The following is a 71,784-nucleotide window of genomic DNA, read 5'->3' as shown; positions in this document are numbered from 1 at the left end:
AAAGGGAGGTCTGGTTAAACTGACTTCAACATTAGGCTCTTACAATAAAAATTGAGATAAGACTCAATAATAACTTTGTGTCATCCAAGGATGAAAAGAAAGACACTGAGACCAAAATCAGACTCAGAGTCACTTCAGCTTTTTTTCTTTTCTAGTTAAAACTACATTTTAAGACCATAATTATTTTATTGGAAGATGTAGATATATAGCTTTAAATTCTGACCAGATTTCCAAAAGTATAGAACACATGTTTATCCACTTTACCTCCAGGAAACAGGGGAATGATGAGCATTTCACCTTACCGTGCCAGGTGTCTGTTGCTAAATGCAGACTGAAGAGATATTTCCCAATAGGTGGTACCTAAAAGGGGATTTGCCATCAGAAATATACTGTTACCTGCAGAGCTGGAATATCACAATCTAATTTGTAATTACAAGTTGATAAGCAGATGGGTGAAAAGTGAGGCAATTTATCACTATCTCTGGATGATTTTATGACAGACTGGATAAATGAAAAAGGCGCATGTCCTGGTCCACAACTCTTGAAAAGCAAAAGATGCAGAGGTGACAAAAAAAATCTTAACCCAAAGAAGCACTACCAGTTCCAACAAGACATGGTCAGCAGAGGTGTCTCATAACCAGAAAGAAGAGGTTATTGGAGGCAGATATGTTCCTGTAAGCATTGTTTTAAACACTGTGAATGTGTTTAGAAGGAGGTACCACAGGATTCCAGCTCTTTTCTTTCCCCACTTGCCAGAGGCTCAGCTGGTCTGCAAGTCAGTCAGGGCAGTGGATTAACTGCTAGCAGGGGAGCACACGTACATCTGAGGAAGGTGGAAGTCAACCATTTATTCTGTGATGATTTAACCCCAGCAGTTTTCACTCAGTGACAAGCACTGACTACATCTGAAGCTGATGTTAAGGTTTAAACTTTTTCAGCAGTTTCCAAAAGCAGATATCAAAGACTTTTATCAGAGACGTACAAAGCAGCAGGTTAAGAAAAAAAAGAACAACACAGAATTAGACCAAAGTTGTTGCAATATATTTTTATAAGATTATTGTTAACACTTGTGTTTTCTTATGCTACTTGATAGCAGCTTTGTGTGGCTCTGCAAGACCCCCATCTGACACTATATGGTGTTAGATATGGTGCACTATATGCATCCTACTATTTCTTTGTATTTTAGCTAATCCTGTCTTTATTTGCACCAAATAAAAGCAGTCACTGAAAAAGACTGACACTAAATATTAGAAACTGCCCAAAAGGTAAGTTTTGAAAATTAAAATTTGCAACTCAGAATCCCGCAAAAGGCTCTCTTAACACCACAAAAAAAAATGAACAACTGTTTAACTTTTTCACACATTGTGACAGAATCTCAGCTCTTCAGAGATCTTTCCCATGGTACTGCCCTAAGTTAGCATGAACCACAAGTGACTTTTCTTGCTTAAAAATAATCCAGAATGTATTTTCTCCCAGTGGGAGCCCTAACCCATTTCCTTACAGAATCCAAGGCCTCTGTGCTGCATCTGGAGACACTCAGCCAACACCACTGGCTTGACCAGACATCTCAATCAGTTGTAACCATCACCCACCATCACAGCCAGCTGGAGCTGAACCCCCAGCCATGCTGCTCAAGTCAGCCTTTTGCCATTCAGAACACAGATACAGATTTCCCATGCATCTGAAAATACTGAATGAGTGTTTTTGAATATTCCAGCCACTTGTTTATGTGCTCTAGTTATCTGTGATGTGAGGGGGAAGTAAATGGTCTCTGAATTCCACATTTCACCACCCAGCATGTTGCTGGACACCGAAATGCTGCTGCTGTGCATTTTCATCACCTCTCATGCCCACACCTCAAGATGTGCTTTTAAAGCACCAGGTTTTTTTCCGGTTGAAATGTGAGATGGAGTTTCCCAAAGCGTGCTACTGTCATCCTACGGATGGGTAAGCATCAGGATGGAGAAATAAGGCAACTTCTTGCAGCCAGTATGCATTGAAGCAGGAATAGACTAACATAAAATCTCAGAGGACTCAGTCATCACTCCTCTGCTCTCATCTCTGACCACAATCTCTCTGTATAAACAAAGACTCTGGCCACTGCAGGGTTTTCTGGCCTGCTGTAAAATGTTTTGCCACCCTTCTCACAGGAATTGCTGATGCTTTAAAAAGAGGCAGCCTTTTCTCACAGTGCCAGTGTCTCTGTCAAGGAGTCTGGATGTCAAGAAAGTATAGGGGGATGCAGACAGGAAGACCTTGCAACTTGAGCAATTAAAGTTTTAGTTGTAATCTGGATTAATAAACACATTATTATTGCTCCAGATTAATATTAGTCCAGATTGCAAATAAAGTCCATTCTGGGAGAATTGAATGGTGTTGGTCAAACTCAGCCTTTTCCTGAATTTTGACCTTTTAACAACGAAACAAATTTCAGGAGACAAGAAGGCTTTGGCTTGGCTGTTCTTCAGCACTGTTTTGCTCAGCGTGTGAGAGAGAGAGACAAAAAGACATATAGGCATTGCATCTCTTTTATCACCTGAAGGGAATTAATGAATCAGCATGCTTGTAAGAGCTCCTGATGACAAAAATACCCTAAACCAGAGCTGTGTTGCTGTGACAGGTTCTTCCAGAGCATCAGGATTTATTTATGTGTGTTCAGATTGGTTTAGAGCTTTTCAAAATGTTGATACACTCAGTCCTGTACATGTTAACCAACACATCAGCCACAGCCCTTGAATGAACAGGAATTAATAAGCATTCACTGCTTTGGACCCCCAAAGCCAAACTCGGGGTGTGCTTCCTTAAGGTAGCTCACACTTGTACACAGCTTTCCCCATGGAAATATATGGCATACTTTCCTGCATAGCGCTGGAAAGTAGGGCCATTTCTGTTCTTTAATACATTTTCTTTAGATTTTCATTATATCGTTTAACTAAAATCAACCACATATAGTATTTGGAGCATTGTCACATGTACTCAGGAGATAATGTCAATGGAATTGCGTGTTGTCACAGGATAACAGCCTCCCGCTGTTGCTGAAATGCCAAATTGAAGCTGAGGCATTCATGGAAAATAAACGTCAAGTCAAAGCCAAAGATGTTTATTTTAAAAACAAGAGACATGGATCCTGTGGCAATGTTCCATCATGTCTCTATTTCTCTAATAACAAATGTCCAGTGTGGATAGAGCCAAGTGATGATTTCTTCCTGGGCCAGCACAGAGAGGGTGAAGCCTGATCACTTCACATGAGGACTTGCAGAGTTGTTTCTCATCTGCTTTCCTGCAGGTTTTAGTCCACTGTCCAGGTAGCAAACAAAAAAGGGTTTATCAGATGCATGCTAAGTTTGCAAAGAGATTTAGGAAGACAGCAGGAAGAAAAATGGACAGCAAATGCATTTTTAATTTGCTTTTACATAGTCCTTTTTCTCCAGAGAAGGAATGACAACATGAGGCTTACTGAAATCAATGGAAGGCTGTCTAGGCATTTCAGTGGGCTTTGACTAATGCCTTAAGAGAACAAATTGCTTATCTTTTTAGAGGGCATTATGTTAATGATGGTGGTCCCTGAATTTGATTCATGAAGGCATGACTGGGCCAGGACTGGGCAAGGAAGACAAAATCCTTCTGGATCATAAGAGGCATCAGGAGGCACACAGAGCTCAGAGCAGCCCTGGAGATTCAGGGATGGCCTCCAGAAGCAAGTCAGAGCTGGCAATAGCAAACCCACTGCCCTAGGTATAGCTACAATGAAGGAAGGGGTTAGTCCTAGTGTCCAGCACCACTCCCAGACTCCTGGCCCACTGCTGGTGCTGCTGACATTCCCCAGGGCTGCGCTGTGCTGGTAGGGACAGAACCCATTCAACAGGACTGTCATCTTGCAATCAGTTTTGCATGGAGGAAGAGGCACAAAGACAAGCTGTAAGCTGTGCAAGGCATCTCAAAGGAATGGGTTTAAAAATACATCCACATAGCCCACTTCAGTTCCTGAAATGCTGAAGTTTCACAGCTCGTGCCAATAGGGTTCCTCAAATGCAATACATTTTCATTCTCATTGGATCTACCTGTTATTCTGTACACAATATAAGACTGATCTTTCCTAATAACTACTGAGAGTTTGGGCTTTCTTTCATTTTTTTTTCCTAAGACTTCCAGAGGAAAAAATAAATTAGTTGCTCATTAAAAACTGTGATCTGGAGAGCAAGTCATTTCACAAACCATTTCAGTGCTGTAAGCTCTTCTCTTGACCTAACATTAAATCCTTAAATAATATGCAAACAAAGGGCAGTATTTAAATCATGTTAAAGAGCTGTCTGAAATGCAAAAAAAACCCCAAGGAAATTCTGAGTTAAAGGAGGTTTGCAAAAGGTAACACTCTGAAAGGGGTTAAGCCTACAGTGAATATTTGGCTGCTCTGTGCTGCAAGGGCCAGAGGGATGTTCTGTACAGAATTCGTAAACTTGCTTATTTTTTCCTTTGGAGATGCATTGTTTCCCAAAGACATTCTGGCTCCAGCTCTGATCTGACATTCCAGATTGATGCGTGTGGAACCAACAAAGACACGGAGAAGCAACACACAATTATGTGCCTTCTGCTTTATTGCATACTTGCTAATAATTTCCTTTACTCCTCCAACCTTTCAGCTCATCTTCTCTTATGGTGGGAAGAGACCTGCTCGAGAGCTGATAGGACAGCTTGATAAGGAAAGAACTGGCATTTTATTAGTTTACGGTATTTATTAACTGTATAAAGATATTACAGCAATAATGGATCTAGACAGATGACAGATGGATGGTGCTCCAGAAATAGCACTTAAAACAGCTGCAGGGTATCCCCAACACTGCTTCAGTGTCATCTTGGGAAAAATATTTAAGATTTTATCAGAATTTTTTTCTGGCTGATTTTGTGCTAGAATGGACTGTGCACATTCACAAAATGCATCCAAGCATCTCAGCTGTGAAGGCTTTGGTGCAATGATGCACCATGGGGCTCATATTTACTTTAAATGTTCCAGCTAAATGTAGAAAAGAAAAAATTGCTCCTATCCCACAGCTCCACTAACCTGGTTTCAGATTATTATTTTTTTAGATCAGGATTAATGATACCAGACCTGGAAAAGGACTCCTAGGCACAATCCTTCTGCTTTTCATTTGGCATAAGGTCTCCCTCTGTTCTTGAAGATGTCATGCCTCCTTCCCTTCCCACTAAAGAGGGTCATGTGTTGGTCGAGCAGATGATGAGCAGCAAAGCAAAGTCCATGGGAACATGAGGGAATGGTTTGCCAAGCAGCAGGTCCATGCTGGTGTGTGGCCTTTAGTCAGGGTTAAATAAACAGTATGTAAATAAATAAATAATTTTTTTCCCAGGTTGTGACCCTGTAAATCAAGCCTAAGCCTAGAAGGGATTTTTATGGGCCAGCTGGAACAGTGGAGCAGTCTTAGCAGAAAAAATATATAAGGGGAAGAAAATAACTGTGCCTTCCAGTCGCTCCGAGTGCTGTGGGGAACGTTTGGTGCTGCTGTAAAGACATGCCAGTGATTTAAAAGGCAGGAGAGAGGGGACATTGTTCTCATTTACTCAGTGGTTGTTCCACATCTTTTTAAGAAATTTAAAACAGGAGTAAGATGCAGTACAATGCAGTCTTACAGCTTCAGAGCAGAATAGAGGGCCAAGCAGGTAAATGGAAATCTACCCAAACTAGTTCCTAGCAGCAGTTTTCACAGAAGTGGATGGGACCTGGGCAGGGATTTGCTCAGTTTGTTATCTGGGTATTGCAGCCTCCTGATGCCTCACGTACTTTACTGCTCATTACCAAATAATGGTACTAACAGCACTAATACTCAGAGCAGTCCTAGATTTAGTGGGTCTGACCAGACTGCATAAAAGCTACTGCCTGCATTATTAAAAGTGCAGAGAGACCTGTTCAATACAGGAGAGAAAAGCCAGGAAAGGGAGCTGGGGCTCCCTGCTCCCAACCCTGCAGTGGCTTGGTCTGGCAGGGCTGGAGGAGATGGGGAGAAGAGGATTTGCAATGGGGCAACGCAGGAAACAAGCCGCAGCCACAGTCCCTGCACAGAGCTGGCAGCATCATCCCTTAGACCAGAAGGTTTTACATGGAGACTCTGCGGCTCTCCCCAGGCTGGGAGAGGAGGCACTGGCCACAGGGGGCTTGCGACCGTGGGGCTTGTCCCTGATGGCGACATCCTATGGGAGAGGATGTCAATTACTTTCCAGCGGAGAATGATGCTAACAGTGCTGGCATTTTGCTTTTTCCAAGGGTACAGAGAGGGAACTTCTGTTCCAGAAGCCGGTGGGAGCCCGTATCCCCTGCCTGCCCTGCGGCCGCCGGGCATGCACACCCCCTGCCCGGGACACCCGGCAGCCGCAGGGCGAGCAGAGCGTAGCCAGAGCAAAGACGGGGGTCGGCGGTGTCCGGGGGGGTCCCGGCAGGGATGGGAGCAGGGATAGGGGCAGGGATAGGGGCAAGGAGAGGGGCAGGAATAGGAGCACGCATACGAGCAGAGACACCGCCGGTGCACGGGCGAGGCGGGGCGGGCGGGGGCGGTTCAGTCGCGCCCTCTCGGTGCCGATTGGCGTCGGGCGGTACCGGGGCGGTGCCGGGGCGGTGCCGGGGCGGTACCAGGGCGGTACGGGGGCGGGCCCGTCCGGCGGCGCGGCGCGGGGCCATGCGGCAGCCCCGGGGCGGCGGCAGCGGCGGCGGCGCCGCCTTCCTGCCCGCGGCGCGGTGCGGAGCGGCGGCCGGAGCGCCCCGCACAGCCATGGGCGATGGGTGGCTGCCTCCGGACTGCGGCCCCCAGAACCGCTCCGTGGCCGGGGTGACGGCCGTGCCGCCCGGGAGCAGGCAGCTGCCCGCCGCCGAGCTGCTGTCGCAGCAGTGGGCTGTGGGCATGAGCCTGCTGATGGCCCTGGTGGTGCTGCTCATCGTGGCCGGGAACGTGCTGGTGATCGCGGCCATCGGGAGGACGCAGCGGCTGCAGACCCTCACCAACCTGTTCATCACCTCGCTGGCCTGCGCCGACCTGGTGATGGGGCTGCTGGTGGTGCCCTTTGGGGCCACGCTGGTGGTGCGGGGCACCTGGCTCTGGGGATCCTTCCTGTGCGAGTGCTGGACCTCCCTGGACGTGCTCTGCGTGACGGCCAGCATCGAGACCTTGTGCGTCATCGCCATCGACCGCTACCTGGCCATCACCTCGCCTTTCCGCTACCAGAGCCTCATGACCAAGGCTCGGGCCAAGGGCATCATCTGCACCGTCTGGGCCATCTCTGCCCTGGTCTCCTTCTTGCCCATCATGATGCACTGGTGGCGGGATGACGACCCCCAGGCGCTGGAGTGCTACCAGGATCCGGGCTGCTGCGACTTCGTCACCAACAGGGCTTACGCCATCGCCTCGTCCATCATTTCTTTCTACATCCCCCTTCTCATCATGATCTTTGTGTACCTCCGGGTGTACAGAGAGGCCAAGGAGCAGATGAGGAAGATCGATAGGTGCGAGGGCCGCTTCTACGGCAGCCAGGAGCAGCCGCAGACGCCCCTGCCCGCTCACCCTCACCACCAGCCCATCCTCGGCAACGGCCGAGCCAGCAAGCGAAAGACCTCCCGCATCATGGCCATGAAGGAGCAGAAAGCCCTCAAGACTTTGGGCATCATCATGGGGGTGTTCACCCTCTGCTGGCTCCCCTTCTTCCTGGTGAACATCGTCAACGTCTTCAACAGGGACCTGGTGCCGGACTGGCTCTTCGTTTTCTTCAACTGGCTGGGCTACGCCAACTCCGCGTTCAACCCCATCATCTACTGCCGCAGCCCCGACTTTCGCAAGGCCTTCAAGAGGCTGCTGTGCTGCCGCCGGAAAGCCGACCGGTGGCTGCACGGCGGCGGCGGGGAGCTGGCCCGGCTGCCCGGGGGTTTCATCAGCACCGTGGGCTCCCCCGAGCGCAGCCTGGCAGGGACCTGGTCCGACTACAACGGGGGCACTCGGGGCGGCAGCGAGTCCAGCCTGGACGAGAGACATAGCAAAGCCTCCGACTCGGAGTCCAAGGTATAGGAGGGGCGTGGGGGGCGCGTTGGAGCCGGGACAGGGAGAGAGACAGGCGGGGAGACACGCAGGAGCGGAGAAATCCCCGGCAGCTGAAATCATGATGGTAATGCTATTGCCGAGCAAAACGATCCCTGCCCTGGCAGGGGGAGTGCGGGTGTTTACTTAGGAATAAAAGCAGGTGAACTGGTGTACGACATACCTCATCCGAAACTACAGAAAACAGGAAACCCACTGACCGGAGAACAAAGGAAATAAACAGCCCATCCCAGAGACAGCCACCTTGTCTTTAGGAGACGCACTGGCGGCGGCGACCGTGGCGGCAGCGCCTGCGCTCGGGTGACTGTCCCAGGACCGTGCTGGTGGCCGAACCCGCGGCTGGTGCTGGCCTTTGGTGGCCGAGTTGGACTGCAGCGGGGTCCGGCCACCCCCGCCTGGCCCCGGGGCTCATCCCCTCTGCCAGGGCTCCGGGATTTTGGGAGGCGCGGGGTCGATGCTGCAGGTGCTCCGGGCAGAGCGCGGCCGGCAGGACGGAGAGCTGCTGGCAAGATGAGTTTTCAGCTCGGAGTAGCCGTGCTCTGCTCGTCCGCAGAGTAGCGAGAGAGGAAATAATGAGTATTGAGGAGCACTGGTATATTTTGAAAGGGGGTAAAACAACCCAACCCACACTCTTGTGCTTATTCCCTCTGCATCAGCAAGCAGTGAGTTACTGTGCTTATCTCCTTCGGCCAGACAATAGTCAGGCTGAGAAACTTCTACCTCAAACTGTGCATATTGTACAGGGGAATGAACGGACCATGTTTATATTAAACAGCATATTTACATACCACTAATAGGGTTTTAAGGCAAGGGCCGGGGAGGGGGGGCGAGGAACCTTCTGCAGCTTGTTCATTGTAATTACAGATGAACGGGGGGAGGGGGGAGAATCCTGGCAACAGAAATTTACTGCACATTTTTTTTAAAAATGGCGACAAAGTCGTTTTTTGCACAGTGTTAAAGAGTTGTAAAGTTATTTGAAGATATTACTTGCACACACATACACACATGCAGATTGAAAAGGAAACGGAGGTTTGAGTAATACCGACCCTGAACCTGATTTCTGGTTTTGTCTGAGCTGTTATAGTTTTATTGAGAGAGTGACTTTTTTAATATTATTTTTGAAGGTACTGTAAATATATCCATATTATAAATTAAAATATCGTAAGAGACTTTATTATTTTTATTTTTATTTCCAAATGCCCACGTGAATCTGCTGTTATTTTAGCACTAGTGTGTCATTTCCATTTTCCTCTCTGTGTGTGTTTTATAACATATTTATACTTTGGTGCAATTTACTACTGTGTAAGTAATTGGTCTATGTGCAATAAATACCATTGCAGCACAAGCAAGTGTGTCTCTATAGGTTTTGAAACAATACCTACCTATAATGGGAAGAACAGCATTTGTTTTTCTCCAAAGATGGCTCAGATTACCAATACAACTTGATCTAATGGGTTTTCCTGACACAGTGTTGTAAAAAACCTGTTTGAAGCCCAGTATGGTTGTGTTCCTGTTGCACCGAGGTCCACTGACTTCCCTTATTAATGGGAAAAAATTAATGGCTAAATTAATGGCTAAAGACAAGGTGTTTCCACTCTGATAATGCATACTCATTTTCTTGAACTATTGCTTTCTGGAATATATTCTTCTCTTTTTTTTTTTCTTTTGTTGTTATTGTTGTAGGAGTACATGGCTGGGAGTGAGGAGACCACAATATTTAAGATAACAGAGGATGGTTAATTTGAAATCTTAAAATGGTCTTGAGTAGAAAGAAATCTCTGAGGCATTTCTTTCCACCCCACAAGTAGGTGCACCTCATGCTGACAGTGGGCCTGATCCTGCCCAAGCAGGTCATGGTAACTGAATGTTACATTTTTGATTGATCCAAGTGAGGAGTTACAGTGAACAGAAGTGCTGCAGCTTTGTGTCAGTGGTCGGAAAGATTGTCTTCCTTTATTGCTTTATGAAGGTGTGTTCTATCCTTGTGGTTTCATAAAGTTTTTCATTACTGAAATGAATACATGGCAGGTAGAGCAAAAAAAGTGCAGAATAGAGGTGAAGTAATTTTTAGCTTTATTAAAATCAGGAGCTTAGTTTAATTAAAAATTAGCTCCCAGGAAGAGCACTTCCCAAAGCAAGTTCTTCAGGGTGGTGGCTCATGGTTTGTTTTGGAAACCAGTTGTTCATTTTTCTTTGTTTTCAAAGTTAAGGAATTTGTCCTTTGCAATTTCTAATGTTGTATTTTCAGAGGGAAAAAAAGTCACTCTTTTTATGCAAAGACAAAATAAAGGGGAAGTAAATAATACTTTTCCATTGATATTACTGGAGTTTGATGTGAGCTGCAGTTAATGGTGTCTCCCTTAATAATAGTGGAATGCACTCCTTAAAATGCTGGGGTGACATCAGATCAGGAGCTAAGTGAAATGGGCTCTGCCACTCTGCCACCAAATGATTTTTTAACAAAAACAGCCTGGTTTTATCTTTGATTACAGCAAACACAACAGGACCAAAAGGGTGCTCTGGATGGCAATGTTTGATGCCAGCAACTGCAGCGAGATGTTGGCTGTGCATGTCTGGGATGGGATGGGGAGACGGTGCTGCTCTCCTTGTGCATATTGGGAATGGCAGAACCAGGTCCCTGCCTGCTGGGTAGAGCAGGACAGGATCCCAGCACCTAGCTGGGAGCTGAAGTGGCTGTCAAGCCCTTATCTTCAGCAGGGTGCTGGATCCTGGGGAAGCACAGTGCCCACTGCATGGAGCAGGACAATCTAGTGTACCTGGCTTTTCATCTCATTAATCAGTTCACAATAGTCAGTTTTAACTATCCAAACACTCTTGTCCTTAGACTTTAAAAAGCAGTGACAATTTTGCCTCAACAGGGTCATACTTGAGTGGTAAATTTATGGCCAGAACTTGCTCTGCTTGTCCTGCTGAAGAACTGTGCTGGATGATGCATCTCCTGGAAAAATGCAGTGGCACTGAGGTAGGATGAGTTTAGCCCACTGGCCTCAGAAGGGCCAGCTGTGTCAGCAAAGTGGTCAGGATTTGTCTGCTGTTGAATTTTTGCCAGTTGAGGACCTGCTGGAAGAGTCTGGAGCCTGACACATTGAGTCCCTTCATAGACAGCTGAAGTAGTCCGACTGGCAGCCTGCACAGGGGATGCCAGTCCATCCTGCACGGCATGGAAAAGGCGGTGGCACAGCACCAGTGAGGACAGAGCAGGACATATGGCACACATGTGTGCGAGGAAGGGGAGGCTGTTGGCGAGCAATCTGCCGTGGATCACACTCAGAACAGGCTGTTCTCTGCAGAGAAGAAGGATACTCTGAGAAGTGTTGTGGGGCAGCTGAAATACTCCGGAGGCAATGAGTCAAACACTCACGATGGATATTTTTTTCTGACGAAAACCAGACATGGATTAGCAGTTGGAGCTGCAAGTCAGAAAGTATAGGTGGTAGGCATGAGGCTGCACACGTTCGTGGGCAGGAAAGCAACAGCAAAGAGCCGCTGTTGCAGGGAAGGGAGATGCAGGTAAACCAGAAATCCGCTCAGAGAAAATGTCCTGCAGCTGCCAGGACCAAAATTATTTGGCGAGGATGCCTGGAGACTTCCACATGGAAGACGCCTGATTCTCCAAGGCGCCGGCCGCACTCTGTGCAGTGTTTGCTCAGCACTTCTGAAAAGAAGGCTGCTTCTCTCCACGTGTTTAAATGGGAATAAATCGAGTTGAAGGACCGGATTCAGTTCTCTGTGTGCTCAGGGAAGTTGAGGATGTTTCAGACATGCAGAAGGCTCTGCAGAAAGACTCCTCACGGGTGAGAGCTGCACAGAAGCCCTCCTGCAAATCCACTACACTCTGAGACTGCAGCCCTCAGCATGCACTGGCTGTAGCTCCAAACAGCATGAAACTGTGCAAAAAAGGTGGCTTATGATCTGAGCTGTGCATTTGACAGCAGCAGTTGGGTGTTGGAGTTGCAGCATGCACTGACTCTTATGCAAACACTGCTTTCCCTTTTGGGTATCCACGTGTCCTCAGCTATAAGGACAACTTCTTTATCAGCTTTTTTTTTTTTCCCCCAGACCCTATCTGAGGTTGAAGCTTTATTAATAACTTTTAAGTGGCTATTTTGCAAACTTTCCTTGTGCTGCACACTTTCCTAATTTATTGTAATTTCCCGTCTGGTGGAGTACACTTACTTCCTTTATGTAATATATCAGCTCCAGGGCTGGAAATTGGGCAGCAATGAATTGAAAAGAGCAGACTTTTGTGAGGCCAAATGCGGTCAGGCATCATCACCACTGGGAGCAGAATTTGACCTGATAATCTAATCTCATACGAGAGACTATCTCCAGAAAAGTATTGTTACCAACAGCAAATGACCTCTGCTAATAAAGCTGGAGCAATTAGTCCTATTTAAAGCAGTCGAGAAAATGTTAACTGCTAAACAACGGTTAATGCTGGATAGTTCCAATAATGAGTGTTTTGTTTGCTGGTGTGTGTTAGGTGATGTGTTGGGAAATAATTATCTTTTGACTAGCAGCCAGCTTTGTACTAATCAGAAAGGAGAAGTCATGTTCTGTTTGAAGGATTATATCTAAAAATAGTTCTGTTACTGCCACATCAACGAGCGAAATGAAGCAAATTCACAATGATGTACACACCTTCCTAACGTTTCACTTTTCATCCTAAAAACTCATTGTTCACCTGGGACTTTCTGTTTGATTGTGTCAAGAGCACTAAGGTGATCTCCTGCAATAGCACTAAGCACACTCTCCCCGAGGAGCATTACCCTATGCACCACTGACTCGCTTTCAGACCCTGCCAAATTCCCAAATGCCCAAGGAGGAAGTAAGGATTCTTTCTCTTTATGCAAACAATCCCATATAATGTAAGATCAACAATATTTGTGACAATCATGTTGCAGGAGAAATCGATCTGCTTTTCCTTTGAGATGTTTGTATGCCTGCCCATCTGCGAGGAGCAGCCGCCCATGGTAACAGCAGGTGATTTATCCCTGCAATTCAGGAACTTCAGCCTGTCAAACTCTGCTGGAAAAACAGGCCAAGATGGGAAAAGGATAAAAAAGGTGATGCTGGGGAGCAAACCCAGGATTGTCACTGCAAAAAGGAAAGCTGGGGTATCTTTGGCCATGCTGTGTATGTTTCCTTTTACTGGTAAAGTGTAGTTGGTTTGTATAGGGATACACCAGGCAGAGGCACTGTGGAAACATAGGTTAAGAAGTGTGAGAGGTAAGATGTTCCATATTGGACCATGCCACCAGAGGACTGGCAGCTGAAACATGCCCGAAACATTCCTAAAAGTTTTTCTTATTCTTTTTGGATAACAGCAGCAGACTGAAGCACACCTGAGCAGCTTTCAGCTGATGTAGAACCGTGCAGCTCCCTGGCCAGCCAAAGACAAATGCAACCTCCTCAGCATCTCCCCATCCTCAGTATCTTCCCCTCCTCTCCAAGTAGCTCCAGCTCAGTTTCTTTGCACTGGAGCTGTCCCCCAGCCTGGAGCCATCCTCCTCCTGCATGGTGCCAAACAGGAGGTGCCCTGTGGCCTCGGGGGGTGGCAGTGCTGCAGGGTGTGCCTGCACTGCCCCAGCCATGCAGGACATGCTGGCACAGGCTGCCAGCCATGCCCTTGCCCTGACTCATCCTCTGTCCTGCAAACCAGCCACAGAATCAGGCCAGCCGTGCTGGAGGTAGAAGAGAGTTGGGGTTTGTTATGTAAACTGGCGATCAGCTTCCTGGTTCACCAAAACCAGCAGCTTGGTACACACATTCGCTTCACAAGCTCACTTTTTTTCTTCCCTGCCCCACTCAGCTACCAGGTTTTTCATGGCAATGTTTGCTAAGGCTTGGCCTTAGCACCCAGCAGCACAAGTTTTTTTGTCTGTGCACTGACAGCATTTTGAATCCAGACATGAACAGTACCAGGTGCTAGGCAGTGTCTGGATTTGGTTGTACCCATTTCTCTCAGGACTGATGCTCAGAGTTATTAATACTGGCTGTATCAGAGTGCAAAATTCCCAGACAAATAGGAAATGAGTCCTGACCTCCAGGTTCACAACCTAAAGACACAAACAGAATCTTACCCAGACTTTTGCCTTTGCCAGGATCAGCAGAGCATCTCATATGTAATGGTGTACCTTTCCCATCTGATCCTGTGCAATGCACCGAATCCTGTTGTCCCTAATGAGATTAAATGAGGATTTTCTACTAGTTCAGTGCCTTAGCCAATAGCCACTGTTGTGTGTCTCTAGGCAGTGATGTACCTTTGCAAGCCTGGCCCAGCATCTCTCTCAAAGCCATGATATTTGGCTTCTTCCTACCAAAATTATTTTGATAATTGGTCTTAAGCTCATTGGCACAATACTTTCAAAAGACAGATCTAAATGTATACACATTTAGAAGAGGCAAACAGAGACACTAAAGAGCTCAAAATCTCAGTAGCCGCTAGGTGTATAAATATTTCAGCTACCAACAAGTGTTGCAGGGCCAGGTGAGTGCTGCAGCCCCCTCAGAGTCTGTAAGCTGCCCTCCCTCAGAGGAGACCCTGCCACTGTAAGGAACAATTGCAGGGACAGCACAAGAGCTTGTAACAAAAGATTTTTCCAGGTGGTAAAATTTGGACAGTGCTTTGTAGCCAAAATTTAGAGACCTCCTGTTAAGAAGAAGGAATGGAGACAAGCCCCTGGGGAGAATTCCTAGTGGGAAAGGGAGAACAGCGTTCAGGGTTAAAGTTTCCATGTGCAAATGAAGTTCCCTGCGTTAACTGGTCCAGCGAGGGTTGCAGATGCCACTGCACACCCTGTGCAAGCCGTGGTGATGGACAAATGCCAGCCACCCCAGGGACAGCTCACAGTGCCCCCAGTCACCTCCCTCTGCTCGCTTTCGGGTGTGTAATGCGTGCCCCTCTCACCTGCCCAAGCATCAGAGGGGTCCCAGAGGTGTCCTGAGACACAAAGGTGAGTGTCACCCTGCGTCTCCCCGGCGCTTGCCATCCCCTCATTGTGCCGTGGAGGGAGGAGCACTTCCTCTTGGACTGCAGCAGGTAAACTGGGAGATGTCCTACAAAGCTCCCATTGTTTCTCAGCCCGCCTTCCGCGAGGGGTGTTTTGTTTGTCTGTTCTTCCCCTAAATGCTCACTTGGGAGCCGTGAAATAAAATCTCAATTAGCTCACTTAGGACACGGAGGGCAGTGTGGGATGTGTTCCCTGGCAGGCTGCGTTCCCTGGCAGGCAGCTCTCCCTGGCAGACAGCTCTCCCTGGCAGGCAGCTCTCCTCACTGTGGGCACGGGGAGGCAGGAGGGGCGGTGTGGGACCTGTTGCTCACACACAGCCCCGACTGAAGCATCACTGGTACCCAGGCAGGTTCCCATTGCCACGCAGGGACAGCCACACCACCAGTGCATCCAGGCTGGATCTGACACAGGAGCATCTGATCTGCTCACAAAACAGCTTTTGTTGAATACTGGGGCTTTTTGGAGCTTTTATCTAATATGCAGCACAAGGCAGCTGCTGCTGCAGTAATTCCAGTAACAACAGGTGCTGTAGCAGTGCTCTAAACCACCTTGAGAACATCCACAGGAGAGGTTTTGTTCCTGTTTCACTGCCAGGTAGTTACCAGCTATCTGGCAACAAGGCAAAAAATGCCTGTCTGTGGTTTTCAGCATCAGCCCATCCAAGCCAGGTCTGGTGCTTACACCCTCACCTCCCCAGCCCTCAACTCCCATTGCATGTCCTGCTTCCCAGCCTGGCTCTGCTGCCTGTGCTACTGTGTGAGCAATGGGCTCCTCAGACTGAAAACCAGCCCTTCCAGACAAGGTTTGTGTAAGCAGACCCAGCACGTTGCACAAACACGGGTAACAACTGGCACAGGAAGATGCAGAGTGATGGGTTAGGGATCATCTCTTTTGGTAGCAGCCCTGATTTGGATCCATCACTGTAATCACAAATCTCATGTCCAGCAGTGATGCTACAGAAGCTGAGATCCAAGACCAGCCCTCTCTGCCCTGTTGTTTTGTTTGACCTGTGTTGGAAAAGGAGGACTTGCCACCCAACCCTTCTCTCCCTTTCAGAGGCTGCTCTGAATATTCTATTCAGAAGCTTACTGACTAAGCCATTAAGCTCCTCACTGTTTGTGAAAAGTCAAAATAAATTTAGTTTTGTGCAAATACTGGTGCAAAAGAAAAAACAAATTACTTAAGTCTGATTATCTGCTAGAGCACAGCATGGGGCATGGAACAAACTTTTGACAGAAATCAGGACCAGGGCACCTGAAAGAGCAATTCATGTGGATGACAGCACTAAATTGTCCCCAACTGCAAGAGGGGGACATAGCCACAAGCCAGGGCCAGTGGAAAAGTAATTCCCCAGGAAGAGCAGGTGTTTTTACCTAGAGTGTACCTATGGATCCCAACACTGATGGGCACCACTGAGCTGTTAGGGGCTTGTGAGCAAACCCCATCATGTGTGTCTGCTGGTGGATGGCGTTTAACTGCTTTTATTCCTGCACACTTCACTTACGTGGGAGCAAGGAATGTGGAGATAAAAAGGCTGGAATGATTTCAGTGCTGGATAGTTTCCATTAATACATTTCTTATTATATAACGCTGCCTTCACAGTGCAAAATTCAGTAAGGTGCCTTTTGGGAAGGTGGAACTTTTCTATATAACTGTAATTAGGTAAGTGGGGTTGTAGAGCAGGTTGGGCTTTGATCAGACAATTTTTAATTGCACCAGATGTGTTTGGGCTGTAGCATGGTATGAATTTCTTTGCCTTTATGTTACAAGGCACCTCATAAATTAAATGGTTGATGTTGTCAAATGCATGCCATTAGCACTCTGAGCAGATAATCCTTCCCATGGCCTCATCGGAGTCTATCTCACGACCTGTCTCCAGATAATGGCCTGGAAGAAGAACAATGGTGCTCCCAGATCCCAGGGGCCTCCACTCTTTGGTTCTGTGCTTCAGAGAAGAAAAATTATCATTATCTGCATGGCCCAAGCTCCCTTTGAAATGCAGTTATTTTTTACTCATACACTCCCAAGTATTTTTTACATGATATCAGTGAGTAACTTGAAACCCCCTTTGAGAAGAGAAAGATTTCCTGCAGCTCTGCTATTAAAGAAAATGGATAGATCAAGTAGTAAAGTTCAATGACTTACTTAGCGTTAAATAAGAAAGAGAATAATGAATTGGATTTCGTGTGCCTGGTTTTCCTCTGCAGGGAACAGTCAGGCTAATGGATTTTCATTGCCTTGTGCTTCTGTTCATCAGCTTAGGTGAGTTCAAAACATTCTCGCCTTTTTGTGTTCTTTCCCTGCCCACTTGTCACAACTTTGAGTATTTGGGGATTAGCAAACACAAAGGTTTGCTGCCATCAGCACCACCTTGACTGGTGAGGAAAAGACAGGGTTAACCTCCTGCACCCATTGATGACTTTTGGCTATGTGGACATCTGTATTTTATACCCAGTAGCTGCAAGTAGGCAATTCCTTACCTAGGGTGGACTAGTTTCCTACTATTATGAGTTCAGGCTGTAACATCCTTCAAAAAAGACATTAATTCCCCACTGGGTTCACCAAATATTTGTTGGGTCTCCAAACCCTCCTCTTTGTTTACAGGCTTTGCCAAACATGCCGTAGGGCTTTTATTGGGGAAGGAAGGGAGGTGGCGGAGGAGGAAACTGTTACAAAGCTATTTAATATAAACAACTTTCTCCTGTAAACTCCAAACATGGCATGGCAGAGAAGAGGTTAAAGCTATAGGATGGATGGGGAGAATCCTTAGGGCAAAGCTCTAAATGGCAAATTGGAAAGCCCAGGGAGAGACACAGGGGGAAGAGATGAGCTGACCCTAAATGGGGTGAACTCCCTGGCTTGCTGGAAGCCCTCTGCTGCTCTGACCTCGGGGTTTGGACCTGGTTCCTCCCTAAGGCATGCCAAAGCTGGGGGATGCTCAGACAGAAATTCTGCAGAACTGATTGGGCTCATATTTCAAAGGCAAACCTGAAAGGTTTCTACGGAACCAGAAATTGCTACTTCCTGCCCCAAACCTTCGCTAGATCTGCCAGCGCTGCCCAGAGCCAGGGAGCTGCTCTCTGCCCACTTGGAGCAGGATTTCCGTTTCCCTACCAGCCTTGGTGCCTCAGGCTTTGTGGTCTGTTTTTTGTCTGAATGGGAAACGTATAATGACAAACTGTTTAAACAAATTATGGTACAAGGAAACTTGCTGGAGTAAAGTACAACACTAATTTATTTCCAAGGAAATGATGCACCCTCCAAAAGCACTCCACTCAAGCACCACAGTTCAAAGTTGCAGGATAATTGACTGGCCATCATCCGTGCTGCCTGCAGCCCTGATCTAGGTTGGTACTCAAGCACAGTTGAATGCCTGAGGTTCAGGGAAGGTCTGGCTCTTAGAGCTGTCCTGACTGTTGCTTTGCTTGTGTGGGTAATTCTGGTCATCCTGGTGCTGGGGAAGGAAAGCCCAGGAGCCACAAAAGCCACAGAGGAATTATCTTGTTCTATTTCCAGCCCTGCTTTTTAAGACACAAAGAGCTTCAGATCAGATGCATTTCTGAAGCTTATCTGTGTGAATATTTCAGTGCTTATCCAAGCAGAACAAAAACCTTCAAACCTTCTGAGGTCTATCCATCAAGAGCCTTATCTTCCTATGTCACCATTTGGTTCCTGGCTGCTGCTGCTTGGAGCCTCCCACCACCAGCTTCCCATCTCCCATCTCTGTGCTGCTCCACAGCATTTTCACAATCACCCTGTGGCCACAGACTCCCTGCTGCATTGCATGCAGGAGCAGCAGGCCTGTGCTGCTGCATGCTCTGCAGCATGATGGGCTGCATTTGTGCACATACAGTCTGGGATGTGGTCAGAGCCAAGGCCACAGCACACTGACTCTGCCTGGCCCCAGCAATGGAGAACATTTGTCTTTTTTTATGGGATATTAATGAAGCTTGGATAAAGGAATGCTCTCTCCTTTATCTGAGGTTCAAAGACTGAAATATCCAAGGAGAGTATCTCTGATCTTCTCCCACCTGGAAGCTGCTGCTCCCCTCTGGCAGAGGCACCACTGCCATGGGGCTGCTTGGAGATGTCAAGAAGCACCCCTAAAAGCCCAGGCAGGCTCTACCCCTTGGTAGCTGAGCATGGTGCCTGAGCCACTGGGAAGCACCAGGAGCATGGCAAGAACACAGGAGAGGCACCAGCATCAACAGCCATGAGGAAATCCCTGGCCAGGTAAAACTGCTCCATTGTCAGCTTAATGCCCAGTTTATACCATGTGTTATTGACCTGTGTCAGAAGAGTCTCTGCAGTGCCTTGTTCTTGATATCAGGGCCACAGGACTTCTCTTGCTTTGAAGCTGGGCTGGCATGAGGAGTTGTCTGCAGTCCTACCATCCTGTCAAAGCTGTGGCCAAAATCAACAGGGTGAAGATTTTGGAAAGAGCCACCCACCCACAGTGTGGCCTTTTCCAATGGGGTCCATTTTCCTATGGTTCTTCTCATAGGAAACTCTGATGTGTGGGCTATTATTGCTCTCCTCCCTGTGCTTTTAATTTTTTCTCTGTTTTGATTGTCAGAGGGATAAAGCTAATTCCCATCTCATATGTAACAATGAATCTGTCTCAATAACAAGAGGATAAATGTACTTTTTATACTGTGGTGTCTGATGGGCTATTTATAAATTTCATATCACTTCTGGATCATAGTCAGAGTTTAAAAGAAAGTTTTAATTTAACCATAGTTTTCCAGTGTTGACAGATATGATAAATACATTTTTGTTTCAATAAAAACCAATTTCAGCAGTGTTTTGCAAAAATCATTAGAAGCTATGGATTCTTTCCCTGGGTTTTATTTTTTCTTTGTTTTTCTCCATGTTCCAGAGCTTAGTTTAATGTTATGTTCCATTGTAGAAAAAAAAAAATCATGTCTGCAGTAATTTGTTCTCCAAGGCCTCTGCTTAAGGGACGGAAGGATTTTCTTGAGAAGATTGATGTAGAGAAGTACCAGCTCGTGTCACAGAGGTCTTGGGACAGTTGCAGCACCTCTCTGAGTTAGAGCCACTGCTGCAAAGCCCACTGGCAATTTCACAGTGATTGAGCAAACTTGGGATTTAAGGTGACCCCACAAGAGAGCCAAGATCACACAGTGGGGCAGGTTTCATACCTTGAAGGTGAGTTTAAAGACAAGTTCTCCACCTACAGGAGGGTTGCATTTCTGTTGCCTGAGCTCACCATCCATTGATGAGCTGAGCCTCTTCAAAATATTCCTGGACCCTCTCCAGTTTTCCTGCTTTCCCATGTAAACAGCTTTGAGGAAGATCTCTTTTTCTGCAATCAATCATTTGTATTCTGCAGTAAATAGCTCTTACATCAGCTACCATTGTATTGTAGATGCAAATGCAGCACAACAGAGCCCTACTATTTTGTAAGGTGAGTGGGTCAGATACTGTGCTGGAACAACAAAAACACAAGGAATGTTGAACAAGAAAAACAGCTTGTTTTTAAAGTGTTTTAAAGCTGCTGTCTGTCTTCTCAGCCCTTCAGTTTACAGCCCATACTTTTCACACTGCCTCCCTGTTAGACAGACAAACAAGAGATGAAGCTGTTTGGAGAGCTGCAGACATGAAAACACTGACACTTGTATCCGTGTGAACTGGCCTTTGTCTGTGAGGAGCTTCCAGAAGCTGAAAATACCCAGGAAAGGGGCAGGCAGAAGGGGAGAGAGGTCTTCTCCGGGTGGGCTGCCATGTCACTCGGGCTGCTTTCATGGTGATACCTAGAGGACGTCATTGATGCAGCCAGCTGTGATAATCCTTTCAGTGGGAACAGGTGCTGGGGGATAATCCTGCTGTTTTCCTCGGTTATGGCTCTCTTCAGTCGCTAAGACAGAGCAAACAGGATTATCACAGCAGCGATTCAGGAGGTGAAGTTACCGGTGTGGACATTTGTTTCCGAGGGAGGAGCTGGCTTTGCAGAGCAGCCTGTCCTGCTGAGGGCAGCGGGAGGGCAGCTGGGCTTGGCTGGCTGCTCCCGAGGCTCTCCCTCACACCTGGCCCTCGGGGATGAGGCTCAATCCCAAAAGAAAAGCCTGTCCTCCCTACAGCTCTGCTGGCAGGATGCCTTCCCCAGCTCCCCATGTGTGTGGGGTGGAGACTGCCCAGCTGTGCATTGTCCGAAAATCTGGCTGGGCTGGGCACTGGCAGAGGAGCTGGTGGAGGACCAGGGGTGGCAGCTCTGCCTGGGCTGCCACATTTTCTCTGGATGGGAAGGTTTGGGGCACTACAGACACCCCGGGGGTTCACAGTGACCCAGCCTGTCCTGACTGTGAAACTTCAGAGCAAGTCTGTCCCCATGTAAGTGCAGGCTCATGCCTCCAGCAGATTTAATGTAAGGTTTTGTTTTAAACCCCTGGAGTGCTGCACTCATCCACTCTGTCTCAGCCCAGCTCCAGTGCTCTTAGACCAGCCTGCACCCTGGTGACTGTCCTTGCCATGCAAAGCCAGTGCCTCCCTGTCTCTATTTCACCACCTTTTGCTTTGCTGATAACAACCCCCCTGTGTGATTCCCTTCTCCACCAGTGAAGGAAGGGCACGTGAGGTTCTTGGAATCAGCCTTCACACAGCCCCTGTGCATAGGCACTTACTCCCCAACTGCTGGTTTGCTTCAGCACTTCCCTGACCCCTGATTTCAATAACAGCAATTGATCTCGGTTTCATGGTTTTGTGGCAATCTGGGCCCAAAGCTGTTTTAAATAGCAAGCTTCAAAATAAACATGTGTACAGCGCATATACACTGAACTGCAGAAATAGGAACCAGGGACGTGCAGATCAGGAAGGGCTGTTAAAGCTCCAGCTTGTAGTTGTGCTGATAAGGCAGTTTCCAAGAAATTGCCCAGCCCTTAAATTCTAGAAGCTCTCTCTTCCCAGGTCAACAACCTTTTATAGACTGAATCCTGGTGTCACTATACAAGCAAACAGGGGCCAGGCAGGACCTTCTGCAGATGGCACAAAAAAGAGAACTTGTGTTTTTAAGAAGGGGTCCAGGAACTCTCTGGCATAGAAAAAATGCCCCACACAATTAGAAGCACATTGGTAACTCTGGTAGTTTGGGAAAGCACAAGAATATGTGTTTCAGCTTCATTCTTCTTTGTCCAAATCTCCTCCTCGCCTGAGCAGGGATGAAGGTGGTGTTAGCTGGGCTGCTGCTCTCCCTGTGCCAGCAGTGAGCTGCAGTGCTGCAACACTTGGGCTCCCTCCAAGGTCTCCCCTTTTCCAGAGGAGCACTCCATCAGCTCTGCACCCAGGCTGCTTCAGCCCCTGCTCCCCTGCAGCTCCACACCCTTCTTTTCACCACTCTTAACTTCAGACACGAACAAAAGCTCTTTGGAGAGCAGATTTTCCACAGTACCCCACAGCTCTGTTAGCAAAAACCGTTCAGTGTGGCTCTAGTGAGAGCACAAGCAAGGCTGATTAGACCCAGTTGTTTGGCTCCCTCATTTCACGGGGATATTTTAAAATACCTTATGCAGGTGCAGGAGTTGACACAACAGAGCATGCCCCGTGTTAGAATCTGTGCAGCTTGTGTGTAAACACTAGTTCCTTTTTCAAACTCTTAGGAGCTGTTTCATAAACACAAAATACTTCACTTAATTTCCAAACCACGTGGGTTTTCCTCAGTGGGGCCAGTGGTGGAGGACACAGCACCAGCCCTGTGTCCTGCAGAGCAGCCCCAGGTCCCTGCCAGGGCTGGCAGCAGAGCCAGGCAGAGGCTACCACCTGCTGGGCCCTCCTCAGTGACTCTGAACCTCTCCATTTAGTGCCATTTAGTGCTGGCAGGAACACTGTGTGCATGACACAAACACCTCTGGCCAGCCCTTTGTCACTGTCAGAGTTCTTGACATGTAAGCCTTGCAAACTGTGAGGATGCTCAGTCAAGAAGCTTTGGGCACCTGACCTGTTTCTTGCTCAATTTGTCTTTCAGAGTCTACTTCTCTTCCTTGCTGACCCACAGAACTGGGTCATCTTTCTGAGCTGAGGCAAATTGACAGAATTTTGCTGGATTGGGGAACCTGTTATTTCCCCATTGAAACTTGCTCCTACCAGAAACCAAAATAACTCTTCCAGCAGTCCTTAAAAAGGGGGAATAAAATTAATGTATCCTGGATGGGCATATGCCTAAATTTGTGTGGGATGCCACACTTGCATGGGGGGTCTGGAAAGTCTTCATGGGAAGCACCCTTGTATGCTTGGGGTCTTCATGGGACATGGTGATGGCAGCACATGGCCCAGCTCTGCTGGGCAGTGTCATTGTGAAGGCAGCACTCCTGAGCAGGTCAGGTCACAGGGCTGATGCTTTTGTGAAGGTGCAGGGCCTGGCCTGGGTAATCCAGGAAATCCATGATTGTCCCACTCAGATGAGTTCTGTAGCTCACCATGACTCCTGCAGCCTGGAGATGAAGGGGTTTGGCACCTGTGCTGGATGGGCCCTTTGTGGATCTTGCAGTGCTGAACACTCACTGCTGCCAACATCTCCATGGGCTCATGATGCTGCAGCATGTGCATTTCTGGGGCAGAGATTCTGGTTTTGCACCAAGCACACCGAATGTTATTGACATATTTTCCTGATTTAGCCTTTTTTTGATTGAGCTGCTCTACCAAGCTGCCCTAAACCTCCACAGGTCATGCTAGCTTGCACCTACAATGCATCAGGCTTCATCTTCCCAGTTAGCCAGGCTCTGGGAAAGTCATTGGAAGGACTCCAGTGGCTTCAAAATAGGAGTTGACTCATGCCCCAAGAGATCAAAACAAAATGTCTCTGCATATGAAAAAATATTATGGAAACTGTATCATTCATGCACGAAAGCTGCACTTCAAATTTATCATATAAAATACATAATATTGTAAATGGAAAGAAAAATTGCACGAGGCCTGGTGTGCATGAAAATTATTGGCATGTGAAAATGTCTCTTCCCATAAACACAGCTGCGGTCTGGTACACAAGTAGGCATCCAAAACGGGGAAGCTTTCTGTCCCTTTCTGCCCTTCTTCAAAACACATTCTGTAGAAGTAATTAATTTCTAGATTCATCCCTTGTATTGTCAGGAGTGGCCCAGAGCAAGGCTCACGATGGGGTGATCGCTGTGAGGCGATGTGGCAGTGTGACAGGTATTTCAGGACCTCACAAACACAGCAGCAGCACCTGAGAGTGCTGCCTGGGTCAGAGCTGGGTGCTCAGAGCACCCCATGGCCAGGCTGCAGCACTTGGCTAGCTCAGGTATTTGAGGGAGGTCTGACTTTGGGTCAAATCCTACCCCACTGGTGCTGGCTGGGATGTGGCCATGGTGCTCAACAATGTCCCTGCAATTCCCTCGGCCGACAGCTGCAGCTTGATCCCATTCCAGCAAGAGCTGATTGCCATGGTCTAGAGAGCAGGATTTAGCATATCACCTTGAGGAAATGAGCAGAGGATGGCTCTGCATGCACAGCAAAGGTAACTCTGAGGGAAAAAGTGAATTAATGTGAGAATTAGCCAGCAATTTGTCATACAGCCTCTAGAGTCAGCTTCTGATGCTGTGAAGTGTGCCGTGAAAAGCAGTGGATGCTTCTGCACCTCCCCTGGCTTCTCTGAAGTTCTTCAGCACTGGGAGCAGGTGGATGCCACCAAGGCTGTTTGCTGCTCAGCATTGGGACCAGCCAGGATGAATGCTCAGCTCCTGGCTGTGAGCAGCCCTTCCCTCTGTCCTGGGCCATGGGGCACACTGCCCTTCAGCCTTTCCCTTGGTGCCAGGCTGCCCTCCCTGGGTGGGATCACCAGGAGCTGGCTGGGGGCACTGCAGAAGTGCTGTCTGTCCCCTCCTAGGCTGGACCTGACACACTTTCCATTTGTCTCTCTGCAGTGCCTCAGTGTCCCCTCCCTGTGACACCCCTGTGGCAGAAGGATCCCACCACACACCCTCCAGCAGCTGGGCCTGAATGCAAACACACAACATTCCAGCGACCCTGAGAGCCAAGTGAAATGGCCCACCTGCACTATTTGTCCACTATTGCCACCAAATTACCCATCTTTTTCCCCAAAGCACAGTTGGCCACACTGTGTGAGCACATCAGTGATCCCCATGCCTACAAGAGCTGTGAGATGGCTGAGAGCACTTCTGACTCTCATAGTCTCCTGCCTCAGTGTTATGGGGTGAGTGTGGAATGTTCCATCTAACTGGGCTGTCCTGGTTCCCTGCTGGAGCAGGGAACTGACTGACTGACCCCCAGCTGACACCAGGGAACATCCAACTGCGATGACTAAACTCTTCTGACATTCCAGAAATCCGACAAATAAATGTTTTTTGAAAATAAGCTGGTGTTTTGTTCAGGGAAATGAGCGAGCCATCGGCCTGGTGACTTTAGTGTAGAGGGCAGAGCCTCCCGAGGACAGGCAGTAACATGAGCATCTTGCTTGCCTGCCCTCCCAGCTCGCCTCTCCTCCTTTGATGGGTTTGGAATGAGCTCCGGAGGTCCAGCTGCGGAGAGTAATGATGTGTGAAAACTCACTTTCATTTTTCACTCTACTTTTTTGGAAGGTGGAACATTTTAGAGTTGACAGTACCATGCTAAAGCCATATGAGGCAAGTAACTATTTTTAACCAGATGGAGGCTATCTGAAAGTCTACTGCTGAATCATTTCAAACAAGGAAGAAATCATGGAATCCAAATGTAGGCGTGGGAGGGATGGGGGCGGAAAAGCTTTTATCATACACTTATTCCAATAACTGTCCAACTACTTCAAAACTTATGATGACCACTTACTGAAAATGCCTGTGGGGTCATTTCAAGCAGTGACTGCACTTTACAAAATGCTCCTGCCCTGAGAGAGGAGCAGATCCTCAGGTCAGAGCAGCTTGAGAGGCTCTGTGTGCTCACCAAGGCCCTTTGCACCCTTCACAGTGCTCTGAGCTGTGCCATTTTCTCTGTGGGAAATGGGAGAACACACTTGACCATCTTGGCACTGCCCTTCTCTGGACCTCCATCACCCCATACTAGCTGGGTGCAACGTGCTCAGCACTTCTGGGGTGAGAGAAGAAGTGGCAGCTTCAGCCCTGGTCTGGATGTCCTTCCACCTGACAGCAGAAAGCACTGCTTCTGCCTCCCCTGCCCCTTCCAGTACACAGGTGGCCCTTCAAATAATGTGACTCTGCCAGGTGAAATTGGGCCATGTGGATGAACTGAAGGATTTCCATCACATTTCCTTTATCTGAGACATCCCAGGCTTGCAACAACAGGCCTTTCTCACTGGCAGCCATGGACTAAGGCAGCCTCTCACACAAGGAAAGGGGGAGCCAGGAAGTACAACTGAGTTACAACGTCCCAAATGGTGTTAGAAGCCTCTCAGCCTGTTAGTGTGAATTAATGCACAGCCTATTTATAGGCACTCAGAGCACAAGGGTGCTAACCACACACATGATGTTTAGCTTTGTGCTAAAGTTTGTTTAACTCCATTGCAGGTGCAGAATTTGGCCACAGAGCTGATGTAGGAATGGGGCACTGCTCAGCCACACCGTGGTTTTGGCCTCATCTACAGAAGGAATGTTGAACAGTAAGAGTACCTTCAGCTCCCTGCTCAGTGGCACCTCAAATGAGGAGCATATTGGCCACGGTAGATTGGCTGCAGCTCTCTCCAGTGTCTGCTGCACTGTGCTTGCCTCTGCAAACATCTCAAATGTGAGCTATGAGACCAGGTGGACCTCCTGGCTGTAAGGACTCAAGCAAATTTAGCCAAAGGGACTGGATACGTCCCCTTTATAAAGCCATCAGAGTCTGCTCTTCAGCATGGGGAGTGGAGTTCAGGATAAATGATCTTGAAGCTCAGTGTTTTAATTTAAGAGAAGTAGTGAAGAGAGAGGGACACAGCAGGGTCTGCTGCCACCTCCAAATGCCTCTGCACAACACCCAGGGTGCTGCACACCCCAGCTGCACCCTGGCTGGTCACTGCTGTCACAGCAGCTGTCACCTTGTGGCTTTGCTCTGTGTGGTGAGCAGCACTGAGCAGCAAGGTTGCTCCCCATTATATCAAATGCAGTGCAAGCTGCTGAGCTCACATGTGAACTGCAGGGCTTTGGAAGGAGGACACTTGCACCTCCCACGGGACTTGGCTCTCACTCAGGATCCCATCCATGGAGAAGCCCAAAACTGCCCTTCCAGACCCTCCTCTTCCCCCTTTTCCCTGGTTGTTTCTGACCTCAGCCCTCCTCTCCAGGCAGGGCTGTGGGGAGGGGATGGCTCCCTGCTCCATGTTAGCCCACCCAGGCAGGGCACAGCCCATCCTGGTGCCAAGCTGACCTCGAGTTTTGGCTGGAGGAAACACGTGGCTGAACTGATGTCACTGGGCTGGCATCCTGCACACTCACACTTGCACACCACGTGTAGCTTGTCTCATCCCTGCCCCTGCAATCTCGAGTAATGGGGACTGACACGTGTTTTTTTCCAGAAAGCAATCTCTTCAGAGAGAATTAATTCTGTGATTTCCAGGTGCTTCCTCCTCCGCATAACTGATGAAGACTTCCTGAAGCTAACGGCCAAGGTTGCTCGAAGTCATGACATTCCAATTAATCTTTTGTTCCTGGGGACTTTCTGTAGCCTGATGAGTTTGGGTGCCACTTCTTTCTTGCTCGCAGACCAAACTGCTGGCAAAGAGGCATTTTAGGGGGAAGAGGAGGGGAGGGCAGGGAAGGAAGTGGCTTGTCTGTGGGTTTGAGCCTGTGGGGAGGCTCTCACTGGAAGCTCTTTGCAAGAGCCTCCCTGTTGAGCTGTTGTCAGGGTGTGGGGTGAGGACAGTGCTGTGAGTCCAGCCTGGGGTCCACCAGAAATGGCCTCAAATGACCCTGCAGCTGCATGCCACTACCTGAGGGTGAAGCCAGAGGTCACCAAGAGATTCTCAGGGTGTGGTAACTGAAAGTTGTGTTTAAAGGCACCAGATGACCTCTCCTCCCCAGTTAGAGGGGTGCTTCTTGAGTAGGATGTTTGCATTTGAGCAACACTGACTGTGTCCTTAGGTCCTCTGTGCATTAAGAGGAACTGAGATTTTGGTGGGAACATGTTGCATTATGCATCTATTTCTTCTCTCCCACTTATTAGGCGTTGTATCATGTTGCTTATGTTAAAGTAAAATACAGATGAAGTTGTGAAGCATGAACAATAAATGCTACTCATCAGTAGATACCCCAGAAGCAGATCCCATTAGTAAGGGGTGATGAGTGAATAAAATGTCTTTTACGCCCTGATCGAGAAATTTTTATTCACTGCTTTTTAGCATAATATAGTGTTGGGTCTGAGCCAGAATGTTTTTATTTTTGTGTGGATCTGCATTTGCATTTTCTCATGTCTATTCTATAACCTGACTGCATTGCCAGTATACATAGTGCTGGCATCACAACATTTTCATAGCCTGTAAAAGACATGGAGCAGAAATCTAGAGAACATACCCCACACCTGTCTCCACCTGCAGTGCAACCACCAGTACTTATCTTACAGCAACGACCTCTCCTCACCAGAGATCTCAAAGATCCCTTGGTGAAGTATATTTCTTCTTTTTTCAAAAAATGCTAAGCATTTCCTTATCCAGCATTTTATTTGAGCAAGAGTCAATGTTCTGGTGCTGAGCTTGCCTTGCTCTGTTTATCAGGCAGGTCTGTTCTAGTGAGGTTTTCAAGTGTGGTGGATTTTACACTTAACACATTTTAAATGTACAAACCTGAACATGCAGTCTTTGTGGTTACAGCAGGCTATTCTCCTAAGGGACAGGCCTGGTTGATGCTTTCAGTAAGGTCAAGCCCCTCTTCTTAAGGCTGGTTTTACTTGTGCCTGCACTTGTGCCCTTGCTTGCCTGCCAGCTGTGAGGTCGACACCCCTGTTACACAAGCGAATGTCGTCGGTGTTTTCCTTCTTGATTGTTCTGCGTGTAATTTGGATTCCACGAGCAGCACTCAGCTTATGTCATTGCATCATTTTAATGGTGTTTTTCTTGGCTGCAGGTTTGATTTTCTTGGCGTTGCAGTCAGAGCATCTCTGCAGACATGGACACAGGCTAGCTGCACACGCCGCTTCCCCTTTCGCACACCTCGCTCTCACCCTGCAAAACCAAACTGCAAAGGACTGGCTCTGCAATTCCTCCCTTGCCTGTTCATAGTGGCCAACACACTCCTCTGCTCCTTTCATTTTCATGTATCAGTACTTGGATTAAAGTTGTCCCTGTACTACATGGAATCTTTAAAGTTTTCATTATGATAGCAGTGCCTAGAAGATGCCTGCAAGGATCAGGAAGGATTTGTTCTGCACAGGCAAAACTCAGTGCTCCTCAAGTGGTCATCAAGTGCTTCTGGTCTAACCTTCACAGGGGACAACAGAGGGATAAGGACAGGAAAAGAGGATCATCAGGAAAGGATGATGCAACATTACCCACCATGGTAGATGTATATGATTGATACCAGTCATTTTCAGACCTTTGTCAGCAGCAGTGCAAAGGGTTTTCAGAGGAACTTGAAGTGATATCTAGGTACTTTTGAGTGGTCACATTATGTTTGTCCTTTTCTGGATGGACACCTTACCAACGGAATGGGTTTGGGATTGTATTTTTCCCTGGGCTGTTTAGCAAAGCCATATCTTATTCCTGGCAGTTCTGCTCTCAAGGTATCTCCAGCAACACAGGTATCCTAAAAAAGTAGTGCAGGATTCTTGGAGGATTCATGAAAATTTTATTTCTTGCCTATGCTTTTTATAAAAGAAAAACAAAGCAATCAACGACCTCAACAACCTTTTTCTCCTCTAAATCCATCAAAAGTTAGAATCTGCATCTTTCTTTCCTCTCCCCCTGCCCATGCACTTCTGTTTCTGTGCTCTCTGCACAAGGATGGTCCCTGCAATGTCCTGTCCTGCTCCTTGGAGGAAACATGATGTCAGGAATCACAAAGCTGAGTGAGGTCTGGCAGGGGCTGGGGTTCCTGTCTCCCACACAGGCAGTGAACTCCCAGAAGCATGGAGAAGAAAGAGGGCAAGGGAAAATTGATGGGGCTGTGAGCCGACACACAAACCAGAACAGGCAGATGCTTCCCAGAGGGAACCTCCAAAGTAAATAGGAACATGAAAGCCATTTCTGTGCCACGTTTCCAAAGACAGCCAGACTTTTCTGTTTCTCTTTCATATACAGCCACTCAGAAGTGCATGTTTTGATGCCCTAGGGTTGAACAAAGAGAAGTTAAGATCATGCTGTCAGCTGCTCTCCAGATCTGGGCGTGCAGCACCCTGAGCTCATTCTGCAGAGGGGAAGGAAAGCCATGACACTCCAAAAGCAAGTAAGGTTTGTTTTTCTGCCAGGATGGCTTTTCTAAAAAAACATTTCTCTCTTTCTTCCATCCCTCAGTCTTAAACCAACTAGCCAGTTTTCCTTCCTTTCCCCTGTATATTTATTTTAGGCCTTTTCTGTGGACAAGCAGCATCCCTGAGGAGAAGGACTTGAGGGTGCTGGTGGATGAGAAGCTCAGCATGAGCTGGCAATGTGTGCTGGCAGCCCAAAAAGCCAATCATGTCCTGGGCTGCAGCTAAAGCAGTGTGGGCAGCGGGACAGATTCTCCCCCTCTGCTCCACTCTGGTGAGACCCCATCTGGAGTGCTGCATCCACCTCTGGGGGACCAGCAGAAGAAGGATGAGGACCTGTTGGAGCAAGTTCAGAGAAGGACAACAAAATACTCAGAGGGCTGGAGCACCTTTGCTATGAAAACAGGTTGAGAGAGTTGGGACTGTTCAGCCTGGAGAAGAAAAGGCTCCAGGGAGAGCCTAGAGCACTTTCCAGTACATAAAGGGGCTGCAAGAGATATAGAGAGAGACTTTTTACAAATGTTTGTAGGGATAGGACAAGGGGGAATGGCTTCAAACTGCAAGAGGGCAGGTTTTATTAGATAATAGGAAGAAATTCTTTACTGTGAGGTTGGTGAAGCACTGGCACAAATTGCCCAGAGAAGCTGTGGATGCCCCATCCCTGGAAGTGTTCAACATCAGGCTGGATGGTGCTTTGAGCAACCCGAGCTAGTGGAAGTTATCCCCATGGCACAGGGGTTGGAAGTAGAAGGCTTTTAAGGCCCTTTCCAATCAAATGACTCTGTGATTCTGTGACATGAGGGATCAGATCCCCTGCTGACCTCCCTGTGTCTGAGACAGGCTCCTTGCTGGTCCCAAGGTACACACACAGAGGGTGGCCAGACAGGAGCTACTCCTCCGTGCCACATCCAGCACAGTGGTGACAGGGCGTCAGCACAGGAGCCTGTGAGGCTGCTCTGAATCACCCTCTGGAAGGACTTCACTTCCTTGCTCTCTGATCCAAGGCTGCTTTCTTAGCAGAAGCCTCCCCTCAGCAGTCAGTAGTGAACTTGCTGCTGTGGTTGGTTGGTGTTTTTCCAGTCTTTGCTCTGATACACAATTAATGAAACGTAAGTGCCTCCATTCATTGCTCCCTAGAGAATCCCTTGGATTGCAAGTCCTGGCCTTTGGGGACATTCCCATTGTTTCAGCTGCCACCAAAGCCAAGGCAAGCTAAATCAAACTCTCTCCAGTGTGGTGGGAGGGAGCTCACCTGCCACTGTGCCCTGGCACAGCTTGCAGTTGCCTGAATGTTGTCTTTGATGAGAGACACGCCACAGTGGCTCTGGCGCTGCAAGGTGACCACTGCCCACGAGGTCTGGGCTCTGTCACCAACCCATGCAAGGTCAAATCACTTTGCAATAGTTGGCTGATCTCTCAGCATCAACAAGCAGCCTTGGAAGAGTGCAAGGAAATTCCGAGAGAGGGAAATAGTTTGACATAATTCAGGTAAACAAAATAAAGCAATCTGCAAACCTCGTGCTACAGGCCTACTGCCAAATCTGTCACATCTCTTTTCCAAGGGTTTCACCTGCCTGAGGAGTGAAGGTGACTCAATCCAACCTGTGTTTAGTCAGGTCCTGGTTTAGAGGTGTGCCTACATTTTTTAAGTTCCTGCATGGTAGCCATTGCCTGCCAGCTGTCCTTCTCGAGGCGTTTGGTATTGGGTTTGGATGGCCCAAGAAAGACCACAAGGGCTTCAAAGCACAATGTCCAGGGTCTCAGGTACTTAGATTGATGGCTGCTTGCTTTACCAGGTTGGTTTATGAAGCAGAGGCTTTCCTCTGCCAATCCTTGCTGATGGAAAACACTTGCTTGGCTCCAGCTGCATCTTTCTAGATCCCAAAAATGTCTGATTAAAGCCAAGTAAAAGAAGGGCCTGTGGATTCCAGGGAAGGTTTTACCTGGAGCTGAGGAGGGGTTTCACTACCAGCTGTCCTGCCTTGCTGAAGACACTCTGTCTGCACAGCATGGTGGATGTGGGAGCTGTGCAACCACCTGGATGTACTGCAGGTCACAGAGCAGCATTGCCAGGGAAAACAATACTCCTTGTTTGCCTCAAAAGGCTGAGCCATTACCTGAAGTGCACCAGGAGCTGCTTGGACAGCTTGGGAGCACCACGGACAGGCAAAACCCTCACCTGTGGGACAGCCCTGCTCCCTGTGCCAGCCATCCCCACTGTTTTGAGAAAGCCCTGGGCTAGAGCAGACACATGGGAAAGGACCAGGGAAAGGGCATCACAGGTTTGGTTGTCAGCAGCCTCTGTCACTCCAGCTGTTAAGCCCATGAGAGACTGACAGCAGCTTGTTCTGATTTCTCATTTCACTACAGGGCTGGAGATCCCGTCTCCACAAGGGTGAAGCCCTTAAGTATTTTCAAGAGTCCACCTAATCAATATTGCTCTGATAATCTAATGATTAGGTTGAAGCCAGGGAAGTTGATTAGTATAAGCCACTTACAGCATGAACAGGTCACAGCTCTGAGCCTAAATTTGGTTTTTTCAAGCTCTGACTTGCAAAGTTTCCAGGGAATTTGCAGGCCCACAACACAGGTTTAGGCTGACCAGCACCAGGTCTGTTTTTTCAGCCATATGCTGCTTTTACCCACAGTGTTGATATAAGTGATTCTCACCTTCTTCCTCTCCCCTGTGCCAGCCACTGACTGGAGTTAAAATAATCTCAGATCTGTCATTTTCTTAGTATTTTCAACCAGTCCCTTTCACAGTGCAGCCTCACAAACCCTTCTGATACACAATTAATGAGACACAGAAGTCTGGCTGCAGATCGCAGCTTGAAAAATCTTTGCCCTGCATTTGCACCCAGCTTCAAACTATCTCCAAAGGCAGCACCAGTTCCCAAAGAACTGCAGCTGGATGGCCCAGGGCAGTGTTTAAGGACACATCAGCCACCCCAGAGGGAACAGCAGTGCCTGCCAGGCTATGCTCACCTACCTTGTCCAATACCAGTGCTTTAGTCAGAGCTCACAGACTTCGTGCTTTCATCTGCTGCTTTTCCTTATTCCACACACACAGGATTATTTTAAAATAGAAACTTCTTAAGAAGCTCAGACATTCACAGGACTCAGCCTGTTAGTCAGCAAGGTGCTTCACTTGAGGCATTTGAGGAGCTCTGCCGAGAGCAGTGGGCAGCTGCACATGGTCAAGAACCCAGCGAAACCCAAGGGCCAGAGGATTTCCTGACTATAGGACATCCACTGGAGCAGAACAGTAACAAACACATCTAACAGCATATTTATACACGTTAGATGAGAACAACTTGTTCAGCAGCACTCTGCTACTGCAACAGTTACATTTATGCAGGCAAAAATCTCGCAAAATCTGGCACAGACCCACTGTGGATTGATGCAAAATAGCCTAAAAACAACCGCAAAAACAAAACCCCCAGCAGAGCTTGCTATTAAAAACCCCCTTAAAATAAAGCAGAGAGAGAGAGAGAGAGAGAAATAGCAGTGATGATTTCCTCACTCACAATCAACCAGAGAAGAGAACTGCTAGCATTTGGTTAGATATTTATTATCCAGTAGCTGCAGTACCAGCCTGGCTTACTTCAGGACCAAGTGCTGTAAGAACCCTTCCTCTGCACAGAGCTGGGCTGGGTCAGGCTCAGACCCAGACCCAAAAACAGGGCTGGAAAGTTGTTTGCCAAATGGCCTCTTGCACACACAACTAAAGCCAAAATTAGGATTTGAGGAAGCTTCAGGCTGCTGTTTTCAAGCAGCAGCATTACGTACTCAGGAAGCACAGATAAAGCTTGATTTTTGGTCACATCTGTCACCAACAACTGTACCTGCTATCAGTGGAAAAAGCTGGAAGAAAAGCAGTGAGCTGCACAACTATTTCAGCAAAGGGTCATGCAGGTAAGTAACCAAAAAAAATCCCTGGGAGCCATTGGCCTGGTCCTGGGAAGCTTGAGGTTGGTTGCTATTGCATTTCAGCAAAAAGTAGGATACACCCTTCTCTCATTTAAGGCACTCCAGGAGGTACTAGAATGAACTCCATAAGTTATCACCTTCACAGTATTTTTTCCCATTTTCTGGCTCCCTACAAGGACAGGACAACCCATAACAATCCCATTCCCAGGATTTTAATATAAGCCCTGCCAGCAACCAGACAGCATCACTTACCATTTTTATTTAAAAAATACTATCATGGCTAAAAGACAAACTGTGCTAGATCTCTACAAGAGAATAAACAAATCAGAGGAGCAAATGTGGAGCTGCAGCCAAGGAATCAGTCCTTGCTATTGGGATTGTGTGATTCTCAAATTCACATTACAAACAGGAGAAGCACCGAGGTCACTTACAGGGACTGCAGTCCTTAACTGCAGCACAACTATCACCTGTCCACCGCAATTCCCAAAATGCAGCAGGAGAAGTGTTTTCCCTGGCTGTGCTGTTCCTCCCACTAGCAGCACCGGAGAAGAGGCACTGCCACCTCCTGTTTACCGAGTGCAATAGGAAAGCAGCGCTGGCAGCGAGCACGGGAGGAGCAGAACCCTCCGGCAGCGCTTTGATTCCTTAGTACAGTCACAGCCACTCGAGGGGAACAAGAAGGGTTTTGGTGATGAACTCCATGCCGGCAAGAATAGGCTGCAGGCAATGCAGCTGCTTTAGCACAGAGTATTTATTTACAGGCATCACAAGCTCTCTCTCCCCAAGGATGAGCACCCAGCACAGACCCCACTGCCACCCAACACCGAGAGCTGCCAGCCCAATTATTTGCAGTCAGGCAGCAGCAAATAACGGGACAAATCACAGACCCATAATTCATACATTTGTATGTTTATTATTTCAAAGTACAGTATATACATAAGGTATAGCAATACCTTCGAAAACTTTATACAGAAACAGGTATCTACAAAATTAAATCAATAGACATTCTGTGTATACTCGGATGACTTACATAGATTGGAAGAATCAAAGTAGTTTCAGTTAGAACATGAAAATGGGAAGGAAACACTCATCCATCTTGGAAAAGCTCTAAATACCACCCAGCTCCCTCTGCAACACAGCCATCTGTCCCTGGGCAGGTGAGACAGGGTACATCTCGTTCCTTGTGCCACCTGCTGATGGCATTCACACTCACAGTGACTGGCACAGGAAGGGACAGGGCCCCTTGGGACAGACCTTGCTCCCTAGAACCTCTGAACCCCTCTCTAGATCCAGGTCTCTGCAGCATGTGGACACTCAGCTTTATACTTGATGCACTGGAAGCCAGACACACCATTTCTTAATTTTTTTTTTTTTTTAAGTTATGAACCAAAACTGAATGAAAAATATTTCAAGAGAGATACTACCGGTGTTGCCAGCAACAAGTGAAGATATTGCGAAACTATCCAAGGAAGAAATCGATTTCCAGTTTTTTGGACTATAATTAAAAATATTGCACAAGTCTATGTGGCAGCAAGCCAGTGATTTCTATAGCATAAAATGGTATTCTTCAGGTCAGAGGGTCTGGCTTCAGACAATGACAGTGCTGGATTCTACAGAGGGTGGAAAAGCATAGGCAGCTTTCCTGTAGGGCCTCTAACAACATCTGTATGTGCGATGTTTGAATTAAAAGAGCACCCTGAGTATTTAACAAAACAGATGTTTAAGCTTGTAAGACACAACCAGCCACAAGCTTGGAATTTTCAAAAGCAGCCTGTGGCAATTACATGTCTAATGGACACTGAATTTCAGTGACAGGCATGCAGCTAAATGCTCCAGGCTGCCTTCATGAGTAGTTTATAAATTTACCACTTTACCTCTAAAATACAGTTTATCTGAGGACAGTTTTCAGTTTCAGGTTCACAATACAGTTTCCAAACCAAGAATAAGTGGGATGAGATTGCTACACAAGCCTTGCAGCCACCCTGCACCAGCTGGTGCTAACCTGTGTGAGCCACCCCACAGAAACACCTTTCCACAGAAGGTGTTCTCATTGAGTGTTCTCATTACTGCACCAGCAGTATCACACTCCTGACAAGCTGCCCCATGGAAACAGGGCCAGCAACATTTTATGGCTGATCCATCACTGCCTCTCAAAAATGAGGAACATCCTTATGCCACGTTGCTGGCTGATCCCATCAGGGACTCATCACAACCTGGGCTGACTGTAGACTCACTTGCCAACATGCAAGCCAGAATGACAGTTCCATCTCTAACAGATATGTTTAAAATAACACCTGTGTGTGACAGCTTTGGTCCATGAAAACACCGTGCACAATAAGCAACGTGATATTTTGGCTGCTTTGTGTGTCTCCATAGCCAAGGGGAAAAAAAAAGTCTGAGAAGTTATTAGTGCTACAAAGAGCAAGCAGCATTTCCAGCAGGGCAGGAGGACAGCTAACTAGGTTTCTCAACTTAAAAGGAGAAACAACCATGCCAAAATGAAAAGGGAATTTCCACAAAGCCATTGCACTGATTCCATCTGCACCACACCTCTCCTTCATTCACACTGTACACCTGGAGAACATACATTAAAAGATTACAATATTAACATGGTATCTAAAATACTGGAGTCATTCAGCTGAATGTCTGAAAACATCCAGAGATCTGGTACACTGAAGCATGAAAACACAAACATACAGGAGCTAAGCTATGTTTTAGCATGCAAATTGTTCTAAAATACTTTCAGCAGAAGATTTAAGCTCAGTCATGAACAACTGTTCATTTCCTGGAAGCTGTGACAAACCTGTTTCAGCAGAGCCAGGTATTTTCCTCTTCACATCACTTAAACAACAGCAAATCAGAGGTAGTCCCGTGACTGGATAGGCCCAAATTTCCTAAGATTTCAGATAACCATTGCTCTCAGGAATTAAAAAAATAGACGTATAAAAACCCACCCACATTAACGGCTTGCAGTTCCTATATAATCCTTGCTTAGGTTTGAAACCATTTGTTCCCATTCTCCTTTTCTTTGACACTGAAGAGATCTGCCATCGCAGACTCTTGATGCTCTCTGGACCACAAACCAGATCTTGATCCCCCAAGGACTTTCAGAGATGCCTATCTTTAAACTAACAAGGAAATCTCATTGTCTTGAATCAAACTATTCAAACCAAATTAGGCTCTACTGCTCAATTTGTTTTATTACAAAGCTCGGCCAACTCAGTGGCATCTGAAAATGGAGCTCACACCCCTAAGTCACCCTGATGTCTGATAAATTATCCTCCTCTGTGCTGCCAAATTCAGGTCCCTCATTTTGGGTATGATGCAAATGGTGCCTGCAGTAAGACAGATTCTCCCCCCACATCCCCCTTTCTGATTAAAGTAACTAAAGCATTGCTATTGTAAATGTACATTGATTCTTCTTTCATGATAATAGGAAGTTCAAGTATTTAATAAAAACCTGAAGTATGTATTTACACTGTGATCTGATCAATTTATTTTGGTCAAAAGGCGATAGATACAGAAACTATGCATTTACTGCTGGAATTAAGGTATTTCAGACCTTGTTTATTACTTGTCCTGGAATTAAAATGCAAACATGATGTTGCGACTAACCCAAATTTTGTCACCTTGATACTCTTCCTCCATCACCCTTTCAGCCACTGAAGGACTAAATAACAGTTTTTAGCTTGTGCCACTTTGACCAACTAATTCTTCACAACAATAAAATATCAAGGAGTTGCACAGATTTCTGTGCTACTTTCACAGTCCAACAATAGATTAAAATCCCATTTAGATATAGTTCTCATTTCTTACCATTATTTTCACTAGCTAGTCTACCCACAGCTAGTAAGAAAATTTACTTAGCTTCCATTTGTCTTTGAAAACAGATGCAATCACCATGTCTACCTGTACAGACAATGGGCAGCTAAAACACCCACTTCTTAAATGCTGTTAGTTATGCCAAAGCTCAGAGAACTCTATTAATCAACTATCTGATATCAGACTTCTTTAGATCCACATGTCTAAAGATCAAGGGTTTACAAGACTTGCTGAACTGACATTGGTTTCAATTACATGAACTCAAGAAATGAATAAGCACACTTCCTAATCCCTTAGGGTTACTGTTGTTTCACGCCTCTGGAATAAAGAAATCGACCAGTTGAAATGTTAATCTAAAGCAGAAAATGTGCAATATCATGCCCACTACTTAAAACCCAAAATTTTGTGACAAATCATTATTCCATGCATGTCAAAAATGCTGAATCAACCCAAAGACCAGAAATATGCAAGAAAGGAAATAAATGTCTGAAAGCCCTTAAAGCTCAGTAACACTGGATACGCTCAATGGCGACTAAGACATAACTGGCTTTATTTTTTGAAGCTCCATCATTAAGAGACTGATTAATTATACAGTGCAGAAATTAAAATCTCACAGCAACCCACTCCAAACATGGTCTGCACTGCAAAGCATCTGTGTGTCATTTCAAATAGAAGTTTCAGACAAATGTAGTGTGCAGTGAATTTCAGCAGTGCCTCAGGCTGGTACTGGGTAGGCAGAATCACACCCTGTTGATCTCTCACACGAGTGAACCTGTGTGGTCAAAGGCTTCTTCTGCAAAACCCCAGATGCTTGTGCTGGCAGGCAGAATGTAAAACACAGTGGTCTGTAGCACCTGCCTTTTCTGCATCTTCACGTTGGTTAGTCCCCAGAAGTTTTAGTTATGTCTGCTTTATTCTCTGTTCCAGTTCATGCTTGTCTTTAACAAGCCGTTCTATTTCTGTTCCTAGAGTTTGCAGGTTTTCCTTTGAGGGGAGGAAAAATGATAGGGTAAGTTATACAGGGAAAATGAGTCCATCAGCACAAAATGCACTAATAAGTCACAATTACTGTTTATGTCAGCAGGTTGATACTTTCAAGTATCCAGAACAAATGCAAATGATTAGACAGAGTTGGAAAAAACCAAGCTCATTTCAATTAAAGACTCAAAGCTCTCGGCAAGTCTTTTTTTTGCAGTTATCAGTATTCCACAGGCTGTCTAGAAAGTATAGCATTCAAGGGGAATAATTACAGGAAGAGATCTCCAACTTGTGCATAACACTGCAGCCCAGCTGGCAGCCTGCACACCATTTTGCAGGCTGCCACCTCTCCCTGGCAGCAGATGTGATGCCCCAGGAGCTCAGGAGGCCCAGGCAGGCAGAGCCCATGCTCCTGGCTCCACATGCCCAGGGGAGAACACAGAAACACCCTGCCTGGCTGAAGGCACAGGCACTCCAGAACTTATTTCAAGCAGCAGCCCATTTGTGCAGCATACACTGCACTATCCTGAACTGGAGGTACAGCTGGGATCATGCCACATAAATCCCTGGTTAACCCCAGTGCTGTCAGTGACACCAATTCACAACGGGATGACCTCTGAAAAGCCTTTAACAGCATGCACTGAAGGAGTATATGAGAACCACAAGAATGCGTGGAAGAACTGGCAAAACCACTCACTTTCAATGTAATATTTTTGAGTAATGTATCTTCTAGCACAGCCTGAAGCTTCCTGTTTATCTCTAAGGAGAGTTCCAACGTGAGCCCACTGTCTGCAGGGTGAGATGTATACAAAGATGCCATAATCCCACCGCGCCTGCTCAAGTGTACTTTGTTGAAGTCAGAGGCCTCTGATGACAGTGTTCCAGCTTCTTCCCGCAAAATATAACTCTGAATAATTCTGGAGGATAAAAAAAAAAAATTAAAAAAATCAACATCACAGCATTACAAGGCACAGGAGAGTAAGAGTAAAACACTGAAGTAACTTCAGATTCCTGACATGAGTAATTTTATTTTCAAGAAGTATTGTTTTACTGAAAAAGTAGTGAAATTTACTCCTGCAATTTCTACGTCAGAGGAAAACGTGGGATACCAACAGTGATATAGGAGATGCTAGTAAGCCAAGACACTGCAATGTGCAAGGTTTACTTATTTAAAAGTATTCTGAAAAGTGACCAGGACAAAAAAGGTATTTAAAAGAAGTCTCTACTTTTCTTTGCTGATGGACTCCAGACATGGAATGTTAAGCCTTCTATACATGAGACAAAAATTATAAAGTCTCTTCTCAAGAGTCTTCCCAAGCTGTGATCTTGTTCTGTGAAATGTTACCAGATGGACATAAATGTATGGACTCATTAAGCAAGGGCTATTTCTAAGAGGCAACAGCATTTTCCAGAAGCAAGTATATGCCAGTGTTTCTTCCCCTCCTAACCTACAGTTCCAGATATTATGCTGTAAGATGATACTTCCATTCAAGAGGAATCTTGTCTCACACATTAACTACTGACCACCTTTGGCTCAGATGAATCATTTGTTTGATCTGTATACCAGACTACCATCTGGAATAATGCAGATTCTCCTTCCTAAACAAACAAGTCAGCACCCTATTAAGTACAGGAGGAGAATTGACTCTTCTGTTATCCAGTGACAACAGTCCACCTCAAATCAGCTACCTGCTAACCATTTTGCTACCAATATCCCACTTGTGGCAGTTTATTCCTCCTGAAAAAATAAGTAATAGTAATAAGTGTCAAAAACTTGGCAATTACTATAACTGCAGGGGAAAGATAAGGAAAAATACCCCAAAACCAATACTACCTTTGAAATCTATTGTCACTGCAATATTTTTACTGTTTTAAACGTTTTCATTTAGACAATTACTTTTCTTACATAAAATCCAGAATACTTGTCTAGTGCATCAGCTCAACACTGAAAACCTGTATGAACATAACACAGAACATACTTTGTTTTTTTCCTGATTTCCTCCACCAGCTGTTTAATGTGATCCTCCATGAACTCCATCTTTTCATTTTTTCGAGCGTGTGCCTTCTGTAGCCTGAGTATTCTTTCAACCAGGACAGCCTTGTCCACCTCTGGGAAGCTGTCCACAGCCACTGCAGAGCCAGTGTTCTCAGGAGATCGATCCTCGTTGCTGCTGCGCGCGTTAAGGGACCCTGCCAACACATCAGCGTTTGTAAACACTCCTTTGGCTTTACACCAGGTGAAGTGCCCCCAGCAGAGCACTGCATGCACTCAGTGTCTGTCAGGAGCTTAGGATACTTCCCTCAGGATGCCAGCTTCCCTTTATGTTAGTGACGTTTTCTCTAAAGGATGCTTAGAGTGTTTAAATGCAACACACTGGACAGCAGTGCGGTCCCCTCCCATGGAGGCACTGCCTTTGGTGCAAGTGTGCTCCCTTCAGGAATGCTTATTCCCACTTCAACACCTTCATATTCATTTATTTTGCACAAGACTGAGCTGATTTTAAATGTGTGTTTTGGAGTAAACTAAAATTACAATACCATGAAAACTAAAAGCCCTATATATAAAATGCAAAAGCCCTATATACAAACACTCTGCAGCACTGATCACTGAGAGTTTGCAGTATTTTCTTTACTTTCTACTGTTCTTTCTAAGCATTTGTCTCTCTCACTGTGAGATTCAGGACATTTTGACAGAACTAACCAAACTTAAAATCCAGAGACACTGAAGAAAGGAAACAGATGCTGTTTTCAGTGCTAAAGATCACTGCTTTAGTTCTAACTGGATAGAAAATAATGAATATTACATAAACCCACTGATGTCTCTAATGATGCTAATTGATTCATCATTTACACAGTTGCAACTGTCAATAGGGCAATTAAACAATGTTGGAAGCCACTGCTCATTTTTATTTTGCCTCTGGCAGCATGTAAAAGGGTCCTCTATAAACTGGAGTCCTCTTGAGCTTCCTCCAAACATAAAAGCAGAAATAAAAAACGCAGGTATTTAAAAAGAACCAAAATACATAAACATCACCAACATTACACTTTAATCTCATAATAAGCACCTACAACTGCAGTCAACCAAGTGCATTTTGGTGCTTAGAGGCTATTTTGTCAGTTTTAATGGGAGGCTGCCCACACACTGCGTATGCACAAACCACATAAAGAGCAAGCACTCCATGGCAACCTTGTTAAAACTGAAGGGCTGTGTGGCAGCCCTGCTATGTGCTCCATTACCTGATGAACTGGAACGGCTCCCCATGCTGCTGACTTCTTTGTCATAATTACCATTTTCCATCTGATCCAATTTCCTCCGTGCTGAAAACATTAACAAAACGATGGTTACCAATAGCAGGTTAAGAACTAAAAATTACAGTGTTACCCAACATAAGAAACCCTTACTCCTCTCTGACCTGCACTAATTTAACATGGCTTGACAACTCAAAGACAATGGTGGCAACTGAAAATAAAACCCAAACCCCAACAGTTCCCCATCTCTCTCTGGCCCCAGCCATGAAGTTCCTGGATGTAACATTCACCACAATCCCAACACACTGCTGCAGCTGCCAGGTGAAGGGCTAATGTCATACATAGGATTAACTGGGAACAGTAAGACTTCAATTTGATTTTACTTTTGATTACTCTGCCATGTAAATTACTACTGAATTGTGTCTGTTCCAGCCTCTCCTAACAGTATCACTACAGCCAGCAGAGTGTAGTACTTGTGCCAGAAGCACCACTCACTCAGTGGGGATCAAGATGGAAAGCACACAGCTGTTCTTGTGTGCACAAAAAGGGACATGGAACTTGTCATGCACAGTGCCAACGGGATCTCTTCTTTCAAACACACTTCAAACACATTTGATTATCTTCAAATCTATTTGCATTCAGAGCATGTTCATTGTTGGGTATTTGATGACTTCTATTTGTAGACAAAATTAGTCATTGGTCTCTCCATACACAGCTTTAAAAACTGAAGTGTTCCATTTAACGTACTCAAAAATCACTCACCAGTAATTCCTGATACAGTCAGCAACTAGGAAACTTCTGGCAACTTTTGAATATATTCCTACACAGACCAGGATTCTTGTATACCTACACTGACACTTCAGTAGAGAGATACATGACAAAGACCAAGCTCTTTCTAAATAAATCTTTCATTTTATGTCTAAGCCCACTTCAAAAGTTGTAATTTAGACCAAAAATTAACACAAAGGCCTGTAAGTGCACTTTCCACAAGGTTTAAATTGCTCACTCATTGTGTTCAGGGACAAGGGAGAGCTTGAAGGGTGACACTCAAGCAGTGAGCACATGCAGACAGGACCTGAGTCTCTCTACCAGACACTGTGAAGGGGTTACAGATAAGGCTGACTCATAATTAAAAATAATCTCCACCTAGCTGAAGTTGTTTTGTGAGGTCTTTCAGGTTTGCTGCGTGCTTGCGCTTCTGGGTAACCAGGTCATCCTTCAATTCATCCTCATGGGTCTTCAGTGCTGATATCTCTTCCTCCTTTGAGGCCAGCTGAGCCTGCAGGGTCTCAACCTCTGACTTTCGCTGATCCTCCTCCTTCTGTAACTTGGTGGCCTGAAATTACAGTCTTGTTTTCAGTCATACACAAAAAAATTCTAGCCTAACCATAATGCATGCTCAACAGCCCTAACTGCACTTTTCACCTTTGAATCATTCACGTTTTACATTTGAACACCAGCACTTCACGTGAACAGTAAGATTCCTCAACTAGCTCCAAAACATCAGCATGATACAAAAATCACATTACCTTTCATGACACACTAAGTTTATTAAAAAATACATTTCTCTTACAGGACCTGAGGATCAGTTCACAGTAACATTGCATAGGAAAATCAGACCTTTTGTCTGTTTCAATGACAGATGCACAGAGAACAACTCTCTGCTTCCAAAAAGACAAAAAGCAACACAGTGACACCTCCTCACCATCACTTCATTCCAGTGCAGTGTGCCTCAGAATTTCTTTCCCCTTGGGAACATGAGGTGTTGATATCCCACTGCTACTACTGGCAAACTCACTGAGAAATTGGAATTAGGTAAGTGAAGACACAAGGTGGTATTCATGTGCCACGTCTGTATCTGTATCAGACATCTTACTAGAGCAAAAACAAGCTGCTCACTGTACTCACCAGATCATCTTTAGCCTGTTGAACACACTCCAGCTGATTCTGCAGCTCTCTTTCACTGTAAGAAAGCTTATCCAACTGGCTCTGTAAGGAATTGTTTTCAGACTGAAGCTGGGCATTCTTACTGGTCAATTTTTCAGTGAATATCAATAGCTCAGATTCTCTTTTCCGACTACCTTCAATGTCCTTCTGAAGATCAGCAATCAGAGAATTGAAACCATCTACTTCTTCCTTTAAAGCACTGATTTCTTGTTCATCTCTGTCAAAACAATTGTATCTCATTAGGGATAACGTGAGCTTGAAGACATGAAACTTTATTGAAATAAAAGCATTCCGGTCAAGTACAAATAAGGCAGGGAACAGTTAATGACCATCATAAAACAGTTAATGAGGCATCTGTTAGTCACTGGATCACTTTAAATGTCACAGGAGTTTTCACTGCATTTCATGACACACTGCAGTGCTGAAGTGACAGATCTCTGCATCCCACAGAAGGACACTCAGGCATCAGCTCCTTCAAGGAAGGCCATCTCTCCATATTCAACATCTCCATATGACCGTCAGATCAGGGTACAAACAAAACCCTAAAACCAGATCTAGTAGGTAAGAGGAAAGTCTGCAAACCCAACAAAAGTGGCCATTCTGTAAGAGGACTTGTTTTTAAAAGACAGGGAAATACCCCAGTTTGGAGTTTCTCTAGGACAGCAGTATGGTGATTCCTGAAATATCCTTATCAAAGCCATGCAGCTCCAAACCAAGAGACCTTACTCTGCTATCCCTCCTCCAAGAAACAAGTCCCTCCCCTCTACAAAACAAGTTTTTGTTTCTACTGAAAGACTCCCATTAGGAGACTTTTATTACATGCAATCCACTTGAGTGAAAAATGCTGGATCTTCAATTATCAACACTCTAGAGCAAATGTTTGAAATTAATTCCAAAACTAAATAGCTGTTAAAAATGTTAGACTAAAAATGTCCCTCTCTTATCTGCTCTTGCAATATCACTTCATTAGTTCTTCAAACACAGGGTTTTCTACACATTTTCTAAAACTTTACTTTCTAACATTTTTTCTAGCGGAAAAAAACTTCAACTCTCTCACAGGGAGTGTGTATATTCAAATTTAAAAATAAAATTAAAATTACACAAAGCAAGAGCACACATCTCATTTAATTTCCTGACAGGCAATTAATTATGAGGAGGCTCAATTCACTTGAAATCAACAATCCTGTATTGATTTGGTTCTCCAAGAAGAGCTGAGACTCAGCCATTTGTGCTGCAAAGTATCTCACCCGTAGCTCCCATTTAAAAACCTGTGCCAGAAGGCTATGCTCATATTTTACATTTTCAAATATGTTGTTTCATTGTGACAGAAGAAATCTCTGCCGAGCAGTCAGGGTTGGACCACACAAAACTGAAGGTTTAGACCATCCCAAAAGAGATGTCTAGCATATCCTTAAATTTCTGCCAATGAAGGAGACCAGGAAACACTGGAGGTGATCAGTATCCAGTTCAGCCATGAAGTTCTTCATAACATTCAACCTAAAATCAACCTAAAATCTTCCTCAAGTGAACAAGGAGAACTGAACATTCACTTTGTAATACAGCCTTTTATACATTTCAGTATGTTTGTCTTGAAATTGAAATAAAAGACAATAAGAAATTTGATGTAGGGATAATAAATGTTGTATGGCAAGGATACTGAAAAAAAAATCCAAATTGAATAGGAATGAGACATTTAAGCATGTCTGAATTACTGACAAGAAAAGATAAGTGGAAAAACACATTTGTAGTTTCACACTTTGATCACAGTCATTTTAATTTCTTTGGCAAGATTTCAAGTGAAAAATAACTGTTACTGATCCAAGTGTGGGCTCCAGTAGTCTCTAGCACATTGCAGTTTCCCTGAAAGGCTGATGACCCTGTGACAAAAGAGCTGACCAGGACATAACAAACTGAAAGTAGTTGATTTGCTAAACCCTGAGGAAGGCCTATAATTATTAAAATACATTTCAATCATAAATGAGAATTGTTTAACAGCACAAGAGGGACACATGGGTAGTTCTGCTTATCTGACATTAATCCATCTCCCTTTATGCAACACCACTAGAATCATCAGACTGGACAGCATTTCTATATCCCAGTCCATTGGTATGAGGTAGACACAGGACTGTGCTCAGACACTCCTGAATCGTGCATGAGCCCAACCCTCCCCTGAGATTATTTCCCTTACATGAGCAAACTTTGACACAGCAGAATGAATTCCAGTCCATTAGAAAGACAAGTGCCTCATACTGTCTGAATACAGTATCTGTTAAGTATGTAAAATTCTTTTAATTAAATATCTCTATTCATCCATCACAATTTTAAAGCAATTTAGCTTTCCAATTTAGTAGCTCCACCCACTCTTTTAATAAAACAAGCACTGAGCACACATACAGAAGACATAACTTCCCATATAGAGTATGCTGGAAATTAAAAACTTCTTATTCTAATAATGGGAGACATTGAATTAGATCTATCAATCTCAATCCTTTTGTTTTATAAGAGGCCACCAAGGTTGTCTTCAGTATCAGCAACACCGATTTAATTTAGACAGGCATTCTTCAAATTATAATACATTTAAAGCATCAATAGCTTCATTTAAAAAAACCCTTCCATATCTCAGATAATCTTTTAAATCATTACTCAAAGTGCACAGCTGTACCTCTGATGTTGATCTTGCAGCTGATCTACAGTTTTGACTCTGTCCAGCAAATTCTGAATTTCACTCTTCTGTCTATTTATTATTTCTTTGTACTTGGATAACTCATCTTCCGTTCTTAAACGCTCATCCTCTAAACACTTTACCTAAACGGAAAAAAAAACAAAATCAGAAACTATTTAGTCCCACAAACTTCTGAGCTAAATTATTTTGATCACATGTTTAGACTGTTGTACAAAGCTCATGTATTAATTTTTTGGTGGTTCCAAGTAATTTAGAACAATAACCCAAAGTATTCCAGATCAAATAGTCAGAAAAAAAACCAAGAAAAATTAAATTCAGCAAGGGTGATTAACATTAGTGTTGTCGAAAGACTCAAACTCATCAGCCCAACTGACCAGGACTCACAGACAGGATGTAGCCTTGCACCAAAACCCAACACTGTTCAGCCCCACTCCAATCCAGCACAGCACATTACCTTTGTTCTCAGTGTTCGAAGCTCATCCATGCCTTCCTTAAATGTTCTCTTCAAGTCTTCCAGTTCTTTTATTTTTGCATGATGCACCTTTTTAGAGGATAGAAAGCTCATTAAGAAAACCAAATGTACAGTGGCATCTCAAAAAAATCTAGGCAAATACAGGCCACCACCACAACAACTGAGAGGGCTTGAGGCAGAACAGGTACCCTAAAGGGTTGGTTTACTTCTTCAAAAAGCAAAGCAAAACCTCAAAGCTCCTTTATTCTCAGAAGGACATTGAAGAAAAGCACAATTACACACTCTGGTTTTAGTTACACAAATCTATGGCACTACAGCACCTGGGAAATCTCTAAGCAAACTGGCATTTGGTCACTTCTGAAGATGGTGTGTGCACAGATGAACTGTGAGCAGACAACATTATTGGAGAATTTCAGTCTGGGACTAATATATCTCCACACAGAACAGAGGCTGGTCCTTGTCTTTCCCTGCCTTATAGCTAGGCAAAATACTCGTCAGAGAAAGGAAAGCATGTCTGTCATCCGAATTTGTGCTTTAAATTACAGCAACATTCATGTTAATAAACAGAAGAGTAGTTATTTCACACCTTCATTATATCATATTATTCCCCCAACTTTGTTTTTAGGACGTGAATCCAAGGTTGTATCTGAAGACATCCTCCAAAAAGCAATACTGGAGGGCCAACACCTGGGATTTAGTATTAGGCCACAAAAAAAAAAGACAAAACCCAAAGAATGTGGCAAACTATGAGCAGCTTAATATAATATCTTCCAAATTAAAATCTTACGGAATTCTTAACCACAAAGTGGACTCTACACACCACATATTTACCTCCAGGTGATCAGGCTTCTCCTGAATTTGCTTCTCCAGTTCTCCTTTGGTTACTCGGAATTTTGTGTCCAATTCATTAGATTTAATTTCTTCTGACTCCTAAAGGGATTGAAGAAATGTAAGTAGAGTTTTAGAGCTTTATGTTCCTCTTTATATTCTATGAGTGTACAGACAGCTTTTCACATCACTGAGTCTTTCCTGTAAGTACACCTCTGATAATCCAGACCATGCCAAGAAAGACCCCCAACACTGCATGCCAATCAAGATAAACATTTTTCCTTTTATTTAGCAGCTCTCCAGTAAAGAAACCAGTCACTATTCATCTCAGCTTTGGAGCTTGCACTGGATAATTCTTCCCTGCTACAGCTTAAGCTAGAAAGAGAGGAAAAAATACTAAGGCACTAAACAATAATTTGACCTCTTGATAAAATGTGCTTACTTGATAGGATTTTATCATTTCTTGACAGTTTTTCCTTATCTGATCTCCTTCTTCTTTTGCTTCAGTTAATTTTGTCATTGCATCTTTGAGGCGTTCTTTGGTTTCCTAAAAAAAGGTAAAAAAATAGAAGGGTTAAATCTGGTAAAACCTGTTTCTTTAACTTCATCTGAGTATTTCTCATAATAAAACCTTCCTATGTTAATTTTTAAGAATTAACAAAATAGTAAGTCCAACATTTTCCCCCTTGCTTTTATTCAACTACTACTTTATGCAACTTCATTTGACCCAACACTGAATGCACAACAAAAAGATCTCATTTATGTGTTATGCACATTTTCAGACAGCAGATTTAACTCTATCATCACTTAAAAACTAAACTAAGTTACTTGAAACAAACACACACAAAAAACCCTAAAGAAATTAAAAGTTGATGACCAAATTAAAAAGAATGCCCCAATACAACCTCCCTTCATACCCTTTTAACATTTCCATTTCAGCATGAGTATCTAAGAACACTCTTCTGACTTTTGCTGCAGGTATTCAATTAAACAGAAAAACCACTTTAGAAATAGATTTTAATACTATGTAAAAGTGAACAATATAACAACTTCATGTAATGGTATCAGCACCACTTCACCCACCTTGTGTGAATCCATTTCTGTTTTCAATTTGTTCTGAGCCCATTTTACTTTGATAACATGAGAATTGATTTCTTCTTTCAATTTTTCTATTTCTCTGTTGAGTCGAGTGGCTTCACCATCCTAAGAAAATTTCATAGGTTTTTTATGAAATTAAATGATCCAGTGTTTCTACAACAAAACTCCTGTCCAGTTATCAAGTTGTTTTTTTCCTTAATGTCTGGGTTTTACAAAATCATGCACATAGTTCAATGTCGCTGTTGAGCAGCTAGCAGAGTAATGAAGGCACCAATTCTCAGTGGCATGAAGGAATGACCTTTTTTGTTTTGATTTCATCACATATATAGAGTTCTCAAAAGTCACCCAGATTGGTCAGTCAGAAGCCTTCCCCCAGGCCTGATTGGCCAGGCCTGCACTGTCCAAGTTTTGGGACACTGTTCCAACAACATCCAAACTTTATCTTTATTTATAAAACACAAGAAAATTTCACATGGGAAAAAGCTGTGCTAGCCACAGTTCAGAATGCCAAATAATGCTTCAATCCAGTGGGAAAAACAAAAACCTATTAGTGTTGTGGTTTGAACAGCAAGGTGAAGTTGCATCAGAGTTAGTATATGGTAATGTTTCATATCTGTTAAAAGACAAAGCACCACAGAGGTAACTTTTGTTTCAGAAGCACAGTTTTTAGGACTTCTAAGATGTAGTCTTCTGTGCATAGTACCATTGCTCAGAAGAGGCCCAAATAAAAGTCTGATCCCTAGTTACTTATTAATTTTTGGATCTTCCACGTGACATAGAATTGTAAAACAAAGCTGTAAAGAACAATACAAAAAGACCTGTATTATTTATTTGTAATCTCTTACTGCTTTCTAAAAACGAGGGGTAAAATTTTGGATGAAAAATCCTATTGCTTTGTTATCAAATTTCAGTAGTACAAAAGAAGAAATACAGTGAAAACACAGAAAAATAGCAAAAAAATAAAAGACTGCAATAATTTAATGCCATTGCAGCCTTTAAAAAAATATCCAAACAAGCTAGAAATTAGCTCAAAATCTAGACATCTGCAACTAGCACATTTTTCAATTTTGTCCAAAAAACCCCAAACCATAGTGTTTCACAAACTAATATTCAGGGAAATTTTAAAAGGAACTTCAAAAAGATTACGATGAGAACTGAGTAACGTTTTCTCCTTCCCTTAGAAGAAGGGCATTTTCACAGCTGTGCAGCAAAAACTAAATGAGAATAGCTTTCTTTTACCAAGTACAACAGCAAACAAATGATAAAGTTGTTCTGTGCTTTTAATCAAGTCATACAGCAATACTTGGGAGTACCTTAGCTTCATAGAGCTGGTGCAATCTTCCTTTTTCCTGAGAAAGCTGTTTGATTTTATTTGTAAGCTTTTCTATTTCTTTGTTTGCATCTCTCACTTTTCTCTCAAGGACCTCCTTTTCCTTTCGGAGGTCCAGTGACTCCTTCTCCCCTCTGACATATTTCATCACCATCGTCTCCTTTTCATGGCGAGCTTCCTCACATTTCTTGTTTGCCTTGAAAAATACCAAACCAGAATGAATCAAATCTTACATTTCATAATTAACTGGATATTTTTAGTACTGCAGTAGAGTAGCATAATAAGGCAGGACTCAAAAGCTCCAGTTTTGCAAAAACTAACATTAGATCCCTCTTAAGCACTGGAATATTATATTTACTTTGAAGAGTAAATATGTATCTAAGCAGCTGCACCTTCACAGCTAAACGTCCCAAACTAGATATCAATACATTAGTAATTTCTTGTTTAGAAGGAAAGAAGTGTAAGTTTCAGGAACAAAATAATTCTGCAAATACTCAGTACTGGTGCTCTGTCTTCCCTCATCCACATACCAACTGCACAATCATTATCCAAAGGCTTATTTTTCAGATGGCTCACTTTAAGTGGCTTATTTTTACAGATTCCCCCCACCTCAGCACTAAAAAGTTCTGCTTCAAATTAGAAAAAAAAAAAAAATCAGACACTGAGCTTTAGAATACATCCAACAGAGAAAATACTTGGCATAATATGACATTAAGAAGGAAAAGAAAATCCCAGATTTCAGTAATACATAAAGACAAAATAAGAGCTTTGTGCTGGAATTGAGAAAAATATTAATTTTCTGACAGCCTGGCTAAGAAAAAGCCATACTGGCAGCTTTTAGCTCCTTTTGAATTAACTTAAGCTTACAGGTAAAGAAAATGAGATTTCTTGAGGGCTGAATTCAATACATATAAAAATACATATTTTTCAAAAGTGCTATCAGGCACTCTACAGTGTTAACAGCTGTTTGGAAATTCACTGCTGACAGTTATCAAAAATGCAAATATAACTGCTCACCAGGAGTTCAAATTTGGGAAAATTTTGTCTTACCTATTGATCCAATATGTTTCCTACAAGGACCAAGTTTGTTCAATAATACAGAAGTTCAATAATTTACAGTTTTCCATATTACCTGTTCCATTCGAAAGGCCATCTCCTTATGCAACTGCTGAATAGTATTTTTGGCTGCTGCATCTTGAGTTACAAGTCTGTCTTTGCTAGATTTCACTTCTTTGTTAAGCTCTTCTATTCTTGCTTCCAGCTAAAATACAACATCACGATATAATTATAGGGAAAGTAACTCTTTGATCATGTTTTACACTAGCATATTTCACACAAAATTAGATGCTTCAACAGATATTTACCTGTATTTTACACTTGCCAAGCTGCAACCACCCATATCAACATCTAGCTTTGCATGACAGTAAAAGCATGAACAATGTCAATTCTAATCTTCAGTGAGACTGAAGATAGGTCAAATCAAGTAAAACACAAGGCACAGCAGTTTACTACACATAGTAACAGATTGACAGCAAGTGCTGAGCTGTCAGAGCAGAGCTGGCTGCGATCTGAGGTTGCTTCACCTTCCACCCTTTTGTTCCTATCCTTGTGCCATATCCTTCACCATGCCAGCAAAGCAGCCATGCATCCATAGTCAACTGGACTGAGAATTAATTCATTGAAAAATCACTCAGCAAATAAAGATGAGCTTAGTCAGCTTGCTGGCACTTTTTTTAGCCACCTAGTGAACCAAGTCAGAGACCTGATGCAGCTGAAGAATAATCCCCAGTGTTAACGGGAACGCTTCCCAGAGCATGTTCCCTGCCAAGTCATGCAAGTCCAGCAGGAGCAGCATGGTGGCTGCAAAGGCTGTGACACTGCCCAAACGTTGTTTAAATTGCGTCTAACTCTCCTCTTGTCCCAGGGGAAAGCCAACTCACCCAGGCTAGGGGCTTTTGTTTGCTTTGGGGAGAAGGGGCAAGATCTCAGGGTCAGTGTCTTACATTTTTTGTGCAATTCCAAATTGCTCTGTAAGAGGTAAGAACCACCTAAAATGCTTCTGGTTACCACACCATGACTTGACCACACTCTGTTCAGCCTTGCAAATTCCTCCTTTGCAAGACAAAATTCTTCACATGTACAAGAAGATATGTACAGTTTGCTTAGAGCTGTGAGAGCAGCCAAGCCTTCATTTAATCAATCCAGAAGTACTTTACACTAATTCAGAAATTCTAACACTAAAACACTCCCACACCAAATGAAAAAACTCAGGTGTTTCACTGCAATGTCTCTTATAACTCCAGGTGCTATCAACTGCCATATAAAACTATTACAGTCCAAAATAATATTTTCTGAAATCTGTTGCAAGCATGTAATATCACCAACTCCCTCAATTACTTTTTTCAGAACAGAATAAAGCAATTGCTGCATGATAAAGCTTCATGAAATCATACAATGCTATCATGGAAATACAGACAAGAAAACATTAAGGAGCTGCTCATACTGGTTTATTCAGGTACAAACAATTCCAATTTATAGCCTAAAAATAACACTTTTCAATTCAATTTTCAACCACATCATGGATTTTCAAATATTCTTTGAAATCAACCATGAATATATTAATATATTACATTAGTATATTCCTCTAGAACACTTCAAGCCTGACACCCTGCTTTGTGAACAGATTTCTGTGTGATGCAGACACCAACAAAGAAACCTGACAACCAGGATAGTCACCAGCACTTTGACAAACAGAAATTAGTATTTTAAATTTATCTCTTGCCAGATTTCCAAGATATAACCTGTGGTCAGTCTACAAAGCTGGCCAGCCAGCTGCAGGGACATCAGCAGATAGCTGATAACAGCCCAGCAGTGACAGCTGGTGTGATACCTTTTCTTCCCACACTAAAACCAACACCAATGCACACACTGTGTTTCCTCCTTGGCCTGTTGTGGTTCCCAAGGAAAGGACTGTATTTAGTACCTGATACTATCTCAGCACTGATTTCCAGATACAGAACACTCAAGCGATGTGAATCTAGAAAGTCCGTTTATCCAAAGACACTAAAGGCTTTCAGACAATTTCTTGGAATACAAGAGCAGATTTATTCTCTTGAAAAGCTTATGATAATAAGGATGGGTTAAACAGTGGCAATAGTGACATTATATAGAAGTGAGATTCTAACCAGCACTTCTGTTTTGTTATCTGTACCTGTTTAATAATGCTGAGGTGCTGCTTTTCTGTTTCTGATCGTTTTTTCAATTCATCTTTTAAGTTGTCCTTTTCTGAGCAAATTTCCAAAATCAGTTCTTGATGCTTTTTATTTTCTTTAATCAATCTGTATAGAAAAAAAATTAAAAACAAGGTACATCAGTACTGGGTTTTTTGGTTGGTTGTTTTCAATTTTGAGATACATTGGTTTTGCTCTTCAATCTGCAAATTTTATTGGGAAGCCAGAAACACTAATAAAATGCATGAAAAGTTTACAAGAAAAAAACAGAATAATGTTGTACACATGGAACTTAACTCCAAACCAGCAAGCAGCAACCTCCTTGTGAGGAAATTGCTTGTTTCCAGCATTTTAGGGTTGTTGTGGTCATCATAATGACTTGGGACATTTGGTAACCCTATGAAACTACAAAACTGTCAATGTTAGCAATTTTAAGGTAATTTAAGACAGTAACTTCCAGTCAGTTTCACCAGTCAAATGTCTGAAAACAGAGATTTTATCAATTTCATGGATTTCTCAGAGTACCCATGGAAGTGCACAACCTGGTAAGAAACAGAATCCTGATTTTTTCAAGTCCTAAGTAGGAAACAAGTATCCATGCCCATGCTCCTTATAAAGTTCAGTTCTTAGGCAACAGTTCCAGTTCAGCTCAGCTGTTTGAAGCCAACACACACCTAGCATAAAATTCGGAAGTTGCATTGTCAGAACTGCTGAATAAAACTTCTCAAATTTGTTTAGATGTTTGCAGATACTATTAGATAGTGGGTATAGGCCACTAATCGCAAGAATTTATGGGAGGCATGCATTTACCTGAAAAAGATATTTAAATATTCCTTTATCCACCCCCCTTTGCTGAAAAATAAAATCTCTAAACAAACTAGTCTCCTCAATTATAAGAATTTCAAAACCATCAGTTATAGAGAGCTTAGCACTTGTGATCTGCTTTTTAATCTATTAATGAATATTCCAGGATTACAAATTCTTAATTCACACCACAGCTGCTCACGTATATATTTAAATCTGATCACAGGAGACAACTGGGCTATTTGTAGAACAATGTTACAAGAAATTCTGCTGATCATAAAGTAAGGGACAAAACAAACACAATCCAGAATACCCTTTGGGCCAAACATAAAATGTTCCACAGCAGTTTCACACCCTTCAGATGAGTCCCCAAGCGTCAAATGGGTGCAGCTGGCCAAAAAAAGAGTTTTTATATAAAGCCTTCTGTATGCATATATAACATACACACAATATAAACACTTGTCTCTAAGGAAGTAATTGGTCCATGGCTGAAAATGCTGACCTGCCTCTGAGTTTACCATAAGCAAGTAAAACTTGTTACCCCATGATCTCTTGGAATTACCCCTATCTACACATACACCACTTCAGATTCCCACTCCTCCTCTGTAACTTCTGAATGTCTGTGTATTCTTGAGCTTTCCTGTCATCAACTGACTTTCCTCACATGGATGATTTCTGTCAGACGTTAACTAGTGAAGTACAAGAGAATACTTTCCCTACTGAGACTCTCTATCTGGTTTCCCTTCCTTTGATGTCCTCCCATATCATGGTATCGGAGAGCCTTATAAGAAAAGTAGGACACTCATTTCCAGCTCTGCAAAAAGGAATAAATATTAAGTTAGAGGCTACATTTTGTTTGCAAAAAAAAAACATTTCTGAAGAGGCAACAAAGTATAAAATGCCAAGGAAGGAATCATGAAATCAAGCAATGAACTGGCTTTAGAAATATTCATGTTGAATACTGCCTGGTAGAACTATTAAGCCCAGTTCATTATAGCAAAGTTTATATGCTATGCATTCCAGAAGTCCTCCCATAAAATGTGGTAAGAGTAGTTTATCTATGTATGACACTTCCAACTCAAACAATACTCTCAGCTGATTAACAACTTTTCTGGATTATGACAGAAAACTGAATGCTACTTGAAAAAGAAACAAGCAATTAAACATAAATAAAATGTCCATTGTGGGAGTTAGCACTTCCAAAGATTCATTTCTCCACAGACACATATGGACTGAATGAATCTTGGACTATTTTTATACCACCATTACTGCTGCAGTATTTAAGTAATTCTAGACATTGGCAGGCTATTCAATGACACAGTTGGCTATTCAGTTCCTGCCAAATCCTGCAAGAATTCAGACATCTAAGTATGCACTTTTATTTACAAGTACATACCACAAGTAAAAATGATTCCTCATTTAAAAAAAAACATTAAAAAAAGCTCATTAACTATCCTCATACCAACTCAAGACAGCTTGCTTCATACCAAAATGTTGTACGCAGGTGCACACAACATGCAGCCAAAACTGTTCAGCACACACCTCCAACTGTGATTCACATACTCAAGTACTCACTTGGTAATAGTTTGTTCTTGCTGCAGGTATTTATCTTGCACACATTTTTCAAACACAGCCAAGGCGTGTTCACCCTTCTGCACACCATTGGGGAGCTTTGGTTCCTTTGAAAAATCTGTGGATAAGAGCTCAGACTCTATTTCCTTTAGCAAATCCTCCTGTGAGGCAGTCTGATGTATTGTGGAAATAAGCTTCTTTGTGCAGTCTGTGTCATAAGGGCTTTCTGAATAGATTTTATCACTCGATTTTTTCACCAAGTCAGATTCCTCCCTTAGATCCTGTAATATTTCCATTATCGATTGTTCTGTCTGGTTAGTTTCTGGATTGTGTAGTTCAAGTCCTTCACTAGGTAAGAGTTCTGGTTTTGTGGAGCCTTCTGCCCTTCTTTCACAGTCAGCATTGGCAGAGGTGTCTGCCCCTCCACACTGCTGCTGTCCTTCTGCTGGGGCCCCATTGCTGGTTATGCCAACAGCTGCTGCATCCTGATCCGAGGGCAACAAACTCGATTCCCTTTCCAACACAGCAGCATCACCTCCAGTGCAACTGATGTCTGAGCAGTCCTTCATTCCAGATGCTGTATCAGACTCGTCATTATCTGGGAGCTTCAAGGAGGCATCATCTGACACATTCACTTGCTCCAGCGTGCTCTGCATTTCTGGTAAAGATTCCTCCATAGTCTTCCTTCGGAAATCTAGATGTAGAATTCATGTTGCAACATATTAGATACAATACAAAAGAGATTGAGATAGGGAAAATAAAGGCTACTAGAAAGTGCAAAAATATTTAGATATGCGTTATATAAAGATTGTTGCTCTTTCAGCCCAACTTTTAAGTAAATGCTCTTGTACATGTTTTTCTAAAAGAAGGTGAGAAATTAGGGATAGTGAACAGGAAGCAGTGAGATAGTAAATGCCATGACAATAAAAAACCAGAACTTTTTAGAACTAATAATTCTACCACTTAAGTCCACAAAAATTCCCAAGTAGTCACTTTTAAAAAATACTTCTTGACAATAAATTTTTTTTAAAAAACATCTAAAGTCTTACAGCTTTCATTTTCCTACACATGACTTGAAAGCAACATAATGTCTTGACTTACTTACTTTTACAACATAAGGTGACTCCCTGACCCAGCCAGAACATCCAACTTACTGTAACATCCTCACTGAGCATCCATACAGCAAAATGCATTTGTACCCAGGAACCTAAGGAAGAGGCTGGGGGAGGATGGGGGATGAGATTCTCTTTCCCCATCTGCTTTCAAGCAACCAAAATCCCCTGTGGAAGAGCACAGATGGTCTGTGGCAGATCTGCTCTTTCAACCAGTAGCTTGCAGAGCAAGGACTCAAAAAGCTCTGTAGAAGCTCTCTAGAAGCACTAGAAGGACACCATATTGAGATCCAAATAGTCAGAATAGTTATGGAAGAGCCTGGATATAATGCTGTATCTTCTTTTTCAGGAATCCCAGATGGTCCTGTGTCTGAAAAGACTACTGGCATTTTCAGCAAGCACAGGAAGCCCTTATTTCCATTAGGAGAAATTCATTACAGCAGTCCTAACTTATACATACAACCCTATCCCCCTATGCTGGATAATTTAGGCTACGCAAAAACAAGGCAAACTTCATTTATAAATTCAACTCTTGGAATAGCAGAGTCATCTCAAAGGAAGTGCTTACTTGCCACATCAAACTTGTTTTCATCCTTGCTTCCTAACTTGTTCAGTTCTCCCTTACACAGCCACATCATCTGAGCCACTCAGGTACTTGCTCCATGCTCCTCCCTTTGCCTCAGCCTGAAAGGAAACCCCTTTGTGCTGCTTGGCTCTGCTCCACTCCCCTCCAGTCCTGCCTTATTAACCAACACCTCCTCCTGAGGCTCACAACGTTAAAACAGAGGGATATGTGAATCCCTTTAGGTCTGTCACCAACTGCTACCACTGTCACCTTTCACCATCAGTCACAAAAAGCAGCTTCAACACAGCTGTTTCTACTAGAAAATACCATTACACGAAACACCTACCCACGAGTTCCTGAAACCAACAGCTGGGCACTTAATCACCAAGAGGGAAGCACATGGAAAACTGACCATTCAGAGTACAGAAGGGGACACGTCACAACTGGACAAGAGTCACAAACCATCAAATGAGAATCACACGTTTTTCAAGTTAACAAGTAAACCACTTTTCCTTTTTTGGTTTCAAAGCAAAGAAAAATCCTCAATGCTACAGCCTTTAACCCAGCACAAATCAATAGGAACCAGAATGCAAACGGTAAAGGAGACGTACAAATGAGAACAGAGATGGGGAATGAGGGAGTCTGTACAATGTGACACTTTTACAAGGATTCCCCATTTTACAAACAGATCTTCTCTGCTATTAATAAAACCCCTGATTCCCCTTTGCTTCAAAAGATTTATGTTTAGATCAACACTGGAACCAGCAAATCTATCTACATGGTTTGTACAGTCCAAGCAAATGCTCTCTTGGAACCTATCTACCCTTTAATAACTTCTATTAGCAATGAAAGATCATAATATACTACTCTTGTTCTCAAACAAAACAAAGCCAAATGACAATCTCAATATGCAAGCAAAAATGAACATAACTGCAAGAAAAAGTATTCAATTTGATAGTAACAGAACACATTAGTTCCTACTTAATTAAATTGCTGTTAAAAAACCAATCCTTTCAGACTAGTGCACTTTAAATGATCAATAACCATAAGATAATTTGCAAATGATGCAGTTAAGATGGAAGAAAAATTCACCTTCTAGTATCTGTTCCCTCTTGTAAAAGGTAGTTTACAATCCACAGACTCAGCTGTAAAAGACACTGTATTAGCATAAAGCTGAAGAACTGTTTTTTTCTCCAGTATTTACTCCAGTTTAAGTTCTTGATGATGCTTTCACTGAATGATCAGAGGGGTTTTTTAACTCATTTTAAGCCTTTTTAGAGTACCTTCTGAAGTGTTACAAAACCTCCCACAAAGTGCAGTTGTGTGATGTACTACTGCCTCAAACCTGCTTGTGATTGCCCAGCTGCTGCAAGTTCACCATTACCACAAGAAAGGAAGTGGTAAAATCAGATACATGCACTTCCCTGTTGGTTGTTAAACCTCAGATTTCCAGTCCAGTCAGCAAACTGGAGGGTATTTATCCCCATATGGAAGCAACAAGTGAAAAAATAAAGCCCTGTTAAGAGAGTACATTAGGAAGGTCAGTAAGTTTTCTTTTTATTGTGCTACTTCCTTCTGTAAATAACACTGTGAATTAGTATTACAAAAACTAATCTACATGGAAGCAGAAAGACAATTATTTGCACAGCTCAGTCACAGAGAAAAAAAAACACTGACTCCACATCCATAATAACTTAGTTATTACTACTCATAAATAAAGTGTAGGTTTTGTATCAAATGCATGGGGAATTAGAGTAGTGATTATACAAATCCGTTAAAGCATGAAAAGTAAATTATGATGATTCAGTGTTCCCTGCAGTCGTACTTTAATTTTCAGTGGTACCTAGAATATAATTTACCACATGAAGTTCACAGTCTTGATGATTCCAGTATACTCGATTTTAGCCTTACCTGCCTAAATCTATCTGAACCAGTCCATGACATCCATAGATTTTTTTTCCCCCAGTACTGTCACTGAATAGTATTAGCTTTTATGTTCTAATTACTAATTTTAAACAGAAATTAAACAATTGATCACAGGCTCACAATTTATTTTCATAACAGAAATGTCCAAAGAAATCATGCGGAGCAGCTGTCAATGCAAATTCATACTGATATTCAAATATCTCTTGACTATCCAAAGTTTGGGGTGCCTACCTCAGGCAACTGAATATACTTCCTATATAATGCCAGAGACATAAAGCTGCAGTGATGTCACTGAAGAAAAGGCTCATGGTTTGTAAGCAAAAGGTTTTGTGTGAAAGAAGTTTTAAAAGGATCAACATTGCCAGTCTAGCAGTAGCCAGCTGAAATGAAACATGCTAATATTTGACTGTTTCACATCAAACATACAAATCCATCAAGCTCCAGATAATATTTGGACAGCATCAGATAGGAGCTCCATGCCTTTCTATGTTTAATATCCATCTTGTATTACCCTACTCACCCTTACAAACGACTTTCCCAAAATCAGGGAAGTACTAAGGTAATATATATTGCATTAAGAAAACGAAATAGTTTAGTGACTTTTATGATGTCTTTAATAGGCATCAAAAACAATCAACAACCTTTACTGATTAGGTAAAGACTGGCTTATGTAATGGTATATTTAAACATCAAACAAGCACACAGTGTGTTGAGTGACAGCAAAGTTCTGGGTTCTTGCACTGTTTTGCAAAGATTCTACCTTCAACCACCTGCTCTGATCCTTGCTTAGGCCTGATGATCATCCTAACAAGACAAAAGTGTGTTGTTCCTGGTCCCATCCACAAAATGTTTGTCTCACAGCACAGTGTAAGTCCCTGCTGCTGCCTTGTGCCACAGGAGAATGCAATCACTACCAAGTCAGCTCAAAACGCCCAAGAAGGAATTTCTCAAAGCAGCATTTTGAGACTGGCCCAGCCCAAGCCTGCTTGCCCACATACCATGAATGACTGCTGTCCATCTAGGTAGTCATCATCTCTGTCACTGCCTTGTGACAGCTTCTGCAGTTGTGACAGGACTCTTTGCTGTGACTGGATTCACGTAACTGGTCTGACCAGTCCTCCTCCTCCTCTGTGTTACAGCTCAAAATTAGTCGGACACTCTAACACACCTTCCCTGTGCTCCTGTTCCACAGCAGAGGAGGCAGCTGGCTGTGTCCCCCGACTGCAGCGACACTAAGCAATGTGAGTGGAAACTCATCACATCAAATGCTGGTGATGTGAGCAGCAGGAATGAGGAACAGGAGCACAGCTCAGCCACGTTTGCTCTGCAGCAGGGATGGCCATTTACACACACAAACAAAACAGCTCCCTGTGGATATACATCAGAATGCAGGCAAGTTGTACCCTTCAAAACCAAAACTGCCTTGGTTTTTAACAGCCACTGTTTCTTCTCATCACAAATGTGTTCTTCAAAGATGCAAAGAGCGTATATATTTTTCATCATTATTCACAAAACTAAGTTTAAATTCCATCAGCACATATGATCGCCAAGTCCTAACGTAACATTTAAAATGAATAGGAAGTTAAACAGGAGGCACAGCACACACAACATTAAAGGCTGGTACTGGCAGGGATTACAACCATTTATCACACTACTTAAATTGAGATGTGCTTATCTGCTAAACTGCTGATAGCACAACTGACTGGAATCAGAGGCAGGGAGCAGAGAGCCTGCCAATAGACTGAACAGCACACTAGCTTTTGAATACAAATGTCTCCCAGGTATGTCAGGGAATGCAAAGACTCAGGAAACAGCAATTTTTTCATTCACTTTCTGGTACACAACAGACACATCCTCTATTAACTGCTAACCAAATGATAAAAATAAGAAGAAATACAACAATGATTTGTTTAAGCTCTTCAAGGAAGTATCTGACACAATGTTAGTATTAACATGGGAGAACATCAAAAATCTCAATACGTGCTCCTGTAACATGCCAACACAAAGAAGAAAAAAGAAGTTTATGCTTTAACAGTAAATTCTCACCTCAGAGTCCATTCACTGGCATGGAGAAAAGCAGTTTCTGTAACGCTCAGTCCTCCTCTTTTCTCTGCTGAAAGCACATACACTAACTTTTTAAGGAATTTGTTGGCACCCTCATCCCTGGGCAGTTCATCCACTGTACCAGTTGAAAATCCTTCCTGCCATGGCAGTACTGCTAATTCTAATTAGGAACACCACCTTGCCCAACTCTAGCCTGCTCTCCTGCAAGTACAGGGACATGCTGAGGATCCAGTATGCCTGACTTCAATATTAAGCCATTTCAAACTGCCTGTGCTTCCATCATTCTACTGAATGCAAACATGATTGTTTTAAATCCCTGACTATAAAGGGCTTTCCTAACCAGATGCACTATTATTGCTAGTATTTAATTTCATGAAATGGATAGAATTTGACCCGAACTCTCAATACTTATGTTGTAAATAGTCAAGAAAGAGGAAATTACTTTGTTTCAGATAATTTCAAAATACATGTGAGATGACATCCAAAGAAACATATTAAATGATAACTACAGGAAACTTTTGCTGAGGTGTGGCTGTCTAGAAGACTTCACTAACAACACAGGCAAAAAAGAAAGTGTACTTTGTCACCTAGTAACTATCACAATAGGGCTCTTTAAAACAAACAGATTAAAGAATGACAGAAGTGTGTGCCTGGGGTGGTTCTGTAAGCAAACTTAAGGTCAAGGTCCTGAGAAACAAAAATCACTGCTTCAAGCAAAAAAAAAATACATTTACACCTCAATGCCTAAAAATACTGCAGAGAGAGGGGCATAAAAGGGCAGGAGGGACTAATGCTTGACAGGTGTGTGCATACACAAAACCTTGTTCAACCCAGGCTTGAAATGAAAGTGAAAAGCATTGAGGTAAGTGACTGTGAGGCACAAAACCTTCTGAAAAGGGAGTTACAAGAACTTAATACAGCAAATGCAGTTTACTGGACACCAGACACATTCAACTACACATTACATAATATAATGGCCAGTAGCAATCAACTACTTTAGCTCCTTTCAACAAGAACGGGTTTTGCATCATCTTTAGGTAGATGTTTTCCACTCCTGGCTGTGCTTCTAAGAGAGGCCTTGTAGCACAGTCACTGATGAAGAGGGAATCATGTACTCTCCAGACAAGTGCACACACAATCCACAAAATCATGAAAAAGCAGCTCTCACATCACATAAGACCATATCTGCTCTTCACCTGTCGATATGCAAAAAGCATCCAGACAGGTTTTATAGGATATGAGCCAAGCTTATTTTTAAACAGAACTACAAGGTAGCTTTCCTCTTTCCATTTTGTATCAGTCACAGGAGAATACTCAAACTTCCTTTAGTAATACACTGAAGTCTCGAAATCACTCAAAGCTGCCATATAGATGTGACGCATTTCAGAGAGCAGGAGTGGGACAAGGAAAGGAGTGACAAAGTGCTCCATCAGTCACAGATGACTCCAACAGTCAGCAGTGTCCTAAGTACCATGATGTGGCCAGGCAAGCAGCTCAGTGACAGAAAAACCTGGTGACACCAATACAAGCAGCCCAAGTTCCCAGAAGTCTCTACTGCTCCTATATGGATGTCACCTCAGGACTCAGAGTTGCTTTGTCACTGCAGTGTGTGCTGTAAACTTGCTAAGGAAACACTGCACACCTCTAAACAAAGTCCACATATTTACAGGAAAAGCTATCTAGAAAATAAAGACCTGGAAATTACTTCAGAGCAATTCAACTTATGCTGTAATTTGTGATCTGTACTTCCTGGTTCTTTATCTAGAACTGGATTTATAACTCACAAAATTGCTGCTGTTACTTTTTATTTTGCTGTCTAAATTGGCACATTCTGAAGATAAGTTCCACTGGAGATTCATCACAAAACTCCAAGCAAACACCCTTAAGCAGTAGTCTTTTCAAATGCTCTGTAACACTCACTATTCTTCCATATTGGTTCTGCTTTCTGAACTATGCAGTTCAGGTTTAGTGTGCAGTGTCAGTCACCAGAAGGGATGCTTGTCATTTGGAGTGCTTCTTATGGAGACAGCTAGAAAAAGGGTTCATTCCTAACATCCTCAGACTCCCCAGTGAAAGCAAATAATGACTTCCCTAGTACCACACCAAAAGACTTGGGCAGCACTACATAGCTCAAATAACCAGCTGTCTATCCCAGGCACTATTACTGTGCTCTGCACCACATTCCAACTGATTTTACAAACATCTCTGCTCTTCTGCATCCTTCTCTCCACTTCAACCAAAAACGCCTGTTTATGGGTTTACAGAGATTTTTGTTTGCTAGCAGATCCCAATGCTGTGGGAGCAAGAAAGGTAAAAATAGCTCAATTTTGATACCGAAAGTGCCAGATGCAGACATTTATGAATCACTCCAGTTTTGGCAAAACTAAATTCAGACATACAGCTTGCCTACATATATGGAAAGTTGTAGGGTTTCTCTCTGTATAGCCCAGTAATAGATGAACAGATAATCCTACAATCCCAGCTAAACCAGATAGAAATGTAACGCTTTCACAATGACTGCCCTGTTTGCTCACCTGCAATACTTCAGGCACCAAAGTAGAGCACTGGCACCAAAGTAAAGCACCTGAAACTGGAGCTGGTCTAAACAGATACCAGGAACTGTTCACTTTTATTACTCTGGCTTTCTAACAGCTCTCCAATCAAGAGGTCTGTTCATTGACATGTGTTATATCTGAAAAAATAAATACTTTTAACTTAGCTGTGCAATCATTCAAAGACTATCCAATAATAAAATAATAACGATTAAAAAGCCAAGATACACACACCAAAAGGCCACTAAAAACCTCCAAACTTACCAAATAAATCTAGAACTGGGAGGTCTGGAACACGGAATTTTTTTTTTTTTTGTGAAATGTATTGTCCCAATAAAATTATAACTGCAAAGAAAATACTGACTTTTTTCCTGTATCACCCAATAGCAAATTAAAATACAGTCATATAATTTGCAAGCGGAAGCTACATGCATTTTACAACTATTTTGAACATTCACACTTACACCTCAAATCACATTGTAAAACACTCTCCCATTACTCCAGCCCTCCAACTACCAGTTAAAGCTCTCAGCAACCTGCCCAGACACACCTATAGCTACAAATGAAACTTCCACTACATCTTACAGCGTTCTGTGTATTGATCTCTAAAAGCACTGAGCACAAGTAGCTCCCCATCTTGGCAAATACACAACTTGGAGGTTGTGACTGAAACTTCAGGCTGAGACTTCAGCTCTTTCTGCTAGAATGGAATCTAACATTTACTTCACATGCAAGCAAGGACTGACTTTTAGTACAGAAATACCAAGCAGTGTTGCAAAACACCTTTTTTTTCTGACATGACTTTCAAAAATTCTTATAATGATAGATCAGCAATGCCCTAAATCTATCCTGAGATAGAAGTTTTACATTCATCCCTTGGAAATTGTCACTCAACAATAATTTATGATTTTTAAAGGGAGGCTAGTATACAAGCAAACTCAGAATCAATATATACTCCACTATTTAAACTACTCTGCCTCCTATTCATTCAAGTTAAAGAATATATAATATTAAAATCCAACCCATAGATTGATTTTTACACATGGTTCATTACACTCAAGCAGAATCCCATCTCAGAAGCACCTGTTTTTCATGTAAGCAGCTACTGAGGCTCACAAAGCAAAGATAAATAACTTTAACAAAACCACATTTATCATTTATAGTGCAATAATGGGTTGGTTCTTTTCCCAATCACTGCAGTATAGACTAAAGGCTCTGCTAAAGAGATTTTTTTTATACTGCCTTACATTTCCACTCATGCATCTATGAAATGAAGTGACATATGACTGAAATGTCAACAGCCAAAAGACTTTCATGATGAAGCTCTGATGCTCAGCAAAAGACCCCAGTAAAAGCAAAATGAGCACATGAGCACCCATTTGAACAGTTCAGTTACAGACCCACTTCCCTCTTGCAGGTTCCTGAACAACGAAAAGAGAGAGTACAAGTGATTTAGCCAGTTCAATTGCAAATTCAAGAGTTAATGCGAGATGCAATATAATCCTGTGTAACACCGGAGATGGACTTTGTATTTCAAAGACTTAATTAGGATTTATTGGCAGAAGAATGATTTGTAGTTTTCTTGATAAGTCACACACATATGAAGCAACCAGCAACCCATTGTAAAAAAGCTTCAGAAATGTCACAGCATTTATTAGAAAGAACAAAACTTGTCTGAACAGTTTGTTCCACAAAGGACTGCTTCTCTCCTTTAACTATCATGCTATAAAATATTCTATTCAAAACACAATCTCAGATGAATCACAACAGAAAAATAAAGTACTTTTGCTTATCTGTAAACAAAATTATCCTAAGAGATATTAAAGTAACCATTAACAGCCAAACAACTGTTAGAATCAGCTGCCACTTCAGCTCTAATTTCCAACCTATTACACTTAGGTAACAGATGAAGCTGTTCAACAGCTTACATGCTACCAAATATATAATGACAACCCAACAAGACTGCTAAGAATAATTTGGGGGTATGGAAACCTTTCTAATTTCTTATAGTTGTGTTGTTCATTGCAAAACCCAAGATGCCCCTCTTCAAGAACTTTTCACATCTTTATTACACAATAATCATTACTTAAGCAAACTAAAATGCTTTTCCAAGTCAGTGCCAACCTGTCATTGCATCAGAACTCTTGCATGACAGTAAGACTAAAAACAAAATTGAAATTTTACAGTTTTAGCTCACTGTAATCCTAATAATACTTTTACCTAAACTAATCTGGACAGATTGAAGACACCTTTCTACTTCACTTGTTGGGCGAAGTTCTTTGTTTCTTTTTTCTGAAGCTACTTTTTCCTTAACTACTGTCTACTCGTCAACACATTGACCAGAAAAACAAACTTTCCTATTGTTTCCAATTAATACCCAACTTACCTGTGTTTTGCATGGTATCTTTCACAAGAACTCTGTCACAATTGGCTTTCTCAGATTAAGCATTACATCACCAGGTAACACTGCAAAACAGGGAAGCTCAAGTACTAGAGATAATTCTGTTTTCAAATGAAGTTTATTTTAAAAAAATAGAGAATTCTGCTAAAGAAGTTCTGTTTTACATGATAAGATACAAAATGCAACTCTACTCTATAGCAGCTGTGTAGAGGGACAAAAAGGTTTAAACTAATTTGAAAGGGACTGGGATAAAAAGGTCCAAAAAAGCAGGTATTTTGCATAATCTAGCGTGAGATGAATTTCAAATCCTTCTGGCTTCAGTTTTATATATTTGATTACAATTCCACATCCAGTATTAATCAGAACAGCAAGCCCCCCAAGTTATGCAACACACTAAAAGGAGATGAACTGGACTGAAAAGCATCAGTGCCTGAGAAAAAGACAGCATTCTTAAGCTGAAGAACAGACGATGTTGATCACCACTGCTTGTATTCCATACAAAACAGAGGGTGGCCATGAGGTCTCACACACTCACAGTCTTCCTGTACTTACAGACAGCACATACAGGAAACAAAAGAAACACACCAGAGTCCCACCTACACCAGCTCTCCCAATATTAATTCACTTTTGCCTAAGACTGAACAGAAGTGGAAAAGCTGGCTGTATACTGGGACATTGACTCCTCCAGCCCAGGCAGAACTTGACACAGCTCCTGACTCAGCTCACACAAAGACCTGCTTTGATGCACATGCTCGAAGGGAAGGGAGTGGAACAGTGAGAATACACAGTGGGTACTCTCAGGATTTCCTTGCTTTTATCAGTTTAACACTTCAAGTCAATTATTCTCAGATTTTTAATCTGACTTCATTAAACGCCAATGGCAGAGCCAAGGTGTAAAGCTCAGCATTTCTATCAATTCTTTGAACACGAGACAAGCACTTTAGAAGACAAGGTTTACTCAAACTTTATCCTTGCTTTCCTTTGCTTACATCACAAGTTAGATATTTGAGCAAAATTGTGCAATTCCCTCAAGACCCACCAAGTTTTTCCACCAATCTCATGCATATGGTTAATATTATGGTCATATTAACTCCATGTCTGGAGTCAAGTAACAGCACAACTCCAAAATAAAGTTCACCAGTTAAGGTTTAACAAGTAAGGCTGGATTTGCTCCCATCATAACACAAGTCATGGGGTACACCTTGAGAGTGCTGTTTTTTGTCATACAAGCCCCAGGATTGAAGTTAATGTATAAGGGAAAACAATATATTAGCAACAGCATTCTTTTACTGGGAACATCACATGAGACTTGAATACTTCACGGTTTACACACAGACTTGCAATCTTCTGTGTGTCTTCAGCACAGAACAACTCTTCCAAGTCAAAAAAATTAGTCTCTACTTTAGCAATCAATGCAATGCCAGCAACAGCACCATTGTAACCTTTCCTGTTTTAGCATCCTGCCTTTAGCTCTGCTTACAACAAGGCCAGGAGCAGCTCTGTCTGTCCTTACTACAACCCCAATTGCATTCACATTCTGACACTGATAACATCACCTGCATTACAAGGAATGTCCTAAGGGAGTGGAAGAAATCAAATTTATGACTGAGTACACAACCTGGACAAAGCACACATTCTCTGACAGATCCTCTATACCTATAACAGAGCCATAACTCTTGTTCACACCACGAAACTTGGAGCTCTGGCAGACATTCTTACAACCATGCAGTGTTATGGTATTGGTAAGATATGGATCTTGACATATTTAGCACTGGAGATGACAGCATGTTTGCTTTCAATAGCTCTTTACAAATGTTATTTCCAGAACATGCAAAAGGCTGTGAAATTACAGCCATGGAATTACTATCTGCATGATCACTGCACAATGAAAAATACCATTGGGGGGATAGTAGAGTTCTACTGTTTTCAAACCTGACTTTCCTGGAGTTTCTCTAGCATCCCTGAAAACAAACAAGTAAATACTTCAATTCTTTAAGGATGTGAATAAGTCAACTGTGAGTTCTATAGAAGACTGATTTCTGTTAATTAATCTAAGAGACAGTGTTAGATACAATATTATTACAGTAAAAAAAAAAATCAGTATTCCATGTACTTCTTGAAATTAGGGTCATGATTTTCTCCTCTATTCTGACACTGATTTGTTTCTGATGAGATTTTCTTTTCCACCCTCAATTTGAGGCAGCAGGGTCTTTGACTATGACTTCAAGGTAACCATTATCCATCAGGCTTTCCAATATTGTTTATGGCAACTGGAAAATAAGTTCAGAACAAGTCAGCCCAGAACTAAGTACATCATATTGCTTCCTGGAGCCCACATGAACTAATTCAACCTGCCTAATAACACTATTAAATCCAGAAAAACATTGCCTTTCTATTTTCATAGCGCTTTAAAAAGCCAGTTTCAGGAAATTCAATATTAGCCTCAGGTAGTGTTAAGCAACAGAGCTTAATTAGAAGCAAATAAACTACTCTCCGTATTTGGTTCTTCAATCCTTTTCCCAACACTCTGAAACAGTGAACCTCACAAAGCCACCAAACATCTATCAACAAACCCAAATCTAGTCTTATAAAATGACAGAAAAATACTCTTTTAACACCAAGACAAGAACAGATGATTGACGATTTTTCAGAAAAAGAAGACCTCAAAGGCAATACAGAACTACTTCACTTTTTTCATAAAACAGCTGACATTTCAAATGTAATCTAACAGCCTCCTGAAACATCTTATACTTTCAGTTTCTCCAGAGCTTAACCATCTCCTCCCTAAAGTCAACAGCAACATAAGCATTCATAGCAGCAGTGATTACATATCCTTGTCCATAGAGAAACTGTGGCTCACAGCTTCAACCATTTCCTTACACAGCAAAACATACTGGGGACACTGCTCACAGGTGGGTTTTTAGTGTATTCTGCTTGCAACATTTTAACTTCTGAAAAGAAGTTTTACAAGAAGATAAAGCCAACCAGCACTAAAGCCGGAACGCCATACTTCTCATCTTACATAGAGATTTCCATTCCCTAAGAAATCCTCTCCTGGTCTGCACAGAGTCTCGCTGAAGTACACACGGATCAGACTCACCTGTGCAGACTGTTTTCCGGGACAAGAGCCAAAATCTGCAAGCCTACATCATAATCATCGCGCTGAAGTCCTTCTTTCAAACCTAGAAGGGCAAGCAGCTTTTGCAAATACCATCTGCAAAAACAAGGACGTGTACTCTACCGCAACACCGCAGCCGGCTCTAAAAAATAACCTTCACAGCAGTTGCTGGGCTTTGTTATCTAATTATTTAACCATACAGCGAAATCAACACGCAGCCAATGAAATAGGACAACCTGATTAATACCGTGGAGAAGAAAGCTGTCCAGAAACAAAGAGACTGCGAGCCAGCGCAGGAGCCTGCGCTAGCCGCCCGGAGGTCCTGAGTGGGAAGGCGCTGCTAGGGCAGGAGCTCACCCCGCGGCTCTCCTGTCACCTCGCTGCCACCTCCTGCGCCTCACCCACCGCCCTGCGCGACCTCTGCCAGCCCAGTGCCCCCACCGGCACAGGGAGAGCCCCTCGCCACCGGGGGAATTCTGCCTCCCGCCCTCCTGTCCTTCCCCCGCCCCCGCAGCCGCGTCCCGCAGGGTTTATCGCCCGCGGACAGCGAAGCAGATCAGCGGCCCCGCGGCCCCTCCCGAAGCCGCCGGGCAGCTCCCGTACCGTCCCGCCGAGCCCCGGCGCCCTCGGCCGCCCCGCACCACCCCCTCGGGAGCCTGGCAGCGGCCGCGGGCCGCCGGCACCGAACTCCCTCCCTCCCTCCCGCCCTCCCTCCCACCCGTCCGCCCTTCCTGCGGCGCGGGCCCTCACCCGGTCGCTACTCGGGCGGCAGGAGCGGCGGCAGCGCGGCCATGGCGGCACGGCACGGCACGGCGCGGCGCGGCGCGGCTCGGTCCCGCTGCCCGCCGGCCGCCCCGGCCCGGCGCGCTGACACATCAACAAAGATGGCGGCGGCGGGCGGGGCGCGGCGGCGGGCGGGGCGCGGCGGGGGCGGGCCGGGGCAGCCCGGGCGGCGGGGACAGCCCAGCCCCGCGGCGGTCGCGGTCCCTGAGGTGCCTGAGGTGTCTGCGCTGCCGCTCGGGACGGGCCGGGGGCGGATGGGCACTCGCGGCAGCTACCGGAGCAGCCGCTGATGCGGGACTCGTCTCGCCGCCTTCCCTCGCCCTCGTGCTGCCGCCGCGCTCCCACCCGCGCTGCCGAGAGCCTGAATCCACTGACGGCGCTAAAAGCTGCGAGCGGCTGGCTACAGGACATAGCGCCATGGTATTAGTGCATTCTGCGCCAGGGGACATTGAGGTTGGACGTTAGGAGGAATTTTTTCACAGAAAGGGTGGTTAAACATCGGGATGGGCTGCCCAGAGAGGCAGTGCAGTCACTATCCCGGAGGTGTTTAAGGAGAGGCTGGCCGCGGCGCTCAGTGCCATGGTCTGGTTGATACGGTGTGTTGGGCATAGGGTGGACTCGATGATCTCAGAGGTGTTTTCCGACCCCATTCCGTGATTTCACACAAGATAATTTAGGGCACGTGTATAAAAATCGATTCAATCTGGATTTTTTTTTTCTCTTCTTACTTAAACGTATGACGTTTCTGGGCAAGGGCTCTCATGTCAGACATTCCATGGTGCTATCTAACACCACAGCCCTGAGCAGCTGCCGTACAGGAGGGATTCTTCACCCCAGCAGTT

The 71,784-nt window shown here is 43.8% G+C and overlaps 2 protein-coding genes and 1 long non-coding RNA gene across 6 annotated transcripts; 2 read left to right on the top strand and 1 right to left on the bottom strand.

Moving 5' to 3' along the window:
• The first annotated feature begins 6,677 nt into the window (after positions 1-6,677).
• Positions 6,678-9,435, top strand: ADRB1 (adrenoceptor beta 1). The gene has a single exon (XM_085064812.1). It carries the CDS (start codon positions 6,684-6,686, stop codon positions 8,058-8,060), a length of 1,377 nt encoding a protein of 458 aa, XP_084920938.1. The 5' UTR covers positions 6,678-6,683; the 3' UTR covers positions 8,061-9,435.
• Positions 9,436-12,151: 2,716 nt separating this feature from the next.
• On the top strand, positions 12,152-19,863 carry LOC146435143 (uncharacterized). The gene is made up of 2 exons (XR_014853154.1): positions 12,152-17,386; positions 19,455-19,863. It is a non-coding gene; the product is annotated as an uncharacterized LOC146435143 (long non-coding RNA).
• Positions 19,864-35,301: 15,438 nt separating this feature from the next.
• Positions 35,302-71,053, bottom strand: CCDC186 (coiled-coil domain containing 186). Of its 4 annotated transcripts, none has more exons than XM_085064808.1 (17): positions 70,910-71,053; positions 70,142-70,223; positions 56,425-57,115; positions 54,027-54,153; positions 51,948-52,076; positions 50,799-51,011; positions 49,471-49,590; positions 48,830-48,934; positions 48,391-48,489; positions 47,542-47,628; positions 47,067-47,209; positions 44,366-44,621; positions 43,604-43,793; positions 42,446-42,526; positions 41,188-41,398; positions 39,906-40,125; positions 35,302-39,214 (listed from the first exon to the last, which is right to left on the bottom strand). In XM_085064808.1, exons 3-17 carry the CDS (start codon positions 57,096-57,098, stop codon positions 39,131-39,133), a joined length of 2,739 nt encoding a protein of 912 aa, XP_084920934.1. In that variant the 5' UTR covers positions 57,099-57,115; positions 70,142-70,223; positions 70,910-71,053; the 3' UTR covers positions 35,302-39,130. The 4 variants fall into 4 exon arrangements, with proteins under 4 accessions (XP_084920934.1, XP_084920936.1, XP_084920935.1 ...); XM_085064810.1 differs by having other exon boundaries at positions 70,142-70,255; positions 70,910-71,039; XM_085064809.1 differs by lacking the exon at positions 70,142-70,223 and having other exon boundaries at positions 70,910-71,042.
• Between the last annotated feature and the right edge of the window lie 731 nt (positions 71,054-71,784).

This window comes from Lichenostomus cassidix, chromosome 6 (genome assembly GCF_008360975.1).
Source record: "Lichenostomus cassidix isolate B80296 chromosome 6, HeHo_3.0, whole genome shotgun sequence".
Lineage (NCBI taxonomy): Eukaryota > Metazoa > Chordata > Aves > Passeriformes > Meliphagidae > Lichenostomus > Lichenostomus cassidix.
This window is presented reverse-complemented; position numbering and strand designations above follow the sequence as displayed.

What these genes read in the sequence shown, in the direction of transcription:
- ADRB1 (XM_085064812.1), top strand. Translation starts at nt 6,684, where the DNA reads ATGCGGCAGCCCCGGGGCGGCGGCAGCGGCGGCGGCGCCGCCTTCCTG.
- CCDC186 (XM_085064808.1), bottom strand. Translation starts at nt 57,098, where the DNA reads ATGGAGGAATCTTTACCAGAAATGCAGAGCACGCTGGAGCAAGTGAAT. An exon ending in AACAGGCTAAAGATGATCTG is followed by an intron (nt 43,794 to 44,365) that starts GTGAGTACAGTG and finishes CTGTAATTTCAG; the next exon opens with GCCACCAAGTTACAGAAGGA. An exon ending in GAAATCAGGAAAAAAACAAA is followed by an intron (nt 40,126 to 41,187) that starts GTATGTTCTGTG and finishes TTTATCCTCCAG; the next exon opens with AATTATTCAGAGTTATATTT.